The following is a 60,948-nucleotide window of genomic DNA, read 5'->3' as shown; positions in this document are numbered from 1 at the left end:
CAGTTGGCAGGGGGTGGTGTTTGTGGCTCTACCCTGTAGTGGGGCCAGAAGGGGATGTCAGTTGTTAATGAACCCACAAGGGGGTTCCATGTGGCCAGCTGCACAGAATGCCAGTTACTGAGACAGCGAGGATGTCAAGACAGGATTTATTTCAGTGGACGTTTCAGCTGGGATGGGGAGGAATGAACTACCTCAATTCCGCCTCCCCTGACAACAGGGTCGAGGGGATTTTTTGGAGGTGAAAAGAATAACACAGGAGGCCAGTCAGCACCATTGGTCAGCTTTTAGAATATTATATTTTTTATTTAATATTAGCCATTTTTTAAAGAATTTTGCAAAGTTCTGGACAACAGATCACACTGTCCTGAAAACTTAAAATATTAAAAAAAAAACTATAAAAAGTGTTTTTTTCTTATAGAGCTGGTTACGCGATGCTGCTGACCCCTCGTAGGGAGGGGCAGTAGTTTTCCTTGAATGCAGACACCTTTCTGGTGTATCCTCTCTTTGGACCCTTTCTGATATTTTCTTGAGGTGTGATCCTGCAAGATACATTTGAAATGGGAGCTCCCTATTGGCATGTTGTTGGCAGAAGTCCTTGGAAAAGTGTTAATGATGTTCCCCAGGTCACACTTCTGGTCACCAGCTGCCTAGAGGAGCCAACTGAGTGGAAGTTGGGCGTGGGACAAGGGACCCTGCAGAGTGGTGTGGACACACCCGATGGCTGACTGTGGGGACGTTATTGAGGGAGACGATGCAGAAAGGCAGCAGAGCACAGGGACTGGGAGCACAGGGCAGGTGCCTGGTGGCCTGGGGCTGGATCTCACTTAGAAGCCACATGAACGTGGAAATGTGACTTCACTCCTCTGCCCTCAGTTCCCCATCGTGTGTTTTTGAAATGCTAATGGGGCCTATAGAGCAGTAGTATGTTAACGAAGCTTATCAAGACCCCATACCAGTGAAGATGGGATAACAAGACTGGTACTTCCTAAGTGTTACAAAACTCTTCAATTATTAAAAGTCTGGAAGCATAAGCCAGACATGTAGTCATGGTGGCCTCCAGGGAGGAATCTGGGATGGCTCCAAGTCATGGAAGGTGGGAGGTCACTTTCCAGCTTTTACGTGGGCAGGGGCTTTGTAGCTCGTGGGAGTATCTGTCGTCATCTCCTGTGATCCCCACTTGTGGGGCGTGATGAGCAGGGTGTGACCCACACTCTACAGTTGAGGGCACTGAAACTTAGAGGGGTTAAGTGATTTGCCCAGAGCCCCAACACAGGAGGGACGGACTGGAGGCAGGAGTATAGTTGGTTCCCGGGGGACAGAGACCCCTGAACCCCTGAGCCCCCCCATACTCTGAACCACTGGTCCAAGAGCTGTCCTCACGCCTTTTCCCACGTCTTCCTGGCAAAGGTGGCTTTGGGGGAGCTGATGGCCTGCGGGAGGTGTCTGAGCCAAGAGAAGGGCAGGTCCCTGCCCCAGCTCCTGTCTGTCTTGTAATCCCTGACCCGGATACGATGCCGTTGGCCCCAAGGAAGGCCCGCTGCAGGATCAGGGTGTGCAGTCTGTGCTGCTCCTCTGCCAGCACCGTCACCGTCAGGTGCCTGCAGGGCAGGTGTGCTGGTGTGCCAGTGACCACCTGAGCGACTAGTGGTCGCACAGACTCCCAGCGGGCTCAGAACCAGGACTGCAAACCAACCTCACCCACAGGACAGATCCTCATAGAATTAGCTTCTCCCTAAGTGAAAAGCTCCGGATGAGCAGTGAAGGGTAATGAGCTGGGAGAGGCCTGCAGGCGGGTGCTTATGTGGGTCAGAGAATGAAGTCTCCAAGCTCACAGCGTCCCCTGCACTACTGATCTGAGCAGCTGTCCGAGCAGCCTGGAATCAGGCCTAGCTGAGAAGGGGCAGTGGCTGCGCCAGCTATAAGTGTCACCTTCCTACTCACACCCTTCCTCACCAAAACTCAGTCCCTGGCGTACAAAATACAGTCCTTACTCCGGACCCTACTTAAAGGCTTTGTTTCCATAGCACCTTCCATGGCGTAGCTGGCAGGGGATGATGTTTGTGGCTGTACCCTGCTGTGTGGCCGGAAGGGGATGTCAAGGCTGCTGATGCACTTCTGGGGAAGGGCAGGAGATTTCCTGGAATGCAGACACTTTTCTGTATTTGAATCCTTCCTGGTCCTCTCTTATTGCATCCCTGAGGCATGTTCCTGCAGAACACATTCAACACAGAGACACCTGTTGACATCTTGTTTGGCAGAAGACCATGGGAAAATGCTGATGGTCTTTCCCCAGGTCATCCTTCTGTTCTCCAATGGCCTAGGGGAGAGCCACCTGAGTCCAACGAGGGGCACTGCAGCGTGTGTGCACTTAACTGACCCCAGGCGCTGACTGTGCGGGGACATAACTCTATAGACAGGAGGCCATACAGAAAGGCAGCGGAGCACCGTGACCGAGAGAAAGGGCAGGTGTCTGATGGCCTGGGGACAGACCCTGTCACTGAGTCAGCTCATATAGGGAAGACAGCACACTCCTGTCTGATTTAATCTTCCCCAAACGTGTCAAGCTCCAGGTCCTCTCTGGGCCAAGGTGAGATCTGCACATCACAGCCTTCCCAGATGTCATTGTAGGAATGTGCAATGCAGACACAGGAGCAGGGACCGCCAGGGAGGCCAAGGGAGGGAGGAGAGGCTCACGGGGGGGGGGGGAGGGGGATGGTACGCAGGACCCGGGGGCTCCTGGGGCCCAGAAGGTGACCTTGGCCCCTGACATCCCCGGAGGCAGGTCCACGGGGTCCTGAGGCCTGTTTTCTGCTCTCTGATGAGGCTGTGTTGTGTCCATACGGAGCATCTATGCTTGTCCTACAGAAGTGGATTAACGTGAGTGTTCACCTGGGCAGACTTCAGGTGACGGGTCCCTGGATGGTGAAACAGGTGCAGAAGATAGGGGAGGTCTCTAGGACCCCAGGGTGAAAAGGCACCGTGCACCCGGGCATTGTGAGGAGCAGGAGGTCGGATGACACAGGGGTGGGAGAGGTGACCCCGCCCTCCACCCAGACCCCCGACACAATCTAGCGGGAGACCTGCACAGGGAGCACGCACAGCTTCCTGGAGCTCTTTTCTTTCTCTGCTAATCATCATTCCTGTCTCTAACGCCACCACCAAACCTTGCCTATGCCTTTCAACTAAAAGAAAATGTTGTGGTACTAAAAAATACGTTTTATGGCTTAAAGAGTTTTAGTGTGAGAATGATACAGAAAACATTGCTATTTAAAATGCAATAAAAGCCATTATATTTATTGAGAAATAGGAATAATAAAACATGCCCACACAAGTAACTTGTAATTCTTCCCCCTTAACATATTCCAAGAAAGCGCTGCATGGAATTTCCTTCTTTTCCTTCCTTTGTGTGTGTTTTTTCTCTGATTATTATACATACATGAAAAATCCATATAACCTCATCTTGAAACACGGTGCTCCACTGAGACTGTGGGGTCCAGGGCTTGGGCAAAATCCCCGACAGTCTGGGACCCCATAGTGTCCCCTACTTGGTGCCGGGACCCACTAAGTGCCCACAGGCAGGCACTACTGGGCTGGGTGGGCTGCTTGTTTGCAGGACAAGGACCCTGAGGTTCCTGTGTCCTCATACTTTCCTCAGGAGGCCTAAAACAGGGGAGTTCAGGTTGGGCCAGCCCTGATGTCCCCTCATGATTAACTGGGGATGTTCCTGCTGCCGTTAGGGGGTGGGGTGGGCAGGGCTGGGTCCTGAGAGGGAGATGCTGATCAACTCTAGTGCATGTCCACAAGGAGCACAGTGGTCCCCGGGGAAGTCACGCACATGGTGGCCCTGCCAGCACCCACAGCCTCTCCCCCAATTAAAGCAGCTCGCGGGAGGCTCAGCTGAGCAGGCTTAGGGCCTTCCATGCAAGAAGCCTCCACTCCCTGGTAGGATGTTCTCAGGGCAGCCTTCCCGTGCCTGCGTGGATTTTAGCACCATTTTAGAAGCACATGCGCAGTCACAGCCAAGACCAGCCACTGCAGTGCTCTCCCCAGTTACGCTGGTTTCCTGCTGGGTCAAGAAGAAAGTCCTGGGATCAGTGGGGAACGACTGCACTTGTTTTCCTTCCCTTCTTCACACTGTCTGCTCCACATGTTTCCTTTTCCTGATCTGCTCCGTCTTTTATAGCCTCCATTTCTTCCCCGGTAGCAGGACTAAAGAATCTCTTGACCCCTGGAGGGGGGAGAAGGACTGTGCACGCCCAGAGCCTCCAGTGCAGCAAGAGCTCGGTCAGGGGAGGGCCCAGAGCAGACCCACACTCACCGGGGGGCCCCTCCAGCAGGATGAGCCCAGCTCCCCTGACCGCAGCCCAGCCCCCTGCATGGAACATTCCTTGCTGCTCAGCTTGGGTCCCAGCTGCAGCCTGCGGGGCAGAAACCAGGGCGATGGGAGAAAGAGGGGAGGAGGCTGGAGAGAGACTGACAGACAGTGAAGGCCCAAAGACCCACTGCCTGGACGTGACCAGGCCCCTCAGGATGACAATCAGGGGCGGAGGGGAAGACGGACTGGGGAAGGGGTACCCAGAGGAGGTTGTGACCAAGGATCAGGACGTACACAGAAGACACGAAAGACGTGAAACATTCCAGGCAGATTGTTGTTTCTCTGTCCCAGTCCTCAAAATCTGCAGAGTAAAGTTCCCCACCTGCAACTGCAGGACGTGATGCGGTGGCCTCGGGCGAGGAGAGGGGGTGTGGGAGCGGGGTGAGAACTTGGGGCCCTGAGCTCATGGCAGCAGAAAGCCTGAGGGTGGAGCACATTCCGTCCCCATCCCCACGGTCCTCTCCCAGGGCCTCAGCCTTGCAGTGCTGTGACTGCGTGGAGGCAGGAATGGCTGTGTCATCCTGTCCCCGAAGGCAGCCACTGTCTCCATGTCTCCCTGTGCACGACACGGACTCCCTGCCTCTTCCCCCTCCCTCTCGCTACTCTTGTCCTTTTCGTCTCTCCTAATGACTACTCATTTCCTTTCTCCTTGTCAACCTCCACCAACCCTGTTGTCCAATATGGGAACATTGGAGGGATGATTCTGGGCAGGAGGCCACCCTCTCCACTCAAATCGATTGGTGAATTATCCACGCCATGCAACCAGGGAGCACCTGTCTTGGTACCAGGCTCATGCTGAGCTCTGAGAAGGACAACCATCTGCACATGTGTAGTGACTGTCGTGTCCCTGGGATGTTCTTAGGTACCTGGGAAATATATAATCCTCACAACCACCCCATTACGTTTCCTGGCTCAGTAGAGAGAGTGGCTATGAAAGGAGAGGTCAAGCAACTTGTCCAAATGCACCGCAAGTGAGGCGACAGGGGCTCTACAGCAGGTGGCTTTGGGGCACATAAATAAAGGGGCCTTCCAGGGTTTGCACAGAGCCAGGGGAGGGCTGGGAGGGCGGGGACTGGGCAGGCCAGAGGACAGGGAACATGCGGGGACCAGGGCAGTGCTGTCTGGCTGGAGCACTGGGTCTTTGAGAAGCAGTGACAGCTGTTGCTGACCAAGGGGCCTGTCCTGGGTTCTTTGCTGGAGATGAGGCCAGTGGGACTGTGAGAGCCGCTGGTGCAGCAAGCCCGGCAGCCCCTTCACACATGTCCCCTGGGATCCTGCCGGCCTTGGAGGGTCACCAGGGGCAGCTGGACATGGGGCTCTCAGAAGGAGCAAACAAAGGTTTTATTCCTACTCCCAAGATTTCGGATTTGGGTGAGGGGTGGGTCTCTTCCATAGAGATAAAGAAACTTCAGACAATAAAATCCCTAGAAAGACAATGACATAGGGCAGGTCGTGGCCCTATATTTGCATTTACCTGTACAACGAAAACTAAATGAGGGTTCCATGAGAAGGTGTGACTGGGGTGACGGTTACTAGGGTGACCCTCTCATAATAACTTAGTCCTACATGTGTTGTGGTGCATTTTATTTTGTAAATAAAAAGGATTTTAACGTCAAGTGTAACAGATATTGTCTAATGTAACAAAGTCCAGCATTAAATGTCAGATATCTCTAAAAATAATTCTAAATACCTACATTCACACATGAAATGCTGGAGCCACATGGGCTGACGTGGGGAGGACAACAGTGAGCCGGCCCCTGTTCTGTGGCCTCCTGTCTGATTCGAGCTTCCCAGCCCTGTGCCAGGCTGACACCTGCACGTCTCGGCCTCCCCGGTGTCGGCACAGGAATGTGCAGCACAGAGGCAGGTGCAGGGCCCTGGGGAGGCACAGAGATGGGAGCAGGGGTCTCCTGGGTGGGTGTGCAGGACCCAGCAAGAGGGAGACTTTATATTATTCAAGAGACAATTATATCAACTGCCTGCTGAGACCGGATCCTTCAGGGGGAGTCAGGGAAAGAGGGAAAGAGGGCATGGGCAAGAGCCACAATGAGGAGTTCCTGGGTAGGAAATAGAATAAAAAGAGATGCAACTGAGAAATACATTGCATGCCGATTAATGTCCTCCTACTCATCTGAAAAGCCTGCCTCCGCATGGACCAGAGCAGTGACGATGACCAGGTGGCCTTGGGAAAAGGAAGGACAGGGTTAGATTTGAGGGGAAAACTTGGGCCCTGCTGTTCCTGATACTTTAAGGTCCATCTACAGAACCTGGTTCTTCCTCATCTCTGTAGTCCTGTCTCAGAACCTCATTCCTCCATCTCTGCAATGGGGCATGGGTCTAGGATTTCCAGGTCAAATCTGATAACTATAACCAGGAAGGGATACCTGTGTCAGCCTGTCCCTCCCAGAGGCAGCCACTGTCCCCAAGGCCTCCTGTGTGTGGTGCTGCCTTCCCTCTCCTGTGTCCCTCCCTCATGATGGTTCTCTCACACGGGAACGTTGGTGGAAAGATCCAGGCTATCCTGCGCCCACCCTAACCAATGGATTGATGAATTACCAATCAAAGCAAACCCAGGGAGCACCTGTCGTGGGCGTAGGATGGCGTTGGTCCTGTGGGAGAGAAGCACAACCAACTTGGCATGTGAAGGAAATTCCCCTGACCTGAGGAGACCTCAGGAACTTGGGAAATATTTGATCCTCACAACAAACCCACAACTTCTCTCAGCTATAAAAGAGGGTGAACACAGGGTCAGACAAAGTAAGGTGTCTAAATCCCCTTAGTCTGCGAGTCAGGCAAGCAGTTGTTGCCACACAAATAAAGGGGACCCGCCAGGGTTTGCACCGAGCCAGGGGAGGGCTGTGAGGGACCCGGCAGGCCTGAGGACCAGGACCAGGCTGGAGCCTCCCCAGAGGGTGGGGACCAGGGCAGCGCCGCCTGGCCAGAGCATGGGTCTGAGAGGAGCAGGGGCCTCTGTCCCTGCTGCCCAGGGGACCTGTCCTGCACCTGGTGGATTCCAGGAGATGAGGCCGGTGGGACTGTGAGAGCCGCTGGTGCAGCAAGCCCGCAGCCCCTTCACACACGTCCCCTGGGATCCTGCCGGCCTTGGAGCGTCCCCAGGGGCAGCTGGACACAGGGCTCTCAGGTGGAATCCAATTAGGGTTCTGCCATTTAGTACTCAAGCTCTGTCGTGGTTTTGTTTTGTGGGACATTCAAATTCTATGAAAATACAATGTCTTTCTACAGAACGCACGCTCTAAAAGGAAACTCAAGCCATCACTTGGCTCATTTTATCTTCATATTGACTAAAAACAGCTACCTTGACTGTTTTTTTTCTCACAAAGGTCTTCAGAAGCAAACGAGAACCTAGTCCAGCTGGCAGGTTCCCCAGGGACATTGTGGAGATCGTCCTGCCCCACAGCCGGGCTTGCCTTTCCCACTTTGCCACGCACGACCTGCCTTCTGCCTCCTAGGAAGGAAGCCACGTGCTCTCTCTGCTGCTCAGAGCCTCAAGCGAACCTCTTGTTTCTCTCCCCATTTTGTCGGGTTTCCTGGGAGGAGCACACAGACCGCACGACTCGGCTCATGCTGGGAGACGGAGTTTGCACATGAACCTGGCGTTGCCTATTCTGGGCACCAAGATCTGAAGATTCATATTAGATCTCAGTGGAGAAAGTTGGAGTGATTTCCCCCCCAGCTCTGCCTGCAGGCTCCATCTTTGCAGTTTCCCAAAAACCTGGGTGTAGAATGTGGCTGTACCAGGGTCTAACTGCAAAGGAAGGAGACTGCCCCAATCGCCATGCTGAAGATGGTTCTGGAAGATTAATCCTGACGCCTCTCCTAGGAAAGTCTTGCGAAGAAGGGAAGTGTCGAGACTGGCATTTCATGACTGCTCAAACGCCACGAGGAAAATCAAAGTGAGACGTATCAATAAACGAAGTTGTCGCTGACACATTACCAGGGATTCTGAAACACAGTATTGTCTTTTTAGAACCCTGTGAACATTTTCCTAGGGGCAGATTAGATTTTGTTCCCACAGGTTAACTGCAGTATATGTGGTATGCAGGGAAGTGCAAACATGTAAAACTCCCAATTTGTGGAATTTTTACAAATGCCTGTCATTATACTACAGTCACAATTAGAACTTTTAACTGAGAATGTGGACACTGGTAACTGGGGAAACATATATCTAGGAAAACATGCCAAGACTCTCACACACACACACCACACACACACATGCACATACAGAATTGCACCACGTGGATTCACACATAGACATACTCCGCCCACCCTGTACACACAACCCCAGATCACCTAAAGGGAACACAGTTGATTACTGGCCTACTGAATACAGCCATAGTTCTTTATCTGGAAAATCAGTTTCTACCATGCAATCCCCAATCCTTCCTCATAGCAAGAAGCTGTAATCAGTGTGCCTGTCCACAAGAAAGCCAGAAGATAGTGCCAGCTTTCTTATCATCTAGATTATCGATCAACAAAGGAGTGATTCCAGAATACGTTCAACTTTCCCTGACTCCTGAGACTATCTGTACTTACAAAAAAAAAAAAAAAAAAAAATTAGCATGAGCATCAGACCCAGGCTCTGGCCTGCTTACACAGGGCCTTTGTTCACTTGGGGAACAGTAGCCGAGGACGGGAACCCAAATGCAAGAACAGAGCAAACCTATTCAGGCCAAAAGATGACAGCTCTTCTGGAGGCTGAATCTCCCAGGTCCATTTTGGTTGGCAAGTACAAAACCCTTTTCCAAAACCAGAAAAAATAGAAATCAGCTGAGGAAAAGAACATCACTACCATACAGTCTATAACTGATGCTACCATTTTTTTAAATGATGTTTGGAATCAGGGCTCATTTAGTAGCACACTCCCAGTGGAAATTTTCCCCACCAAGGAAAACAGAGAAGACATCTATGATGCCCACATATAATTCACTTGGAATTCTCACATATAATTTCACTTGGAAAAGAAAGAAAGCAAGAAAGCAATGTGTTCATTTCAGACAAAGACAAGTGGTCTGACCTTGGTCGTTGATGGAATCACGTCTGTTCTGGTGCCAGTCAGTGCGTCCTGCGGGTCCTCAGATGGAACTAGGAGACAGAGTGACAGTCAGTCCCCTGCAGGGGTCGGTCATGAGTTGGTCAGGGGCATGGCTCCATGTGGACAGGGGACAAGGGAAAAGCAAATGAGAGGAGCAGGAAAGACACGAGAAACAGAGCCTTCGGCTGTCTCCCTGAAGGCCCCCTACACCATGGGCAATAATCTCTCTAAAGGAAGCAAACACTAGCATGCATCCTGTGACTCAGTGGCACAGTCTCAGGACTCCTCCAGCCATTGGGAAGCCGAGGTAAATGCCGCTACCTTATTGACACCTTCCAAGGTTATTTCTTTCTCTGTGATCCACACCTGCTGCTACCATATAGCCCATCCCTTCTAGAAGACTTTTACTTTATACGAGAAACATTTATTGGGAGACTGAATTCAATTCTTGGCAAAAAATATTTCTTGACATTTCTCTGCCAATCCTTTGTTATAAAGGTAATGAAAAAGATTTGGAAAGACTGGCTTCTAGCATTTTTTAGATAACTGCAACTGGGCCTGTGATATTTTTCCTCCTATACTTCCCTTTCAATATAACATGTGTGTGTGTGTGTGTGTGTGTGTGTGTGTGTGTGTGTGTGTGTGTGTGTGCATGTCCCTGGATCAGCCGCTGCTCATGCTCACATGAGCCTCTGGCCATGGGACGGTGCAGGGTGGGGTCCAGCACGTGGTGAGTGCTGACTCTCTCGGACCCGGGTCTCCAGGAGATTTCCACCTAGTGTGGTGGGCTTCAGGCTCACAGGCAAGTTGTCCTTTGAGCTGTCATTTGGCACTGTCCCTTGTGTGTGCGTGCTAATGGACCAGAGCATTCTAAGGACGGTGGTGATCATGCAATACCTCCCTCATCTTCTCTGCTTTGGGCCAGGAGCTGAGGAATGACCTCAGCACTGACAGATGTCGACCTACACTGTCCCATGTGGTGCCTCCCCCTTCTCAGAATCGTGAGCTGACCAGAATCCTTAGAGCTTCCTATGTGTGTTTCACATGGATGATCATGCCGAAGTTTGCTGTAACATGTGTCTGCTGCTACCCTGTGGCCACTGAGGCCACCTCATCATGAGAGATCTCTGTTGGCTGTAACAATTCTAGATGCACACATGGAATTCCATGATGTGTGCACAGGGCACCCCATGACTCAGTGATGAATGCGGTTCGGTGTCCCAGAGCATCGACATTGGGACCTAAGTCTGAGTTTGCATTTGCCTCTTCTCGAGGTAAAAGCTTGGGCCTTTCAACTGTGCACCATCTTCATCTAAGATGTGAAAACATTACTCTAACCTTCAGTTGTGTCTGCGCTGAAGGACGCATGAAGTTGTTTTATGTGAAGCGTGCAGTGGTGTTGGCATTTTTTCTTTTAGAAAAGTAACATTTGCACCGTGCTGTGCAAACAAATCTTTTGAGGAAATACACACACTCGCAGACTCATTCATAACCACTACACACGGACGTACCCTAGATACCTCCTGACCCTCGTGCACGCATGCCCGTGCCCTCTAAATTCCACAGCTGTCCCCAGGGACTCCACTTCAGGGTCATAGTTCCTTACTGGGCCATCGGTTTCTTGCCCCAGTCCTTGTTTCCAGCAGGAAGCTGGAAGCCTGGGTGGCTCTCCAGACAAAAACAAGAATGTCCCACTTTCCTCATCACCTAAGTTTTTCCACAGCAAGGGAGGGATCCCAGAAAACATATTGTTTTCCTTTGTTCTTGGATCAACCTGAAATTAGACAAAAAAAACCGCAAGAGCATCAGGTCATGTTGTGTCCTGTTTTTAGGGGCCTTTTCTTCACCCAATGATAGTAGAAAACCAGGTGGAAACCAGTGGTCAAGGCAATGGCCTCAAAATAAAGCCTATGGGATGCTTGTGTAAACACAGGAGATTTCCATGAAACGTTTCTTACGTCTATTTTGCCTGGCAAATGCAAAATTCCTTTTCAAGAAGAAATAATTACTCCTGAGGAAAATGCTCACTCCCTACAGTTTGTGACTGATGCTGTCACTCTTGAATGTCCTCTTTAATCAGGTCTTCTGGTAATGGACTCTCACCAAGACGTGTAGAAGTCATTTATAATGCACCAGGTCAGATGTTTATAGCTCAGTTCCACTGGAACAGAAAGAAACCAAGAAAACAACATTTCTATCTCAGAGCAAGAAAGGTGACATTACCTTCACAATAGACAGGACCTCCCCATCTGACCGGTGTGGTGTCAGAAACCGAAGGGCCAGTGAGGGCTCCTCCACCAGGCCCTGCACTGTGGCCTGCCTTCTTCCCACCTCCCCTGCAACAACAGTTTGTGGCAACTGCTATGGTGGGTGTCACCCCTCTTCCTTGAGTTTAAAGGCGTTTCAGGGCCAGATAATCCTTGGATAACAGTGTCTACACAAGGGTTGGTTGCAAAGCACCTTCCAGAAAGAGGTGATAAATGGAAATTGTCCTCTGTCCCAGCCCCAGGGAGAACAGGCCTGGGGACCTCGTTGCATCTGGCCTGGCCTTCAGTCCATCCATGCTGACCTATGTCCTTCCAGTTTGGATCAGAGCACTGGAGACCTGACTCCTATTCTCTGCCTCTCACCACCTTTCACAATGGAAAGTGCTTGGTGCATCAGAGGAGATGACAACAGAACAAGAAAAAAGCCCCTCTAACAAGATGTCCATGCAGAGCTTACTTGATACATGAGGCCTGCATCCTACTCATCCTCACGTAGAAGGAGAATAAACTCCCTGTGCAGACTGCTGTGGCTGGACTCAGGTGATGAGGCCGCACAGCTTCCCCTGAACTCACAACCCTGCCTCCACCTTCCCCCTCCCCCACTTCATCCTCATCTGGCCTGAGTGCTCTTGTGACTTTCTTCTCCTCTTCTATGTCTTTTCCCTCTCAAGGTCCAGCCCATGGCCCTGAGCCCTGCTTCCTGCCATTCAATCCACTGGGTGGTGTCTCTGGAGTCCTGGAGCCCTTGATCTTGGCATCACTCATTTTAATACTGGGAAACTATGTTCTAGGGTTTAAGGACTTCTAGAATAGTCTATTGATGAAAAGCAAGTTTATGGAGGGGAGTGATATTTTTCAATTGAGCTGCCCCATCTTTTTGTTATGTAGGAAAAAATATTAGCAACTCCAGGGGAATCAAATTCTATGAAAATACAAAATATTTCTCATAGTATTTTGATCCAAAAGGATCCTCAAGCCATACTTTGCCTCATTTTATATTTATGTTTACTCAAACAAATACCTTGACTTGTTTCCTTGCAAAGGAGTTCAGAAGCAACCTATTTTCACAGGTTCCACAGGGACCTGAGTGGGGATTCTTCTGTCCCCCATGGGTGAGTTTACCTTTCCTCACCTTGCAATGTACAACCTACCATGTCCTCCTCCTAGGAAGGGAGCCAGGTGCCCGCCCAGACCCTCAGTTCCTGAAGAAGCCTCCTCATATCTCTATTCATTTTGAATAGTGCTTGTGGCCCCACCACACAGCAACTGTGGTTGATATGAGTCATGGGAGACAGGTTTTCCACGTGGAAATGGAATGTCCTATTTTCAGCAACATTATCTGAAATGGAACATTTTAGGAGTCAATTGAGAAGTTGGACTGAAATCACCCCAACTCTGACAGGAGGCTCCTCCTTTCCCAGATTCTGACTAGAACTAGGGGTGTCTTGTGGCTATATCAGAGGATCCTACAGAAGGAAAGGGGGAGCCCTGCCCAGCTCTCCTTGCTTTTGAGATGGGATGCGGATTGAATCCGAGCCTTCATGTAGTAAAAAGGCTCTGGGAATGTGGAGAGGCACAAGAATGAAGCATCAATGGGGGGAACATCCTTTGAAATACTAAAGTATTTGAGGGGACAAAAGCTCTGGGATACTTGCAGTGTCTGATCTCACAAGTGGCCCACACAAGAGGGTTCAGGAGCAAGAAGTTAGGGTCTCTCCCAGGAAGTAGAGGCATGGAGAAAATGCTTAGGACTTGAAATCAATGAGTTAATGTGAAATGCCTGGTTCCTCATTCACTGGTTGTGCACCCCTGCAGAATTCATCCACATTCTCAAGCTCCTCTTTACTCATAAGTCAAATAAATATTTATGGACTCTTTTCTTTCATATTATCAATCAAAATTCCATGAGGGGAATACAAAGGCCTGCTCATAATTGAGATTTATTATTAAAGGAAGTTGTTATTTGTCCTGAAATAGGGATCCTGAGACACAATTTGTCCATTTGGAACCCTGCAAACATTTTTCTGTATGGAAAAAGTTGTTTTTTCTTGTTTACTGAGGTATACTTTGCATACAGTAAACTAGATATAATGCATTTGACAAAATCCAGGACCTTTTCATGATAAAAATCCTCAATAAGCCAGGCATAAAAGGAACATAACATAAGAGCCATATATGACAAACCCACACCAAACATCATATTCAAAAGAGAAAAGTTGAAATCATTCCCAATGAGAAGTGAAAAAAGACAAGAGTGCCCATTGTCACCACTTCTATTCAATATAGTGCTGGAAGTCCTAGCCAGAGAAATGAGGCAAGAGAAAAAAATAAAGGGTAGCCAAATTGGAAAAGAGGAGGTCAAAATATCACTTTCTGCTGATGATATGATCTTGCATCTAGAAAACCCCAAAGACTCTACTAAAAGTTTCCTGGAATTGATAACTAATTTCAACAAAGTCTCAGGATATAAAAATCAATGTACACAAATCAGTAACATTTCTACATACCAATAATGGCCAAGCTGAGAGTCAAAGGCTCAATACAATTCATGACAGCTACAAATAAAATAAAATACTTAGGAATATACTTAACCAAGGAGGTGGAAGGTCTCTACAAGTAGAATTATGAAACACTGAGGAAAGAAATTGTGGGCAACACAAACAAAAGGGGAAACATTTCATGCTCATGGATTGGTAGAATCAACACTGTTAAAATGTCCATACTATCCAAAGTGATTTATAGATTCACCATAATCCCCATCAAAATACCAATAGTATATGTCATAGTTATAGAAAAATAATTCTATGCTTCTTTTGGAACCAGAAAAGTCCCCAAATAGCCAAAGCAATCCTAAGCAAAAAAAAAAAAAAAAAAAATCTGGAGGCATCACATTATCAGACTTCAAACTACACCACAAAGCTATAGTAACCTAAACAGCATAATATTGGCACAAAAATAGAGACATATAACAATAAAACAGAATAGTGCAGCCAATATAAAACCATCTGCCTACAACCAACTTATCTTTGAGAAAACAGACAACAATGCACACTGGGGAAAACAAGCCCATCCATGAATGATGCTGGGGAAACTGGATAGTCACATGCAGATGAAAGAGGACCCCTAGCTCTCACCACTCACAAAAATTAATTCAAGATAGATAAAAGACTTAAATGTAAGGCATGGAATCATAAAAATTCTAGAAGAAAATGTAGGAAAAACTCTTCTATGTATTGGCCGAGGAAAAGAATTTATGAACAAGACCCCAATGGCAATTACAACAACAACAAAAATATATAAATGGGACTTGATTAATTAAAAAGCTTCCGCACATCTAAGGAAATAATCAACAGGACAAATAGACAACCTACAGAGTGGGAGAAAATATTTCCAAGCTACACTTTTAAAGGACTAATAACTAGAATCTACAAAGAACTCAAACAACTTAGCAAGAAAAAAAATTTACAACCCCATTTAAAAGTGGGTAAAAGACATTAACAGAAGTATTTCAAAAGAAGATAGACAAATGGCCAAGAAACATGTGAAAAAATACTTAGCATCACTACTCATCAGGGAAATGCAAACTAAAACCACAATGATATATCACCTCACTCCTGTGAGAATGGCTTTTAATAAAGGCCCAAAACAGTAGATGCTGGTGCAGATGCAGAGAGAAAGGAATGCTTATACACTGTTGGTGGAACTGCAAATTAGTACAACCCCTGTGGAAAGAGTATGGAGATTTCCCAAAGAAATAAAAGTAGACCTACCATTTGATCCAGCAATCCCACTACTGGTTATCTACCCAAAGGAAATGAAGTCATTTTATCAAAAAGACACTTGTCCTCAAATTATTACAGCACAACTTACAATTGAAAAGATATGCCCCTCAATTCATGAGTACATTAACAAAATGTGATATATGTATACCATGGAGTACTACTTAGCCATAAAAAGGATGAATTAATGCCTTTTGGAGCAATTTGGAAGGAACTGGAGACCATTATGCTAAGTGAAGTATCTCAAGAATAGAAAACCAAACACCACATGTACTCTCTAATAAATTGGAACTAAGTGATGGGCACACAAGTACAAGGGTAGGTAGGAGAGGGGAGGACTGGGGGAGTGGAAGGCCCTCCAAAGTTAGCCCCATGCCCCAAGGGGACCAAGCTATTCAGACAGGAGAGCAGGATTCCAGCTTACCAGCACTGCTTCTAGGTGTGTCACTGTGGACGTGTCACTTCACCTCTTTGAGCCTCACTTCCTATACAAAGGGGCTGTTAATAAGGCTGGCAGCCCTGAAGGGTTGTTGGGAAGTGGGTGAAGCTTGCAGCATACAGTAAGTGCTTCATGAATGTACTCATCATTGCTACCCCTCAGAGTTGTTGTAGGATAGCACCTGTCTTCCACAGATGGGGAAACTGAGGCCCAGAGAGGGTCAGTGACTTCAAGGTCATAGTTTATATCCTGCTGATCTGGTTTCAGCTGAGGCCTTAGCCATTCCCTCTGCTCAACCCCCAAACCAGCAGGGCTGGGCTTCTGGGTAGATCAGGCACAGCGGTCTCCTCAGGGCTGAGGGGTGTGGTGTATGGGGGTAGATGTGCTTCAAAAAAAAACACCCACCTTTGCTGAGGGCCTACTGTGTGCCAAGAACTTAACTTGTTTTCTCATTAAATCCTGAAAACACTGTGAAAGTCTTGTCATCTCCATTGTATACATCAGGGGACTGAACCTGAGAGGGGTGAAGCCACTTGCTCAGAGTACAGCATGGTAGGAGGGAGGGTCTTCACCCAGTCTCAGATCTGTCTGGTGAATGAGGAAAGAGACAGCATGCAGTTCCAGGGGCCACAGCGAGTTGTGTGGCTTAGGAGTTCACTCTGCCTTCCCCGACCCTGCAATGATGAGGGGCCACAGTACCAGAATATTCTTGGCTTTGGGGTCTTTAAAATCTTCCAAAGAACCAGAAAGAGGAAGCCCTGCCACTCTAATCTCACTCTTCCCTAATCTGAACCATGAGAGAATTCCTCGATTCACATGGACCCTGACACTAGCCTGAGTGGTGATTTGGAGACCCCATAAGGGTATTGCACCAGACAGGGAAATTTCACTAGGTCACTCACCAACCCCTGAGACCTAAGTGGCTACAGAAGGGTGCCATTGTGAGAGTACTGCCACCACAGGGCTACATCCTGCCCTGGGATACACAGCCCTCATATCTCCATATCCTGGGATCTCCCACTGACACACTAAAGTGTTCATCTGGAAGATATAGCAACATAGCACTGGCTGGACCCAAAGATGCTGTGGGATCCACCACCAACACCAGCATGCACTGCTTGAGACCCAGAAGATCATCTTGCTACTGCTACTGCCATTGCCCACACTATGCCAGCTACCCAGGGATCTGAGAACCAACTCACCTTTCCAGCTCACTGCTACCACTACCAATATACAAACAAGGAGGGACCTGTTTAGTACTGCTTACACCAATGCCAGTATACACCACCCCAAGGCCCAGGAACAGGAATGCTCAAGCCATTACTGCCACTACTAGGGCCCGAAGACTAGCCTACCATTCATCCCTGTCCCCAGCAAAATTTTATAATAGCCTTCATTAATAATCACACCTTAAACAACTGAAGAAATTATAGGCACCACTTATGCTCTTTACAGCCAAAAAAAAGTCCTAAAGGCCGGGCGTGGTGGCTCACGCCTGTAATCCTAGCACTTTGGGAGGCCGAGGCGGGTGGATTGCTCAAGGTCAGGAGTTCGAAACCAGCCTGAGCGAGACCCCCGTCTCTACCAAAAATAGAAATAAATTAATTGACCAACTAAAAATATATATACAAAAAAAAAAAATTAGCCGGGCATGGTGGCGCATGCCTGTAGTCCCAGCTACTCGGGAGGCTGAGGCAGTAGGATCGCTGAGTCCCGGAGATTGAGGTTGCTGTGAGCCAGGCTGACACCATGGCACTCACTCTAGCCTGGGCAACAAAGTGAGACTCTGTCTCAAAAAAAAAAAAAAAAAAAAAAAAAGTCCTAAAAAGACTACACTACCGCATATACCAAGAATCAAAGCTAAAAAGCCCCACCCAACCAACACCACTGATACATCTTCAAGAAAAATCCTCTCCTAGGAATGCAAATTCAAAAACATGAAAGAAGGAGCTATGAAACCAGGCATGCAGATATCAACATAAAGACTCAGCAAGCAAGAAAAAGCAAGGAAATATAATCCCTCCACAGGACACAATAATTTCCCAGCAACAGAGTCCAATAAACAAGAAATTCACAAATCACAGCAAAGGAATTCTAAATTATGATTCTAAAGAAACTCTATGAGATATAAGAGTAGTCTGAATAACAATACTGATAAATCAGAAAAACAATTCATGATAAGAATAAGAAATTTGCCAGAGAGGTAAATATCATTAAAAAGAACCAAGCAAATCCTGGTAGAATTGAAGAATTCCTTGAATAAAATAAAAAATACACTGAAAAGCTTCAATAATAGACTAGACCAAGCAGAAGAGAGGATCTCAGGACTTAAAAACAGGTCTTTTGAAATAACCCAGTCATACAAAAATTAAAAAAAAACAATTAAAAAGAATGAACAAAGGTTTCATGATATATGGGATGCCACAAGATGACCAAGTGTATGAATTATTGGTATACCTGAAGGCAAAATGAAAGGGTTTGAAATCTACTTAGTGAAATAATAAATGAAAACACCCCAAGTATATCAAGACATTTAGACATCCAGATACAGAAGGCCCAGTGATCAACAAACAGGTAGAATGCAAAAAGATGTTCTCCACAGCACACTACAGTCAAACTGTGTAAAGTCACAAAGAGAAAATTCTAAAAACAGCAAGATAAAAGTGCCTAGATACCTAAAAAGGAGCCCCCATTGGACTAACATTGGACTTCTCAGCAGAAACCTACAGGCTAGGAGAGATTGGAAGGAAATATTCAAAGTGCTGAAAGAAAAAAAAAAACCTGTCACCTGAGGACACTATGTCCAGCAAAATTGCCCTTTAAAAATAAAGGAGAAATAAAGTCTTTCCCAGCCAACCAAATGTTGAGGGAATTGATCACCACCAGACTAGACTTATAAGAAATGCTCAAGGGAGCCCTAGCCTGGATGTGAAAGGATGACAGTTACCCACATGAAAACACATGAAAATATAAAACTCACTGATAAATCAAACACACGAAGGAGGAAACAACTCAAATGATACCACCATGGATGACCAACAAACCACAATGGCACTCAATAAGAGAAAAGGAAACAAAGAACATATGAAATAACCAGAAAACAATTAAAAATTTAATAGGGATGAAACCTCACATATAAATAACAAGCTTGAAAGTCAGTGGATTAAATTATTCACTTAGAAGGTATAAACTAGCTGGAAAACATGATCCAACTATATGTTGCCTACAAGAAAATGCACTTTACCTGTAAAGACACACGTTAACTAAAAAGAAAGGGATAGAAAAAGATATTCAATGCAAAAAAAGCCAAAAGCAAGCAGGAGTGGCTATACTTATATCAGATAAAACATACTTTAAGTCAAAAAATAGTAAAAAAAAAAAAAAAAAAAAAAAAAAAAAGACAAAGAAGGTCATTATGTAATGATAGAGGAATCAATCCAGCAAGAAGATATAGCAACTCTAAATATATATGCACCCAACACTGGAGCACGTATACTCATAAAATGAATATTACTACCACTAAAGAAAGAGACAGACTCTAATAAAAACCATGTGTGGGACTTCAACACTTTGTTCTCAGCATTAGGTCATCTAGACAGGAAATCAACAAAGAAACATTGGACTTAAACTGGACATTAGACAAATGGACCTAACAGACATTTACAGAATATTTTGTCCAACAGTTGCAGAATACATGTTTTTCTCTTTGGTGCATGAAACATCCTCCAGGATTGACCATATGTTGAGCCACAAAACCAGTCATCTCAACAAATTTTTAAAAGCCAAAATCATACCGAGTACTTTCTCAGACCACAATGCAATAAAATTGGAAATCAATACCAAGAGGAATTTTGGAAACTATAAAAATACATAGATATTAAACAACATGCTCCTGCATGTCCATTGGGTCAATGAAAAAATTAAGATGGAAAAAAATAAAAGTTCTTGAAACAAATATAAACGGAGACACAGCATACTAAAACCTGTGTAAAACAGCAAAAGGGGTGCTAAAGGGGCAGTTTATAACAATAAAAGCCCGCATCAAAAAATAAAACCAGAAAGATTTCAAATAAACAATCGAATGATACACCACAAAGAACTGAGGTCACTAAATATGAAATGTTTGACTTCAAATCAAAAATGTAATTTATTAAATCTCAAACAAGAAGCAGTACAATTAATCAAAGTGTGTATCTAAACTGTCAACACAGTTTTGCCGTCTTAGTGGTAGCTTGTTTATGCCAGCAGCAAAGAAGCCTGGAGAGCAAGTGGCAATGAAATAGCACAGCTTTTTGAGAACTGAGTATTTTCCCTTGCAAGAAGTGGTCCAAAGCCTGGAACAAGTGGTAGTCAGTTGGTACAAGGTCTGGTTTACACAGTGGACAATACAAGGTCTGGTTTACACAGTGGACAACAGAGTTTCCAAGTCCAGCCGCTGTAGTTTGAGCAGCGTTGTTTGTGCAACATGTGGTTGAGCACTGTCTTGCAAGAGGATTGGCCTGTCTCTCTTGGCTAGCTGCTTAATCGCAAGTGAAAGGGGCAGCCTTCCTGAAACAACAGGAAAATGTCTAATTCCGCAATTTCCTAGTACCAGTTAACAATCAATCCTAGGAACTCTCACTCTCTGCTCTCTGCTGGCAGGCACCCTGCTGGGACTGTGTTTTCACAAACATCTGAAAAGAACCAAAAGACAGAAAGGAAATGTGAATCTTTCTCTTTGCATTCACCAGAAACTGCTTATATAATTTGTTCCCAAGAAGCTCCTGGATGGACGGTAGGGGCTCAAAATCCAGGCCTTAGTTTCCTGCCCCAAACCATATCTCAGAGGTAAAATCACATCAGAGATAACCAAGTCTCCAGGAGCAGAGAAAACAGGAAAGACAGATAACCCGACATCCCTGCAGTTGCCTCCTGCTAATTACTCTGCGGCTGTTTCAGCTGACCACAACCACTATTGCTTTTTCTTTCTTGTTGTCCCCACAAAATCAGCAAACCACTTTGCCGTAGCCTGGGCACCTCCCTTCTCTTTATTTGGGATGCCACCCCATCTCCCTGCTCTCCCTCTCATTCCTCTGTCTCTCACTGTCTCATTCTCTCTTTCCTTCTAAAAGGATAAAATAAATTTAACTTTTATATATCCTAATCTCTGTGTGAGAAACTTTTCTCCACCGCTTCTGCGAGCACCTGTAACAGAGAGAATGGCCTGAAGAAAAAAATGGTAAAAGATCTTTTCTGTCTCTTTAAAACTTCTCCCACTCTTTTGTAACTGAGCCCTACAGTCCCTGCCTCTGGCAGATGGTCAGGAAGGGCGGGGGGAGTGTCTTTTGTCCTTTGTGTTACAGGAGGTAGCTCAGCTGAACTGTGGTTCCATCCCAGGCCCAGCACCTGGCTGGGTAGAGACCTGGGAGGGCCTCCCAGGTGGGTGGAGGTCACAGGCTTTGTCTTCGCAGAGATATAACCATTAGAATTGTTAACAAAACAATAGCCTAGAACTGACAGGCCCACCCTTTAAAAAGCTCTGTATTCTGCTTATGTATAGGAATTTGGATTTTGAGACAGTAGAGTCTGCCATTTTCCTCCTTTGCCAGCAAAGTAAACTTCTCTTTCCTTCTCCTCAACCACCTGTCCTTGTTCTTCTGATGTGGCCTGGTGGGCAAGTGCTGAGATTTCAGTAAAACACCTACTAAGCTTCCCACCCTAACAGCAAGCATCCTCATCATTTTGTCCAGTTGTTCGCCATAGACATCTGCTATAATCCACTGACCAGGTTTCATGAAGCTGTGACGGATAACACCAGCCCTGGACCACCAAACAGACATTATTAGCTTTTTTTGATGAATATTCAGTTTCGGACTGTGTTTTAGCACTTCATCTTTATCCAACCATCGTGTTGAACATTTGCAATTGTCAAAAAGAATCCATTTTTCATCACACATAACAATATGGCGTAGAAATGGTTCACCTTTATGTCATGACAGCAAAGAAAGGCAAGCTTCCAGACAATTTGTCTTCTGACACCAGTATAACTCATGAGGTATCCATCTATGCAGCTTTTTCACTTTGCCAATTTGTTTCTCATGGTCCAATATTTTCAGAATAGTATCGTCAGCCCTTGTTGGTAATTCACGTGTGGCTTGAGATGGATTTGCTTCCACTACAGCTTTCAGCTCATCATTATCCACCTGGGTCTCAGGTCGCCCACATGGATCATTTTCAAGATTAAAATCGCCAGAATGGAACTTCACAAACCATCAATGTACTGTGTGTTCATTAGCCACATCCTTCCCCAACTCCCCACTGATGTTTTGAGCTGTCTGTGGGCACTGCATTGGTTCTACTGATGAATTCATCCAAATGTATAAAGAAGAACTAATATCAACCCTCTTTAAACTATTCTGAAAAACTGAAGAGGAAGTAATTCTCCCTAACTCATTCTAAGGCATCAACATCACCCTAATACAAAAACCAGACAATGGCCTTTCTGTCTGGCGGCCGCCGTCAGGTAAGCCAAGATGGGTGCATGCAAGTATATCCAGGAGCTGTGGAGGAAGCAGCAGTCTGATGCAATGCACTTTCTTCTGAGGGTCGCTGCTGGCAGCTCTCTGCGCTCCACAGGGCTCCCCGCCCCATCCGACTGGATAAAGCGCCCAGACTGGGATACAAGGCCAAGCAAGGTTATGTCATATATAGGATTTGTGTGCACCGTGGTGGCCCCAAACGCCCTGTTCCTAAGGGTGCGACTTATGGCAAGCCTGTCCATCATGGTGTTAACCAGCTAAAATTTGCTCTAAGCCTTCAATCTGTTGCCGAGGAGCGAGCTGGACGCCACTGCGGGGCTCTGAGAGTCCTGAATTCTTACTGGGTTGGTGAAGATTCCACGTACAAATTTTTTGAGGTTATCCTCATTGATCCATTCCATAAAGCTATCAGAAGAAATCCTGATACCCAGTGGATCACGAAACCGGTCCACAAGCACAGGGAGATTCGTGGGCTGACGTCTGCAGGCCGCAAGAGCCCTGGCCTTGGAAAGGGCCATAAGTTCCACCACACTATGGGTGGTTCTCGCCGTGCAGCTTGGAGAAGGCGCAATACTCTCCAGCTCCGCCGTTACCGCTAATAAGTAATGTCTGTAAAATTCATACCTAATAAACAATTTAGGATGGTCATGTCTGCTTAAAGGTGTTATTTGTCTGTTAAGCTAGTCTGCAGATTGTTTCATGAATGCTTTGTCAAATATGAAGTTAAAAGTGCAATAATGTTTGAAGACTATAAGTGATGGTGTATTTGTTTCTAATAAGATAAGCTTTTTTTGTCTTTTGCTTTATCTTATTAGGGAGTTTTATGTCAGTGTTTAAAACATGCTGTGTGGTATAATAGGTGTAAAATAAATTCTTTACAAGAGGAGTGCTACAACTACCCTGTAGATTTGTTTGATGCATGTGGTGAAACCTACAGCTTTACTGGGGTGATGGCAATGCTCTGCTTGCTTTTTAATTGGGTTTTGTTTAGAAATTTATAGGGTGGGAGGAGGATATCCTAACCCTATGTATGTCGTGGTCATATGTAGAAAAATATGAGCTCATGTAGAGCCCATGTCTTCAGATTTAGTCCAGTGTTCCATTTGTTTCTGAAAGAAAAGTTTAAAATGCCACTGTTTTTTGGAACTAAATATACTTGTTGCAACAGGCTTATCTTATGAATTAAACTTCTGGGTTAACCTAAAAATTGCCTCAGTCTCCACCGTACCATTTAAGTTAACATGAGGGATAAAAGCTGCTCCTGATTCAATCCCATGGCTCCATGAAATCTAGCGTCCTGGATTCTATACATAGTAGACAGTAGTGGTATTTACACTGTATTTTGAAACTGATGGAAATTGAATGTTAGGCAAGTAAGAATCATTAACCTTATATCTGTAAGCTGGTAAGCCAGTGGCCATTAGGTAAATACCTTTCAAAGGTGAGGTGAGAAAATTAAAGTCACCTTTATTCAAGATTTTTAAATACTTATCTGTAACACTAACTTGTGAGCATTATAAATCCTCTAGCCACATTAGGGGTAAAAGTATAGTTAGCTGCTTAAAAATATGTCATTCTCAGTCCATTCTTAACAAATCATCTTGAGTCAGCCCAGTCCATAAGGAACAGGGAAGAGTCATACATAGTTGGTGTCGATGTAAATTCATGGTTTCCAATCTAACCTTACACTTCCTCGGTTTGTTTCTGATCAAAATACCCTGAAAATCCTTAGCCTTTCACAAAGTTGGGCCATCAGTTGTGCACTCAACTTTAAGCATCCTGCCACATTTATGTTTCACGTGTTCAGTGGACTAGGCTAATGTTGCCCAGGGTAAATTTGAGTGTGAAGGAAACACAGGAGTTGCTCCATTTTTTTCCAAATTCTGAGTTTGCTGACTTAAGAGTAAGTAGTTTGATTTCAAAATTCAATTGATAGTTTCCCTGAACCAATTTTTCTCTAGGGGTTTCAAAAGGTTCAGTTAATGGATGTCCAGAAAATATTAATAGGCTAATAAAATTTCTTGAGACCTAAGACCTAAATTACTTTCTAAAAATTATATATATACATTTGGATTTTGTGTAGACGTTGTTTAACAAAAGGAATAAATATCTATTAAGCTGTAAAAAATAAAACAGACAATGCAAGAGAACTAGGCCATGGTAGCTGAAAAAAAAAAAAAGAAAAAAGAAGAAAATCAAAAACCAGACAAAAGGGCCAGGCGCAGTGGCTCATGCCTGTAATCCTAGCACTCTGGGTGGCTAAGGAAGGAGATTTGCTTTAGCTCAGGAGTTAGAAACCATCTTAAGCAAGAGTGAGACTCTGTCTCTACTAAAAATAGAAAAATTAGCCAGGTGCAGTGGTGCACACCTGTAGTCCTAGCTACTCAGAAGGCTGAGGCAGGAGGCTCACTTCAGCCCAAGAGTTGGAAGTTGCAGCGAGCTATGATGACGCCACTGCACTCTAGCAAGACTCTGTCTTAAAAAAAAAAAAAAAAAAAAAACAGACAAGGTAAAACTAAATAATAAAAGAATACTACAGGCCAATATCTCTGATGACCATATATGCAAAAATTCTCATCAAAGTATTAGCAAACCGAATCCAACAGCACAGCAAAAATATAACACATTATGATAAAGTGGGATTTCTTCCAGGAATGCAAGGATGATTCAACATGTGCAAATCAAAAAACGTGATAGAGCATCTCAACAGAATTAAGTACAAACGTCAGATGATCTTCTCAACAGATGCAGAAAAAGCATTCAACAGCATTCATCACTGCTTTGTGATAAAAACTCTGAACAAACTGGGCATTGAAGAACTATATCTCAAAACAATGAATTCCATGTGTGACAAATTCACAGCTAACATCATAGTGAGTGGGAAAATGTGAACGCCTTTCCGTTGAGAAATGGAACAAGACAAGGACGCTGGCGACTTTCTCAACCCCCACTCAACATGGTCCTGGAAGTCTTAGCCAGAGGAATTCATTAAGGAAAAGAAATCCAAGGCTTCTAAACTGGAAAAGAAGGAATCAAACAGTCCCTCTTTGCTTAGCAACAATATCGTGTATATTTCAAAGTAACTAGAAGCGATCCTCCCGCCTCGGCCTCCCAGAGTGCTTGGATTATAGGCGTGAGCCACCGCACCCGGCCCATTGCCCATTTTTTGATCTGCTTAATGTGGGCTCTTTGGTGGTTTTTCCTTTTTGTTTGTTTTTGCTATTGAACTATACAAGTACCTTATATATTTTAGATGTTAAGAACTTATCAAATATTGAGTGTGCAAATGTTCTCCTATTCTGTAGATTGCCTTTTCAGTTTGCTGACCGCTTCTTTTGCTGTGCAAAAGCTTTTTAGTCCCTCCCACATTTTGCTTTTGCTCCCTGCAATTTTGTAGCCTGTATAATAAATAATTGCCAAGATCAATGCCTAGAAATATTTCTCCTATGTTTTCTTCTAGACGTTTTCTCATTTCAGGCCTTATGTTTAAGTATTTAATGCATTTTCATTCGATTTTTGTGTATAGTGTAAAATAGTGGTGTGGTTTCATTCTTTAGCATGTGGATATCATTTCTGTGTACCATTTGTTGAAGAGTTTCCTCTCCACATTGTGTATTTTTGGATCCCTTTAAAAATATTTGTGACCCATGCAAAATAAAATATATGTACCCCCTTAATATTTTGAAATAAAGTAATAAAATATTTGTTGTATATGTGTAAGTTATTTCTGGTGTCTCTGTTCTGTTTCACTGGTTGCTATGTGTATTTTCATGGCAATACATACCAATTTGATTACTGTAGCTTTGTAATATATTTTGAAATCAGGAAATGTGTTGCTCACTGTATTAATCTTTTTCAGGGCTGCTTTAGTTATTTGAATTCTTCTGTGATTCCATAGGATGTTAGGATTGCTTTTTCTATTTTTGTAAAAAAAATAAATAAATAAGTCATTGAGTTAGCATGGAATCTGTAGACTGCCTTGCTTAGTATGTTTGTATAGTATTTTAACAACATTAAGTCTTCCAATCCATGAACAGTTTTTCCATTTATTTGTGTCTTCCTTGACTTGTTTTAGTAATATTTTATTTTATACTTTTCAGTGTATAGTCTTTCACTTCATTCGCCAAGATTATTCCTACTATTTCATCATTTTTATACTATTGCAAATGAGATTTTCTTAATTTTTTTTCAGATAGTTGACTGTCAGTGTATAAAAATGAAACTAATCTTTGTATGTTGATTTTGTATTCTGCAACTTCATTTTGTTTTAACAGTTTTTCCCTGTGGAGTCTCTGGTGTCGTCCATATATGATGTCATATGCAAGCAGAGGTTATTGTACTTCCTCCTTTCTCATTAGGATAACTTTTATTTTTCTTGCCTAATTGCTCTGTCTAGAACCTCCAGTACCATGTTGAACAGGAGAAGTGGCAGTTGCCACTTGGCCGAAGAATGACCAGACACACCAAAGTGCCAAGTCCAGACTATTATCCCAGTCCTCTGATTCCTTTCTTGGAAAAATCACCAGCAAGGCTGATATAACGAAGTAACCTCAGGCAAAGAGCAGTTTCACAGGAGCAGCTCTTTAGTGCAGAATAACATGGTCTCTCTTCGAGCGGAGAGAGACCAACTCACTGACTACTGACTTCTCAGATTGTTTCCTTTTGTTAGCCCAGTCTGGGAATGGGCTCTTGGGAGTATAGGAGGTTATCAGATGATCAACAGGTGTCCTCTGTATTCCGTTTACCTATACAGCTCCCTCTACGAAAGCCCACCAGGGGTGCGGTGGAGGGGGGTAAACCACAATGCAGTTTCAAGCTAATGGTATATTAATTACCCTTAGGTTACTCTAGGTCACTTTCTAAATCCTATCATGCCTGGGCTGGGGAACTCTCAGATGGATAAAGCATTCCCTCCTTCCTCAGGTATAGCAGTTGCTCTGGGTAAGATTAAGGGTGGGGCAACACCAAGATGGAGTGTGCACTCTTATCCTTCTTCCCAGGCGGAGCAATTGATCAAAACAGCACCAAAACAGAGACCTTTTGTCCCCAAAACAGCCAGAGATCCTAACTATCTTCCTAACAAAATTAGCTTCATCCACAGATTAATTCTGATGCTCAATATTTCATTTCAACAGTTTCAGTCCTAATCCAAAATCCTATCAATACCCATAATATACAAGACCTAATCTAGAATGCTAACATGGAAATATTTGTCCAGATTAATTTTTAAAACCTTTAAGTCAAAATGACAGCCTTTATTTGTGGCAATCTGTTTACAACTTCAGTAACAATCCAATTTATGGCACAATTAAATCAAAACCTGATTGGGTTAAGGAAGATCAGCAGGGTGTGACTAGGGTGGGAGGAGGCACCCTCTGTATAAAAGCCCCTGGTAAGTGGAGCTCACTCCACAACCGAGAACTCGGTGGAAACGGTTGGAGGCTGGAGGAACTAGCGGAGGACACGTGAGTCTGATCTTCTGTGATTTATTTCTTTACTTATTAGACGACTACAAATGGCAGATATTAGAGAGCAAGGTCTGGAGAATGTAGTGATTATTAATTCAGCAAGTGTTATTTGAGGCCGACTCAATGCCAGGCACTTAGGGATACAGAGTCCTCTCCTAGGAACAGAGATTAGATTTTCAGTGCCCAAGCTGGAGAAATTACTGTCTTCAATTTCCTTTGCCATAGCTTGGCGGACTCTATGAGATGACGGATGGAGTTTCTCCCTTCGATTTATTCTATTAGAAGGGCGTTTTGCCACAGCCAGATTGGAACAACTGGGCTGGCGAGTGGGAATGTTGGAGAGTCTTTGGGTCTAGACCACAGCTGTCCAATAGAAATATAAAGCAACTCATATATTTAATTATACATTTTCTAGTAGCCACATTGAATTAGGAAAAAAAGTCAAATTTTAATACAGAAAATGTGATATCTTTCAGCATTTAATCAATCTCTAAAAGTTCTTAACGAGATAATTTACATTCTTTTTCTCATTACATCTTCAAAATCCAGAAGATGGAATGAACTTCTGGATAAGATGGAATGAACTTCTGTAAATAAATGAAAGTTCATCCCAATTCCTATAAACTGAGCTGGACAGCTGAGTCTCCACCATTTCACCACACCAACTTCCCAAAGAAGGAACCATGTCCTTCATTCCAACTAGCAATTCAAACATCAGAAGTTCAAGGCCAGGATTCTTTTATAGACATATTTATGTTGTGCTTTCGTTACCTGTTACTAGGCACTAACATCGCTATGTGTGTAAAGATGAAAGACCCAGGGAGTATTGTCATTCATCTCATGCAACTCCAATGTCATGTGCATTTTTCCACAGACGGTGGCCATGGCTGAACAATTTAAAGAAGCAAGCAAATGTCTCCTCTGCCTATCTTATCTTGAAAAACCCATGGTCCTCGATTGTGGCTTTATCTGCTGCCTCCGATGTATCAGCGCACTCCGGAAGGAGCCCAGTGGGGAAGGCGTCTCATGCCCCTCCTGTTCTGTGGTCACTCAGAAGAATGACATCCGGCCCAATTACCAGCTGGGGAAGATGGTTTCCAAAATCAAGGAGCTAGAGCCCCAGCTGAGAGCAGTTCTATACCAGAACCCAAGAATGCTGAAGTTCCAAGGTAGGGAATCTGTGCGACCCGCTCTCAGCCCATCAGTGGCCTCGGAAAAAGCAACTATTCAAAAGGTTCTCCATTATATATGGGCACTGGCTGAGTTCTCCCTGAGTAACAGTTCTCACCTCTGAGCATAGATTAGAGACAGCTGGAGATTTTGAAGAAAAAATAATATTTAGGCCATATTCTAGCCCTGTGCTGTCCAATATGGTAGCCGCCGGGGCTATTGAGCCCTTTGAAACATGGCTAGTCCCCCACATGGAAGTGGGATATGTGGACTTATGTGTTATTCAAGGTAATTTTGCATGTTATTACTTTTTAATATGTCTACAGAAATTTTTAAATTATACATGTAGCTTTTGTTATATTTCTTTGGGCATGACTGGCCCAAAACATAGCTTCTCAAACTTGAACATGCGTTAAATTACCTGGAGATCTTGTTAAAATGCAGATTCTGATTCTATAGCATGGGGCTGGCCTGACAATCTGGATTTCTGACATTTATAAGTAAAATTGTTTTTCCAGCATTTAAAGTATTTGTTAGATATCTATATTTGGACTGGGTCTGTGCTAAATTTTATAATTTTGAGAGTAAACAACAATCATGGTCTGTCTTCATGGATCTCATGCACTAAAGGCAAAAAATCTTTAATAAAGTAATCAAAAAACTTAATGTAAAAAGAATGCCTAGTATAAGAGGGACTTGTAACAAATATATTCATTCATTCCTTGTATAAAATTTGACTTAATTAGGGATTATCTTTCCACAGTGGATATGACCTTGGATGTTGACACAGCCAACAATCGACTCATCATTTCTGATGACCTGAGGTCTGTCCGTTGTGGACACCTCCAACAGAATCGCAGAGAGTGTCCTGAGAGATTCAAACACGTAATATGTGTCCTGGGCTCCCCTCGGTTCACCTCTGGTCGCCATTACTGGGAAGTGGATGTGGGGACAAGCAAAGAATGGGACCTGGGTGTTTGCAAAGAATCTGTCCATCGACAAGGGTCAATTCTACTGTCTTCAGAATCTGGCTTCTGGACTGTGGGTTTGAGAAATGAAGAGTTCTTCGCAGCCAGCACTGCACCTCTCACTACCCTCCTGGTGAGTCCCCGGTTACGCCGAGTAGGCATTTTCCTGGATATGGATATTGGAACCATTTCCTTTTATAACATTAGCGACGGATCCCACATCTTTACATTCACTAAGGTGTCTGCTGCAGACCCACTGCGTGCATTTTTTGCTCCTGCAAATTCAGTTAACGACGATCAAGGCCTCCTGAGTATCTGTCCCATGATTCATCCTGAGCAAGGCAGATAAACTTTTAGCCACAAAAAGGATGTGGAGAAAATCACTTTGTGCTCAAAGCTCAAAACATTTCTGCTTGATTCAACACATGGGACAAAGTTACAGCAGAAAACTATGGAACGTTTCATGAATCATGAATATATATTAAGTGGACATTTCAAATACTAAATATTGTCATAGTTGTCTTTTGGGTTTTACATTTATATTTCTGTTTCAATAAACGTGTTCTAAGCTCTCAGATCAATTTCCAAATGTTTTCCTTTTTATTTTCTGTAAGAGCTGTAAGTTAAGGAGATCATAAATTTACATTTGGATGTGATCCAACTGATCATGTGATTTTTCTAACTGATGAAGAAACAAGACTTAATATAAATAGTAAAAATATATGTGTGTAGGTATCCAGTTAAAAAATGAACAAATACCTGAATAATATACAGAAGTTAGAAGACAAATTTTCACAATCACAATGAAGTTTATCTAACATTTTCTTGAACCTCACCTTGTCTGTGTTATAAAAACTGAAGCATTAAGTCTCTAACTTAGGTTATAGTCCTGGAAGCAGCTGATGTGCTCACTAATTCTATCCTCTACCATCTACATTTAATAGAGAAGCAAGGCATGGATACTCACTATCATTACTTCTTTCAAAAAAAAATCAATAAAATCAAATAATCTTTAGCAAGATTAACCAATTTAATGAGGGAAGACATAAATCATCATTATCTAGAATGAATGAATTAACTACCAGATCTACAGATAGAAAAAGGATACTATAGAATATAGAAAAAGGATGTTACAGAATATTATATGGTTATACCCCAAAATTGAGCAACCACAATGCTAAAAACATACAGAGACGTGTAAAAACAAAACTAAAGACCAAAAAGCTTGTCATAAACATAAATGCAAAAAATTGTCAAAATATAGTATATAGCAAATTGATTTATCAATATATTAAAGTATTGCATTCAGACCAAATGGGCTGTACAGTGGGATTGCAAGGATATTTTGACATTAGAAAATAATGTAATTTGCTACATCAACAAAAAACTATACAATCATGTCAATAGGTGCAGAAAACATTTGACAAAGTTCAACATCCATTAATAATAAAAACTCACCACATTAACAGAAGCAAAAACAAAGGCCATATGATCCTCGCAATAGAGGCAGAAAAAGCACTTGACAAAATTCAACACCCTTTTATGATAAGAACACTCAACAAAATAGGCATAGACAGGGCTTACCTAAAAATGATATGTTTTTAGTCATATATGACACATTTATGACACATACATTATACATTTTTAGTCATATATGACAAACCCACAGCCAACATCATACTGAATGTGGAAAAATTGAAGGCATTCCCACTTAGAACTGGAATCAGGCAAGGCTGCCCACTATCCACTTCTATTCAACATAGTGCTGGAAGTCCTTGCTATAGCAATCAGATAAGAGAGTGGAATTAAGGGTGTCCAAATGGGATCAGAAGAGATCAAACTCTCACTCTTTGCTGATGATATGATACTATATCTAGAAAACCCTGAGGATTAAACCAAGAGAATCCTTGAATTGATAAATGAATTCAGTAAAGTCACAGGATACAAAATCAATACACACGAATCAGAGGCATTCATATATGCCAACAACAGTCAAAGTGAGAACCAAATCAAAGACTCAATTTGCTTCAAAATAGCAACAAAGAAAATAAAGTACCTAGGAATATATTTAACTAAGGAGGTAAAAGACCTCTACAGGGAGAACTGCAAAACACTGAAGAAGGAAATAGAAGAGGATGTAAACAGGTGGAAGACCATACCATGCTTGTGGGTCAGCAGAATCAACATTGTTAAAACATCTATACTACCCAAAGTGATCTAGAGAGTCAATGCAATCCCTATTAAAATACCATCATTATTTGTCACAGATATAGAAAAAATAATTCTACGCTTCATATAGAACCAGAGAAGACCCTGTACAGCAAAAGCAATCCTAGGCAATAAAAACAAAATGGGAGGTATCAATTTACCAGTCTTTAAACTATACTACAAGGCTATAGTAATTAAAACAGCATGTGATTGGCACAAGAACAGGTACATTAACCAGTGGAACAGAACAGAGAACCCAGAAATAAAACCATCCTCATATAGCCAACTAATCTTTGACAATGCAGACAAAAACATACACTGGGGAAAAGAATCCTTATTCAATAAATGTTGCTGGGAAAACTGGATAACCACATGTAGAAGACTGAAACAAGACCCACACCTTTCACCTCTCACAAAAATCAACTCACACTGGGTAACAGACTTGAACCTTAGGTGTGAAACTATTAGAATTCTAGAGGAAAAGGTTGGAAATTCTCTTCTAGACATTGGCCTAGGCAAAGAATTTATGAAGAAGACCCCCAAAGGCAATCACAACAGCAACAAAAATAAACAAATGGGACCTAATGAAATTAAAAAGCTTCTGCACAGCCAAAGAAACTGTCATGAGAGCAAACAGACAACCCACAGAATGGGAGAAAATTTTCGCCAGCTACACGTTCAATAAAGGGCTGATAACTAGAATCTATTTAGAACTGGGGAAAATCAGCAAGAAAAATCAAACAACCCTATCAAAAAATGGGCAAAGGACATGAACAGAAACTTCTCAAAAGAAGACAGAATAATGGCTAACAAACATGAAAAAATGCTCAACATCTCTAATCATCAGGGAAATGCAAATCAAAACCACAATGAGATATCATTTATTTCCAGTGAGAATGGCCTTTATTAACAAGTCCCAAAACAATAAATGTGGGCATGGATGTGGAGAGATAAGAACACTCCTACATTGCTGGTAGAACTGCAAACTAGTTCAACCTCTGGGGAAAGCAATATGGAGATACCTTAAAGCAATACAAGTGGATTTACCATTTGATCCAGCAATCTCATTACAGGGCATCTACCCAAAAGAACAAAAGACACTCTATAAAAAAGACACCTGCACTCGAATGTTTATAGGAGCACAATTCACAATTGCAAAGATGTGGAAATAACCCAAGTGCCCATCAATATATGAGTAGATTAATAAAATGTGGTATATGTATACCATGGAGTACTAGTCAGCTATAAGAAACAATGGTGATATAGCACCTCTTTCCACCTCTTTCCTGGATACAGCTGGAACCCATTCTACTAAGTGAAGTATCCCAAGAATGGAAAAATAAGCACCACATGTACTCACCAGCAAATTGGTTTCACTGATCAACACCTAAGTGGACAAATAGAAATAACATTTATAGGTGTCAGGCAGGTGGTGGGGGAGGGGAGAGGGGATGGCTATATACATACATAATGAGTGCAATGCACACTATCTGAGGGATGGACACTCTTGAAGCTCTAACTCAAGAGGGAGGGGGGAAGGACAATATATGTAATCTTAACATTTGTACCCCCATAATATGCTGAAATAAAAAAAAATGTGAAAAATAATAATAATAATGCAAACTAAAAACAAAGGAACTTCCTCAATCTGATAAAGGGTATCTTCAAAGATTCTAAGGAAATCATGCTTAATTGTGAAAGACCGAACGTTATCCCCCTGCGATCTGGGACAAGACAAGGATACCTGATCTTATTCTACCTCATGCCACCAATTTAGCCAGTGCAGTAGGTGAGAAAAAGAAAGGATATATATTAATACATATAGAAAAGAAAATAATAAAACCACCTCTATTTTTAGATGACATTATTGAAAATGCAATCAAATCAATTTTTACAAATGTTAACTCATTTAGTATTCAGAATCCCCCAAGGGCAGATTCTGTTACTATCTCCACTTTGAAGAAGAGGAAACTGAAGCTTAGAGAGAGTGTTGTGCAGGTCCTGCAGGAGGAAGATGTGCACTGAGAGGAGGAAGTAGCTGGATAGCAAAGGACAATCATGCAATAGGAAGAGTCCAAAAAAGTGAAGAGTAGAGAACACTTCCTGATGCTTTCTATGATGTTAGCATTACCCCGATCCCAAAGCCAGACACAGACAGTGCAATAAAAGGAAACTGCAGACACATGTGTCAGTGGGTGAGAAAAGGACCACAACAAGACCGTGTGCACATGTGTGTTAGACCATGTGCGTGTCGGGGCAGAGCATGGATGACAGACTGAGACAAAGCATAAGAGTGTGAGTGAGCAACACTGGAGGAGAGAGTGAGAGTGTACACGAAGTGTGTGTGATAAAGGGTGTGTGTGCATTTCAGAAATTATTCCAAAAAAAAATCAAGGAGGAGGGAATTCTCCCTAACTCATTCTATGAGACCTGTATCACCGTGATACCAAAAATAGACAAGGATACAACAAAAAAATAAACTATAGACTAATTTTCCTGATGAACACAGACACAAGAATCCTCAAGAAAATACTAGCAAACCAAATCCAGCAGCATACCAAAGAGATAATACACTATGATCAAGTGGTTTTGTATACCAGGACCACAGGGATGGTTCAACATACACAAGTCAACAAATGTGATACATAACATAAGCAGAATCAAAGATAAAAACTATATGATCACCTTGATAGATGCAGAAAAAGCATTTGATAAAAGAAGAAGAGACACAGAGTAAGTGTGGACCACAGAGAGAGGTGCCAGAGTATGCCAGGGATCTCATGGTGGAAAACTTCAAAGCAGAGAAGATAGAAGATAAAGAAAGATGTCAGCAAGGCTCAAACCCAGAGAGGCTGTAAGCCCAGTGAAAGGGTAAGAGGGGATCCCTCTCACCCTTCCACAGGCACTTGGTGGCCAGCTGGCTACCAGGTTTCTTGGGGACTTTTCCACCCCCACAAGCCTAGGCACAGTGGCAAACATGGTATAGTGCAGACAACTTGCATGACCCAGAGCTTGGACACGCCATGTGGGGCTCTCCTCTAAGGAGAGTGGCATGAGAGGCCAGAGATCTGGCTTTCTTCCATTCAGACACTTCCTTCCCCACCCCTCCTTCACCTACTGCAACCAGGAAAGTAGTTTGAGCTGAGAATTTGGAGAGTGGCCTCCCCCAACAGTGGGCACATGCTACAGGCTGAGGCTTTCATGGAAAGTGGGACCCATGCCTTTCCCTTTGGGGGCCTATAGTAGATCCAGGGTGCCTGATTTGGCAATTCCCTGCCCCATGGTGTTTCACAGACTGGCACACTAGTGGGCCATACAAGCAGGCCAGACCCCATACCCTCAGGACTCATGTGGGTTGCTGGGGACCGAGGGGGGAGGTCTGTGAGTTGGACTCAGGTGGTGAGGAAGCCCACATGGACAGACAGATCTGACAGTAGAATACTGTGGTGCTCTCAGACGTGGCAAGCAGGGAGAGCGCCCACCCCCGCGCCCATAGGAAAACCACTTTATTTGATTTGGGTGGGTTCTACCAGAGGAACAACACAGCCCCAGGTGCCATAGCAACCAGGCATGGTTCATTCAGGCACTGGGGCTGACTGGGAGCAGCAGCCCCTCCCCCCACCCATTCCAGTCAGGAGAGCAGCTTGTACCAAGAAGTAGGCAAGCAGCTGCCTCCCTCAGCAGGTGTGGGCAACAGGCTGAGGCTTCTATGGAAAGGGGGACCCACACCTTTCCCTCTAGGGCCCGCAGTAGATTGGGGTGCCCTGATTCAGAAATTCCCTGCCCAACAATGTTTTGCAGAAGTCACATGCCAGTGGGTTAGACAAGCAGGCTGGACTCCCTTGCTGGAGACACAGTGGGGGGTGGGTGTGAGTTGGACTCAGGTGGTAAGGAAGCCTGTGAGGACAGATCTGACAGTAGAATACTGTGGGGTTCTGGGAGGCGGGGAGCTGAAAGAATGCCCGTCCCCAACACACACAGGAAAACCACTGTGTTTGATTGGTTCTGCAGTGAGGAAGAGCCCACCGCTGGGAGCCATGGAAACCAGGCACATCTCATTCAGGCACTGGGGCAGACCGGGAGCAGCAGCCCCTCTCCCACCCATTCCAACCAGTTTATGCCAAGAATTTTTGAGCAGCTCCCTCTCCCCAGTGGGTGCATATTCCAGGCTGAGTCATTCACAGGGAATAAGGCCCATGCCTCTTCCTCTGTGGACTTGTAGTGGACCTGGGTTGCCCAGTTTTGGAGTATTCTGCCTGCCGGTGTTTCATAGAGATGCCCTCAAGCAGCCAGGCACACAGACCAAAGGGAGTATGAGAGCTGTATGGTCAGATTCTGACTTTCACATGGCCCCATCTCCACAAGCAGGCTTTCTGGCTGAGCAGGGTCACTGCAGCCCCTCCCTGGCAGCTTCCCCCAGAAGCTGGAAGCAGACCTATGAGCCCTGCTGAAAAAGTTACTTTACCAGCTTTTGTGGAGCCTGAGGGCAAGCCCACCCAACCCAGCCCTGCCCAGCCTGACTCCCCCATCCGCCTCTACTGAGGCAGAGAATAAGGACATGCCTGGAAGATCCAGGGCCCCACCCACCGCCTGGGGCATTCGGGTGCTCCTACCGAGGGAGTAGGGCCAGTCACAAAAACAACACACAGCTTGTTCCTTCTGGGAAACGCCATCTGCTGACAGGGAGGTCAGCTTGCACAGCCCTTTACAGCATTTACTGACTCAGTCGTGCAGGATGAGAGATCAATTCTCATGCAACAGCGCCACCTACTGTCTCAGAGATTAAGCTGGGTGTGCCAGTACAATTCACCCTGCTAGTTAGAACACAGGACTGGGGAAAGAGAAAGGATTTCAAAGGCCTCCATCTTTTCTCATGAACGAGAGACAAGGAATCTGCCAACACACACAGCTCACCACTGCTAGAGCATACGAGCAACTAGCAACTGAGAAAACCATTACACTAAGGATTACCCATAACTAAGGCATCTGTCAGGAACATAGATCACCATCAAAGCACAAACAAAGCCAAAGGTTCTTGCCCAACATAAGCTACAAACAGCCCCGTATGAGTAGATGGGAAGCCCCATCTAAACAAAAGAAAATCCAAAACTGTCTACGGCCATACCACCCTGAATGCACCCGATCTTGTCTGAATAGGATTTTTAAAATTTTTACTTCCATCACTTCTTCTAGGAGGTTTCTTCAATATTTAAAAGAATTAATGACTTTAATGTACATTCTGGAATCTATGATATATTGTTATCTTTAATATTTACCTAAAATAATGCTTTAAATTTTTAAAACTAAAACTGTGGCCTAAAGACCATGAAGTATAAATGCTAAGGCAAAAAAAAAAAAAAAATGATTGCATAGAAAACAGAGTTGGTTAAAAACATTAAAAAGCTGCATTTTTTAATGGCAAAAAATAAAAGACAACTTTAGTAATTCTGCATATTGGAGATTAATCACAGGTGATAGTGACTGTTCCTCCTGGAACAGGATCAGTGAGGGCTCCTGAGTCCTGAAACAAAAACAAACACATGTCAGGAGTGAGGAAGGACAGAGGGATCACCCCAAATGCTGGCTTGAACTCGGCATAAACCTGAGCAGAGTGAGGAGGAGGAGCAGGAGAGGAGCCGAGACCATCATGGGGATGTGCCAAGGGCACTCTGGCCCCACACACAGCTGGCACTGGCACGGCCTCTGTGATGGCCTTTTGCCTCCCCTCAGCTCCCTGGGGGCAGAGTTTCTTTCTGGGTGGTGCTTTATTCCAGTCTGAGCCCTTTCCCACCCACAGCCACCCGGTTCTATGTCCCCAGGTCCAGGAGTAGCTCCAGTGTCAGGAGGCTCTGTCCTGGGGACATGGTTGGAAATTGGTGACAAGGCCACTGTGCCATGAACATTTAGGCAATGACTGGAGTGTCTGTGGAAAGATACTGACAGGTACACACTGAAAGGGACATCCTAACTCCACGTTCACATCACAAACAAATATCTTCTTGGTTTTTGTCCATTTAGAGAGGTTCCTCCCTTGTACCACTCCTCCAGACCTCCTTGTCATCAATTTCCAACCATGTCCCTTCCAAGTCCCTGACCATCCAGAGAAACCATTGGCCACAGCTCAGAAATTTCTTCCAAGTTCTCCCGCATTGGGCAATGAAAGAACCATGAAAATGCTCTAGAAATTAAAGAAGGAGGCAGTGCAAAGGCCTGAGGAAGAAATGAACATGCTGTGTTAAAGGAATGCCAAGAAGGCCAGTATGGCTGCAGTGAAATGGGGAGGGGGAGAAACTAGATGGGGGAGCCACTCTGTACACTATTACAAGGCCATTTAAAATTAGAAACAAAGACTCTGTACAGGAAGGAAGTAAGAAGGAAAGATAGGACTACAGAACAACCAGGAATCAAAGAACAATGTGGTAAGTAATATCATCCATACCTATTGATGGTAACATTGAAAGTGAATAAACTAAACTCTATAATCAAAGACATAGAGTGGCTGGATGAATAAAAAAACAAGAGCCAACGATCTATTGACTACAAAAAATCCACTTCACTTATAAGGACACATAGAGATGAAAACTAATGGGATAAAGGAAGATATTTGATGCAAATGGAACCCACAAAAGAGCAGGGGTAGCTATACTCCTATCAGACAAAATATATTTTGAGACAAAAAATATAAAAGAGAGAAAGAACATCTTTATGTAATGATAAAGAAATCAATTCGGCAAGATGATATAACAATTCTAAATATTTGTGCACTCAACACTGGAAAACCTGGATATCTAAAGTAAATATTACCAGAGCTACAGAAAGAGAGACCCCGATACAATAATTGTTGTAGACTTCAACACTCCACTCTCAGCACTGGACATACAATTTGGACAGAAAATAAACAAAGAAACACTGGACTTAATCTGCAATACAGACCAAATGGACTTAATGGATATTTACAGAACGTTTCATCCAATAGCTGCAGAACACACATTTTTCTCCTCAATTCATGGATCATTCTTAAGGATAGACCATATGTTAGGCCACAAAACAAGTCTTAAAAGACTCATAAAAACTCATAAAAATCATACCAAGTATTTTTTCTAGCCATAATGGAATAAAACTAGAATTCAATAACAAGAGGAACACTGGAAACTGTATGAACACATGGAAACTAAATGTGTTCCTGAATGACCAGTGGGCCAATGAAGAGATCAAAAAGGAATTTAAAACGTTTCTCAAAACTAATGAACATGAAAGCACAACATATCAAAATCTATGGGATACAGCAAAAGCAGTAATAAGAGGAAAGTTCATAGCAATAAGTGCCTATATCAAAAAAGTAGAAAAGCTTCAAATAAACAACTGAATGATGCATCTCAAAAAACAAGAACAAGAGCAAACCAAAACCAAAATTAGTAGGAGAAAAGAAATAAAATCAGAGCATAAATAAATAAAATTGAAATAAAACCAAATACAAAAGATAAACAAAATGAAAAGTTGGTTGGACAAAAACCATATGAGATTTTAATTAATACTCAAAACTTATTTTATAAAATTTAACCTCCATTTGTGACAAAAACTCAAAAAACTGAGTATAGAAGGAGCTCACCTCAACATTATACAAAGGCATATATGACAGAACCACAGCAGGTATCGCACTGATGGGGGAAAATTGAAAGCCTTTCCTCTAAGATCTAGAAGAAGACAAAAAAGTGGTGCCCATTTTCACCACTGTTATTCAACATAGTGCTGGAAATTCTAGCTAACACAGTCTGACAAGAGAAAGAAATAAAGTGCATCCAAATTGGAATGGAAGAAGTCAAATTATCTTTTTTTTTTTTACAGAGGATATCATCTTTTATCTAGAGAAACATAAAGACTCCTCAAAAAACTATTAGTAGTGATAAACAAAATTCAGAAAAGTTCCAGAATATAAAATCAACATACAAAAATTAGTAGCATTACTTTATGCCAGCAGGAAACAATCTGAAAAAGAATCCAAGAAAGCAATTCCATGTATAATAACTACAAATAAAATAAAATACCTAAGAATAAACTTAAACAAAGAAGTGAAATATATCTATGATGAAAACTATAAGACATTGATGAAAGAAATTAATGATGACATATAAAAAAATGGAAAGATATTCCAGGGTCATGGATTGGAATAATTAATGCTGTTAAAATGTCCGTGCAACCCAAAGCAATCTACAGATTCAATGCAATCTGCATCAAAATACCAATGACATTCTTCACAGAAATATAAAAAATCATCCTGAGATTTACATGGAGCCACAAAACACCCAGAATAGCCACAGCCATCCTGAGCAAAAAGAACAAAACTGGGGGAAATCACATTACCTGACTTCAAATTATACTACAGAGAGCTATAATAACCAAAACAGCACTGTCATAGCATAAGAACAGACACACAGATTACTCGAACAGAATGGAGAACCCAGAAATAAATCCACACATCTATAGTAAACCTATCTTTGGTAAAGATGCCAAGAACATACAGTGGGGAAATGATGGTGATCTCTTCAACAGATTGTGCTGGGAAAACTGAATATCTGCATGCAGGAAAGACCATTATCTCTCATCATATACAGAAATCAAATCAAAATGAATTAAAGACTTAGATCTAAGTTCTGAAACTATGAAACTGCTAAAAGAAAACATTGAGGAAATGCTTCAGGACACTGGTTCTTGACACTGATTTGGATGCCCAACCATAGGCATCCAAAGCAAAACTGGACAAAGGGGATCACAGCAAATGAAAAAGCTTCTTTGCAGCAAAGTAAATAATCAACAAAGGAAAGTGACAACCCACAGAATGGGAGAAAATGTTTGCAATCTCCCCATGTGACAAGAGATTAATAGCTAGAACATATAGGGATCTCCAAAAATGCAATAAGAAAAAAAAATCAAATAATCCAATTTAAAAATGGGCAAAGGATCTGAGTAGACATTTCTCAAAAGAAGACACACAAATGGGCAACAGGTGTATGAAACAACATTCAACATCATTAAGGATTAGAGAAATGCAAATCAAAACTACAATGAGATGACACCAGTTAAAATTCATTCATCAAAAAGACAGGCAATAACGAATGCTGGTGAGGATGTGGAGAAAGGGGAACCCTCATACATTGTTGGTGGGAATGTAAATTAGCGCAACCCCTATGGACAACGGTATGGAGATTCTTCAAAAAACTAAAAATACAACTACCATTTGACCCAGCAATCGCACTGCTGGGTATATATCCAAGAAGAGCAGAATTCAGGATATAGAAAAGGTGTCTGCACTCCTCTGTTTATTGCAGAACTATTCACAATAGCCAAGATTTAGAATCACTGTCCAGCTATGAGGAGAGCTCACTCTCTCTGTCCCTCTGAGGCTGCTTCAAGTCCATGGTGTAGAAGCTTAGAACAGAGGGTGCTGGTGCCGTTGAGGATGGAGGTCAGGGCATCATGACCAGTGGCATTGGGCCTTCCAGTCCTGGGGCCAGAGGAAGGCGCAAGCGCTGGGTAGTGGCGGACACCATGACCCGTGAGGCATAGATAGAAATGAAACCATAGTCATTCCAATATATAAGTGCCATCTGGAACATTGATGAACCTAATCTACTTATACATTAGCATGTGGAGTTTCCTGTGTATGTTCTGGTGATCTGAGAATGATATAGTATAGAATTTTAGTCTTAAATATAAATGTAGAGAGTATCTGCTGGACTATGCTTTTTGGAGAAGGGAAATGGTGCTGCCATGTCATCTTCCCCTGGGGAAGGGCTCTTGTTATCCTTTAGATGTAGAGGACTGGAGAGGACACAGCCTGGTGGGTGGTTCTGCTGCACAGTCACGGGTGGGCAAAGCCGAGGGATTTTAAACATGGTGGCTGTTTCATCCTCCAGTTCCCTCTGTCTGTCCGTTCATGCACCTTGGCCTCCTAGGACACAGTGTGGCAAGAGGTGGATGGGTGCTGTAAATTGTGGATCATGTTCCCTTCTTGCTGAAAATGTTGCCATGTGTCAGGAAGAAAAAATGTCACAGAGGCATTAGCCAATCCTCGATGGGCCTAAGGCACGAGACCACGTGGGCTGTCCTGAGCCCTGTCCCTGCAGTGTTTCTTCTGTTCACCACAGCAGTCTCAACCTCCCGCTGTCCTGTCTCATTTACCTATTTAATATGCATATGGCTTATTTCCTATCTCAGGAGACTGGAACTTAGCTCCAAGAAATAAAAAATCGTGTGTCTGTTTTACTAAATATTCCCTAGCATTGGCTGACACATAGTAGGTGCTCAATAAATTATCATAAATGATACAAACCCATCAATTATATGGTAACACTGGCCCATATCAATCCAAAAAATAGTAGTTACTTCTAGTCTTCTGAGTGCATAAGTTTAGGAACATAGAACTCTTATTGACAAATAAGTATAAGTGACATATAAAGAAAACCAAATGAGAATCTCATCTACATTTTTGAAAGCAATACTTTGTGCCTAAAAACAATGCAATAGTGTATATAAGATATTCAAGAAAAGAAACAGTGAGCTGTGAATCTCACATTCAGCAAAACTAACATTCAGGTGAAAAAGACCATGTCATGCCACAGTGTCATGCAAGACCTTAAGTGATATTATTTCCATGATCTCTTCCAGAGGAATGAACAAACTTCAGACAAAAAACTGCCTAGAAAGACATAAACATAAGATACATCACAAGTAGTAAATTTCCGGTTATTTGCACAACTAAGTCTAAATGAGTGCAATATGAGAGGGTGGGATCTTTCCGGTGGTCACTGGGGTGATTGCCTTATAATAAATTATTAAGATCCTTCTATGTTTGGGTGCTTTCCACATATCAATTTTATTTTGTATGAAAAGGTTTCAAAACAACTGTAATAGATAAATATTGTTTAATGATACAAAGCTCAGCATTAACTATAAAATATCACTAATGGATATCACTAAAGGAAATAGAATAAAATAGTAATGCAAATAGGAAATAAATTACATGTCATCTGGTGGTCTACTCTTCATCTGAGAACCCTGCCTCCGCATGCACCAGAGCTATGATAGTTACCAGGTGGCCTTTGGGAAAAAAAGGACAGAGTTAGATCTGAGGTAAGAACTTGGACCCTGCTGCTCCTAATGTTTTATCTCCCAGTGACAGAACTCAATTCTTCCTCATCTCTGCAGACTTGTCTCAGAACCTCATTACTTCACCTCTGCAGTAGGTAATGGGCTGTGGCTTTCCAGGGCCCCTTATCCAGCTTACATTCTATCACTGTAGCTACGAAGGGATGCCTGTGTCATCCTGTCCCTGCCAGAGTCAGCCACTGTCCCCATGGCCTCCTGTGGATGGCACTGCCTTCCCTCTTCCATTTCCCTCCCTTATCCTATTTTCTCTCACATGGGAACATTGGTGGAAAGATCCAGGGCATACTGCCACCCACCCTAATTAATCAATTGATCAATTACTGATCAATCCAAAGCCGGGGGCCACCTGTCATAAGCCTAGGATTGCACTGGGTCCCATGGGAGAGAAGTAAGGCCAACATAATATGTCAAGCAAGGTTTGTTGACCTGAGATGATCTTAGGAACTTTGGAAGCACTTGATCTTCACAACAACCCCACAACTTCCCTAAGCAATACGAGGGGAGGAACACACTTTTTAGAAAATAGGGTAACTAAATTCCCTTAGTCTGCAAGTGAGCCAAGCAGGTGTTGCCACATTGATAAAGGGGACCCTCCAGGGTTCGCACTGAGCCAGGGGAGGGCTGGCAGGGAGGGGACCCAGCAGGCCTGACGACAGGGTGGGGTGGGAGCAGTGCTGTCTGGCTGGAGCAGGGGGACAGGGAGGAGCAGTGGCCTCTGTCCCTGCTGGCCTGAGGCTCTGTCCCGGTCCTGGTCTATTCCAGGAATTAGGTCACTGGAACTGTGAGAGGCAATGAGGGCAGCAAGCCCAGCAGCCCCTCACACAGCCTCTGGGGTCCCGCTGGAGAGTCTCAAGAGGTAGTGGGACACGGGCGTCTCCAATGGAAGCAAATCAAGATTTTATTCCTAGACCAGGAGTTGGCATTTGGGTGAGGAGTGGAGGCCAGAAATCTGCTCAAGATCGTGTTCTTCCCGCATGTCTCCGGGAAGCCAGGGTGTAGGTAGTAATCCCAGAGCAAGTGTTCTTTACCTCTCCTATCCCAGGGGTGTCTTTTCACCCACGGGTAGACAGGATAGAACATCAAGGTGCTACTGCAAGTCCTGAAGGTCCACAGGGAGGGGGTGGGCTTCTTACACCCCACCTGGCACACTAGGGGGTTCCCATAGTGCCGTGGGGGAGGTGTTTCACATTTTTCCAGTGTGGGTCAATAGTCAACATTCAAACCATAATCTCTTATGCACATCTCCCAAGAGTTGATGACCAATGAAAGATAAAGGCTTTCATGTTTGGCAGAAGCAGAAACTAGAAAAAATAGGTCTTTTAGGCAAGATTATCATTAACCAACAAAGCAAAAAAGAGGCTACAAATAGTATGCTCAATGCCAATAGACATAATAGCTCCTATTCTCATGTCATCACGATATGAAAAGAACACATATTTCTCTTTTTCTTGGGATTTCATGCCCCCAGCCTCAGCATCCAAAGCAGCAGAAGGAACCCAGCGCCCCCAGGAATCTTTCTCCTCGGGACATCGTGGCTCAAAGGAGATTCCCTACCTGGAGGGTCTTCCTCCTCATCACTGGAGGGGTACTGGATGCTGTATATCCACTCTGCAGAGACACGAACATGAGCAAGGATGTTATCCAAGGGAGCGCCATGCCCATCCCCTCCTACTCCAGGTGAGGTCACCTGGATGACACAGGATCACCCTGCTCTTTCCTCTGGCAACTCAGACCCTCCCTGGGCCCTGTGGAGTCAGAGGTCTTCAACAAGACAATGCTCACAGTTGCAAACCATCAGGCGAAAGGATCCCCTTTCGTCTTCTCAATTCCCCATTTCCACCGGATCATCACAGCTCTTAAGTCCACTCTCCTTAACCTGAAATTCTAACTCCCACACACTCTGTGAACTAGATGAGTTCAATAAACAGACGCTGTGCCAGGCTGCCCAAGAGCGCATGCTGTAAAGATGGAACTGCTCTCCAGAGTATACACACACCGTTATTGGACACTGGAAATGGGGCTGGTATAATGAAGTGGTGAATCTTTAAGTCTATTTATTTTAATGAGTTAAACCACAAACAGGCACATCTGTCTACTGACGACTGCACTGGGTAGTGCCGCTCTAGGATCCAAAGATGAGGAAAGCGCGACTCCCCTGCCTGGTGTGTCCTCGCAGAATAGTTGGCTGCTCTGATCCAGTCATTCACTGATGGGCACTTCCTGGGCACAGCGTCAGGGCCAGCCACTCTGCGAGGCCTGGGACGCTGCGACAGTGAGCACAGTGCGCAGGATCGGAGGGGTTTCCTGCAGAGGGTGCACTTTTAAACAGAGACCAGGAGCCTGGCCCTGCACACACTCCCTGGGCAGGATCAGAGCAGCCAGCACAGAGGGGCAGAGGGACACCTTGCTGTCCTCAGGAGCCCAACACCCTCGTCTCTCCTGACCCCCAGGTGTAGATTGGATTCATTTTAAAGGTTAATTGAGAAACGTGTAGCATGCAATGAACTGCAGACATGTAAAAGTTGACATTTTTTAATTTTTATAAATGCTTATCATTGTGCTACAATGATAATTGGATTTTTTTATTAAAAATGTGGACACTGGTCACTAGGATAACATATATCTGGGGAAACACTAAAACATGCAAAAAATACACACTCACACACTCTCAAAATCGAACCACTGGAGTCACACACAGACAGCCCACCCCACGCACACCACCCCGCACCACGTAGAGGGAACACAGCTGCTTCCGGGACTATTGACAGCGGCCGTGGTTCTTTGCAAAATCAATTTCTGTCATCACACTCCAATCCTCCTCTACAGCAGAGAGCTGGAATCAGGGCCTCCCCACAGGAAAGCCGACAGGGTAGTGCCCCTTTTCACCATCTAGTCATTCTTTAGCAAATGCGGGGTTCTAGAACACATACCTTTTCTCTTGACTCCTGAGACCACCTGTAATTACAGAAAAGGAATTAGCATGAGCACGAGACCATTCTGTGTCCTGTTTGCATGGGGCTTTTGTGCACTTGGTGACAGTAGAAAACCAGACGGGAGACAGTGGGGAAGGCAATGGACCCCAAAAGCAAGAACAGAGCAAACTTGCTCATGCCTAAAGTCACAGGCTTTCCTGTGGAGGATGTATCCCTCAAGCCCACTTTGATTGGCAATTCCAAAAACTTTTCCCAAAGAGATAAAAATGCTGCTGAGGAAAAATCTCACTAGAATATAGTCTGTAACCGATGCCATCATATTTTAATGACATCTTGAATCTTTGAATCAGGTATCAGCTGGCAATACGCTCTCAGTCAAAATTTCACCCACCAAGGAAAACACATAAGACATCTAGAATATCCATGTTCAGGTTGTCATATATTTTTTAATTGGAAAAGAAAGAAACCAAGAAAGGAACATTTTCACTTCAGACAAAGACAGGTAGGTGGCCTGACCTTGGACATAGATGTAATTACGTCTGCTCTGGTGCCAGCGAGCTCGTCCTGAGGGTCCTCGGGTGGAACTAAGAGACAGAGTGAATGTCAGTGCCTTGCAGGAGTCAGTCGTGGGTTATTAAGGGGACATTGCTTGGCGCGGGCACAGGATGAGAGAAAAGGCAAATGCATGGAACAGGACAGACTTGAGAAACAGAGCATGTGGTTGTCCAGCTGAAGGCCACCTAACCACCGTGCCAGAATCTATCTGTTTGTTAGTGTCAGAGTCTCAGGGCTCCTCCTGCCCATTGGGAAGCCAAGGTAAATGCCACCACCTTATTGACACCTTCCAAGATCCTGTCTTCCCCCAGGATCAACCCATGCTGCTACTGTCTAGATCATCTCTAGAAGATTTTCCACTGGCTACAAGCAATCTTTATTGGGTAACTGGATGCAATTCTAGGCAAAATATTCCATGATATTTATTTGCTAATCTTTTGTTACAAGGATAATTAAATGAAAATGATTTGAAAATACCAAACTCTCCTATAGTTTAGAGATAACTGCTACTAATCCTGTGATATTTTCCTTTCTGGATTCCTGTTCAATACATTGTGTGTGTCCATGGATCCACTGCACTGGGACAGTGCAGCGTGGGGGCCACACGTGGGGAGTGCTGGCCCTCTCTGGCCAGCTCTAGAAGACATTTACACCTAGGAAATCTCATGCAGGCACCAGGCTCACAACCACGTTGTCCTCTGCGTTCTTGTTTGGAAACGTCCTTGGAGTTTACACACTGCTGGATGTGAGCATTTCTAAGGCTCGTGATGATTATGTTATTCAATCCCAAATAGTATCTCTCTGCTGCTTCTCTGCTTTTGCCCACATGTTGAGAAATGGCCTCAGCACGGCCAGATGCTAACTTACACTGTCCTTTGTGGTGCCTCCCACTTCTCAGAAGCTGTCAGCTGGTCAGAATCCTGAGAGCTGTCCATGTGTGCTTCACATTGACAGCTGCACCCGAGTTTGCTGTAAAATGCACCTGTTGCTACCCTGGGTGATGTGACCACTAAGGCCACCTTATATGGATGGGCAGTGTTTGAGGTGTTTGTAGACTATAACACTTCCAGGTGTGCACTTGGAATCCCCTGCCATGTAGGCAAGGTACTGAACCCTACAGGCAAGTGATGACTTCTGTTCAGTGTCCCAGAGCACCAACATTGTGACCTGGAACTACGTTCCACTGGCCTCTGCTTAGATTAAGCTCTTGAGCCATTCACGTCTGCTCCATCTCCATAGAAGGGGGGACAATATGAAATCAACCTTCAAATGTGTCTTTGATGAGGGATGACTGAGTGGATTCATGTAAAGTGGGAGGGCATGTTGGGATTTTTTTTAAGAAAAGTGACATTTGTACTATGCTGTGCATGGAGGCACAACTCTTGGGAAATATGCACACTCAGAACCACACTGGTAATCAGTACACATAGGCTCACCCCTCGGTCCCTCCCAGTCTTCATGCACACGTGCCCATGCCATCTAATGACGCAGGTGTTGTAGGGACTCCAGTCGAGGGTCACAGTTTTTTCCTGGACCATCAGTTTCCTGCCCCACACCCCTAGTCCTTGTCCCCAGTAGGGGGCTGAAACAAGATGGCTCTACAGACAATAGCAAGTTAGTCCCACTTTTCTCATCACTTAGATTTTTCCACAGCCAGAGATTGACCCCATAATACGTACTATTGGTATTTGCCCTGGAGTCCACCTGCAAGTAGAGAAAGGAAAACACTATGAGGCTCAGGCCTTGCTGTCTTTTTCTGCAGAAGTCTTTTGCTCACTCGCTCAAAAAGCAGATGGGATCAGTGATTGAGGCAATGGTCCCAGAATAAAGCACAGAAGACACTTGTGCAAAAGCAGAAGGTTTCCATGAAGGATTTCTCAAGTCCATTTTGGTAAATGCAAAATTCCTTTTCGAGAAGGAAAATTACTACTGAGGAAAATGCCTGCTACCACACAGCTTGTAACTGATGTTGTCATTTATAAATGCCATCTTCAATCAGGTTCAGCTGCTAATAAATTCTCACTAGACATCCCCCCCACCAAGAAATTTTATGCGTCATTTATAATGTACATGGTCAGACTTTCATATCTTAATTCAAGTGAAAAAGAAAGAAACCAAGAAAAAGCATTTCTGTCCCTGACAAGGAAAGACCACCTTACCTTCACAAAAGACAGGGCCTCTTCTGAGTTCACACTGAACATCTCTTCTACCACACCCTCCGGGGACACTGAGGCAACACAGAGGAACTGTCAGCACATAGGTGTTGCTGCAGAATCACTCGGCGGGGGGGGGGGGGGTCCTGGGGTGACGTGCACACAGGGCTGCAGTGTGTGCAGGTGTGTAGTTAACAGCACAGACCAAGCTGCTGCTGGGCTGCCCTCCTTGACAGTGCAGGGAGGCAAAGGAAAGCAGTCGGAAGGAGATGAAACAGAGCCTTCACTTTCCATCTGGGTCCTATGCATAAAAGGTCAAGTGTACGGTGTGAGTCCATGAACTTCACACCTCCAGGAGACCAGCCAGAGCCACTCCACAATCTGCAGTTGCTTATTAAGAAGAAACTCTTTATGGTTTAACATGGATGTCATGTTGGACATATAAAAATGGGAAGAGAGTGCCAGGGTCAGATGACATAAGCAGAGGGGTCTTCCAGCCTTTTGGTCTCTCACACTGGCCTTTAGTAAAATTTGGTAATGATTAGTAAGGGGAGTGGGTGAAAGCAAATGGAACATGACCATCTTTCCATCCTTCCATGGCCAGGAACTCTGAAATTTGCATATTTTAGCCAAAGGAGGGTCCATTAGTCTGCTCAAGGGGTTTAGGACTTTTAGTTCAGTCCTCAGTATCAATATAGGCTCAGTCATCGTATTACTAATAATAACACATGGACCACATCAATTAGGGACATGATTAAGAAAAGAAAGCCATGGGGTGAGGGTTCAGCTCATGAAAACTTTCTGTACACTCTGTTCAATTTATACATTAATCTAAAACCCTTCTACATAATATCTATTAATTTTTAAACATCTGGCAACACTTTTTTCAGGAAGAAATTCATTTCAGCTCATGTTTAAAAATGAGCCAAATTTCTGAATATTAGGTTGAGATGCAACACTGGTTTCTATTAAGTGTGCGAAAGCTTATGTTATAAATACATCTTTACTTCTGTAGTTGTATCACTAGTGATTGTCTTCATAATTATAAATTTGCACACAGTAAATAAAATATATAGTGTAACACGTTTAGAATTTAAATATGGGACGCTGAATAGATTTAATTACTATTCTTGAATGTACTTAATAATTTCATTTAAACAGTACCTTCATTTGGTTTGTTCCCAGGGTGTACTTTCTTTGGTGGCCACTTTTGGATTCTTTTGACCCACTCTCTGGAGCCAGCAGGTTTTCTTGTCCCTAGAAGAGAGAGTCTTTTTATACCCTGGAGGTGAGATCCAGAGAAATGTATTACAATAAAGACAGCTGTGGACATCTTGTTGGCAGAAGACTATAGAGAAATTAGAATAATTTATTCATAGGTTGAACTTTCAATCCCATTTTTCCACATCTGCTTGGCAAAGTCACCTGAACCAGAGTTGGGCTTTAGGATGATCTTGTAGTGTGGGTTGCACTGAAAACCCAACAGACTAATTGTGTAGGCAAATCCCTTTCTGTGGATCCAGCAATGTAGAAAAGCAGCAGGGCAGAGTGACCAAGAGCACAAGGGCTGGTGCCTGCTGGCCTGGGTTCGAATTCTCTTTACAATCTGCGTGCACCTGGGAAAGTTATAGAGACCCCTCTGTTCCTCAGTTCCCCGCTCTGAGATGTGGACATGTTAAGGCATCTAAAAATGATTAGATGCATGTAAAGCCTTAAGAAGACCGGTGCTCCATGAGCGCCCTACAATACTCGATCATCAAATGTGTGAAAGAATAAGCCAGACACTTGGTGGCGGTTGGACACAGAGAGGGAGCTTGGAGGGCTTCAGGGCAGGGCAGGCTGGAAGTTTCCTTCACCCTTTCCATGGCTGTGATGCTTTCCAGCTCATGGAGACCATCTGTGGTTTTCTGCGACACCCAACATCAGCCCTGAGAGATAAGAAGAGCAGGGGCTACAACCCATAACTTACAGTTTAGGAAAGCGAAATTTAGAGACATTTTAAGTGACTTTCCAGAGCCACAGCACTGATGAGTGGCGGATCTGGGACAAGAGTGTAGCTGGTTTTTGGGACACAGATCTCTGAACACCTGAGGCCTCTACACCACGCCCTGGAGTCAGAAGCGAGAGCTGTTCCCACGCGCTTTCTCACGTCCTGCCTCAAGGTTCCTGCAGAGAGGCTGATGCCCTGGAAGAGCTGGCTGAGTCGAGAGAAGGGCTCAGATCATAACTCAGCCTCTTCCCTCTAGGATTCTATCCCTGACCTAAAATGCGACAGTTTCCTGCAAACAAAGCCTGTCTGAAAGGCACGCCCCAATGTGTGGCCTCCTCCCCCAGCATCTTCATCTGTCAGCTGCCTTGGCGTGAGCCTTGCCATCGCCAGTTGGCCACTGCCGTGACCAGTGGTCACCTTGGCTCCCAAGATGGCTCAGAATCCTGGATGTTCCAAACCAACTGCCACATGGCGGCTATGCCAGGAACTAACTTCCCTTCAGCTGATCGAGCCTGGATGAGCAGTCCAACGGAATTAACTGGGAGTGTGGCCATCTGGGCGGGTGCCTCAGTGGTTTGACGAATGAAGTCTGTGACCCCCACTGTCTTGCTGACCTCTTACAGGAGCAACTGCCTGAGCAGCTTGGTTGGGAAGGAGCAGTAGCTGCACCAGCACAGAGCGTCACCTTCCCGCTCACACCTTTCCCCACCGAACGAATTCTTTACAAACTCCCCATCCCTCTCTCCATCTTATAGGGGTAGGGGCAGCATCCCATCTCCTCTTAGAGGGACCTGGCCATGGATACGAACTGGAGAACCCCACCCCAGGACCCTCCCTGAGGACCACACAGGCCCCCTTTCCATTTTTACCAAATGTCCTTTCCACGAACTCCTTGGCACTGTCCCTTCTCATCACTCTTCCTGGCAGCACTCAAATAGCCAGTGACCCTGTTCTTATCAACCCCTTAGATATCCCGCCATGAAATCTTAGTTTCTTTTCTTTTGAAAATCTCTGGTTTCAGAGTGTAATAAAGTTTGGTTTTGGATTCTGACACCTATATTCAGAAGAGTGTGGCCTTTAATTCCCCTTCCCTGTAGTGTCTCTTGCTGTATTGGGTGTCAGGATTCTCCAAATCTGATGAAGGTCGTGTGGATGTTTCCTTTCTGTGCCTATTCTCTGGAAGACTGTGTACAAAATTGGCATTAGGAAATAGTGCAGTTTCCTAAATTTAGGAAACTATTTAAAACAACTAACTTGATAGAAGAATCAACGCTATAAATTGAGAAATAAAAGTCTACCATACATCTATCAATCTGTACACAAAGTAGAGTAAGGAAAGGGAAAACAAATAACTGGCCTGTTTGAAGAAAGGACAATCAGAAGGTCAACGTGAGCATACCTGCCCAACAGGAATTCATGTTCCCCATGTTGAAGAACTCTGGACCAATGAACAAAGGGGAGATCAGTAGGACTGCTGTGAAGTATGAACTTCTCAGCTGAGACTAACGGTTGAAATGTTAGGGAGATATACATTACCCCATTACCATGGCGACAGGTCATCACAGAACTTCCAGAGTGACCAAAGGCCACCCAATGGAGTCCAACTGCTGCTATCTAACAAGTGTATTTTTACATGTGCAAGGGTATCATTTAAGAGTATATGGGGTTTTTTTTGTCAAAAACTAAATCTCAGACTCACACATTATTATCCTCTGTTTATGAAAACACATGAGCAAAAGTGACCAGCCCCTCAAATAAAGTTGATAGTGAAAATTTCAGGGTGAAGAAGGACAAAGATAAAATATTATTTTTATTTAAAAATAAAAATAAGTTCCATTCTTCATTGAAAATACCATCCCCATCCATTTATAGCATTTCTGACTCAACAGACATTTCTCAATCTAGTAATTTAAACATTGTGCCAGTAAGTAAAAAACACATTTTAACAATTCATTGTGCCTCCCTAAGACACATTAGTTGTCAAATGATATAAATCCTTACCTTATCACCTGTGTATATTTCCCTTGCTCTATGCAACTAAGACTATGTACTCACAGTTAACAAGCTCTATGAGCTCATTGAGCAATTTTTTTGTCATTGTATACTGCAAAGACTGGCTAACCACTGAGTAATTTTTTTTAAAAAAAGGATTGCCATACATTCACCAATTGGTTGGTGGAAAACATATAATTAATAATTTTCTAAATGGCGAGTTTTGGAAAACCTCAAGCTCCAGGATTGAGCCTGTGTTCTGGCTCATAAGTCAACCACCGGTCACACCCGTTCTTATGATTTGGTCATGAATATTGGGTACAGGAAGGGAATGGGAAAGCCCCCAAACCAAGGAACTAGTGAAATTATTAAGATAAAAAGATATTAAGATAAAAGAGTTGCCAGTTTCAAACAAAGTCATTGCCCTTCAAGATATGAAACTCTACAGTACAAACCTCCATCACTGCCAGTTCTTCCTAAATTTCTAGAACTAATAAATAAGTCACTGATGAGGTATGAAAACTGCATTAATATAGATGTTGCTAGATTTTCTCTAGGGATTATCCAGTTGAGGGGATGGTCGAGAGGGTGTGGGAAAGAACAGGGGGTGTTACATTGTTATAAACGGAAGATTTTTTTTTTTAATTTTTTTTTTGTATATATATTTTTAGTTGGTCAATTAATTTATTTCTATTTTTGGTAGAGACGGGGTCTCGCTCAGGCTGGTTTCGAACTTCTGACCTTGAGCAATCCACCCGCCTCGGCCTCCCAAAGTGCTAGGATTACAGGCGTGAGCCACCACGCCCGGCCTAAACGGAAGATTTTTAATGGTCCCCAGCTGGATAGAAAAATGTGTATATATGTGTGAGTGTTTTACATATACATATATATAGACATGCACACATGTAACACGGGTGTTTGTATATACAGATAGATATTACGTATAAGAGAGAGATCTTGGAATGCCAAATTGAGGGAGAAAATGAAAAAGAATTAGGGAACATATTAATAAATGAGAAACCATCTAATCAGAGTAACAGCATGTGAAAGGCAAAACCCAAGAGCAGTTCAGACTCCCATTGGCAGACAGCTGGTAGATTGAACAAGGGACTTTCCATCCTGCTGCCTCCTGAGTGTGCACGATGGATGAACGATAAATGAGTAAATGCAGGCAAAGCCCTTAGAAAGCTCTGTGGCAGTGCCAGCGCTATATGATTGCTCTTTAGTGCATCTGGAAGGAGGTGCAGACACTTTCACAGTTGTTACTTGTAGAGGCAGAACTTGGCAGGTTGCAGAAGAGGGAAGGGAGAAAACCCAGATTTAATGCACATCTCTTTGTACCTTTCGAATTCCCTACAAGTGTGTTATTCTTGTGAGATTATCTTTTGAGATTATCTTTTTGTTTCCTTCTTTATTTTTTCCAGCATATTATGGGGGTACAAATGTTAAGGTTATGTATATTTCCCTTGCCCTCCTCCACCCTGGAGTCAGAGCTTCAAGCGTGTCCATCCCCAGTTGGTGCGCATCACACTCATTATGTATGTATATGTCCATCCCCCCCACCTGCCCGACACCCAATAGATGTTGTTCCTATATGTCCACTTACGTGTTGATCAGTTAATACCAATTTGCTGGTGATTAGATTATCTTTAAAAGATGAATCCCCCTCAAAAATATAGTGGTATCAAACAACCATTTCATTTTGCTCATGGTTCTCAGGGATAGGGATTCAGACAACGGGCAGGGAGGAGGCTCTTTCCTGCTTGCCGATGTGTCTGGGAGCTGCAGAGAAGCCTTGCTGGCTGCGGTTGCATCTACAGAAAGGGGTTGCACTCACCTGGAGGTGACTTCACTCACAGGTCTGCACTGGAATTTGGGTTTGGCTGGGGGACCTAGAGGTGGCCTCCCCATGTGGCCTGGGCTTCCTGGCAGCAGAGAAGGCCCAGGGCACTCAGAGCTCTGATTTGGTGGCCAAGAGCGTCACAGGTGAGTGACCTGAGTGAGCCAGGCGGAGGTCCTTGGCCTTTTCAAACATTGCCTTGGAAGACACCCAGTATCACTTTCTGCCTGGGTTTAAATCCTGGCTCAGACATTTCCTAGGGAGCATTCTAACTTTCCTGTGACTCACTTTCCTCATCTGTAAAATGGGGATATAATAGCAGCTACTTCCTGGGCTTTTATGAAGACTAAGGTAGCCAGTGGGTGTGAATGACTGAAAACAAGATCTGGCACATAGCAGGCACTCAGGGCAGGCTACCTGTCATCACCAATACTCATTTACAGATGGGGACACTGAGGCTCAAAGGGGTGACTTCACTGATTAATTTCACGTAGCTCAGTCAGCGGTAGAGCCAGGCCAGTGGGGAGCCCTGGTCTGTCAGGTCTGAATCACAAGCCCCACGCTCCCGGAAGTTCCAGAACTGTCTGTCTACTACACAGGGCTCTGCCTCTGTGGGCAGTTCCTTTCCTGGGGTCAAATGAGGACTTACTCTTTCAGTCCCAGCGACACGAATGGATCACAGCCTGATTCCTGAGAAATCGCATCCAGGCCTCCAAAGCCATGTAAAGACTCTGCTCCAGCATTTATCACATCATGTGTCTTTTCTCATCATCTTCTCAACTGATAAAACAGCCCCCATATGTCACTAGTCTGCCGTGTCTGGGCCGTCCACGTGCACACATTGCCCCATTTAATCTGGACAGTGACCCCACAAGGGACATTGATTAGAACTATGCTATAAATCAAGAAACAGAAGCTCAGAGTACTGAAATCTTGTATCATCTCGCATCTCTTCTCTTGGGGGTCAGGAGTTTGGGGTCCGCTCACCTGCCCGGGCCTGGCTCGGGGCGACGGGCGAGGGTGCCGTCAGAGGCGGGCGTGACTGCGTCTCCACTCCCACCTCCAAGGCGGCTCACACACGCGGCCGACGAGCTGGCGCTGGCTGCCGACAGGAGTCCTCGGTGCCTCATCAGACGGGGTCTCTGCAGGCTGAGTGGCCTCGTGACGTGGGGGCCGGCTTCTCCCAGACCGAGAGACTCAGGAGACCAAGGGACAAGCTGCAGTGTCTTTCATGATGTACGTAGCCTTGAAACTCACGCGCTGTCACCTCCACCATATTCTATTGTCCACTCGGGTCAGCTCTTATTCACTTGGGAGGGGATTACACAGGACTTGGCTACATGTAGGCATGGATCACTGGGGTCATCTGCAAGACAGGCTGCCACTTCTGAGGACACCTGCTGCGTTCGGGGACAATGCTAGGCTCTGGCCACTAGCATCTCTCATGGAGTCGCTGGAGCCCATCCTCACTGGTCTCCTTCTCTGAAAAACACTTCGCACCCAGAACCATCAGAGATGCCCAGCACAGCGCTGCCTGTAGAACCTTCTGTAAGGGGGGGGATGCTCGTTGTATGTGCTGCCCACTAGTGAAGCCACAGGGAGCTATTGAGCACTTGAAACATGGCACATCCCACTGAGGAACTGAATTTTTAATTTCGTTTTATTTAAATTAATTTAAACTAACCACATGGCTAGCAGCTACCATATTGGACAGTGTAGCTCTACAGGGAAAAGCTGACCACCTCTCTCCATAGTTTCCAGCCCCTCATGGGTCCCCTGTGGCTTCTGAATCTAGTCCAGACTCCTGACAATGACCTACAAGATTCTGCATGGCCTGTGCCCTGTCCACCGCCTGGCTGTCGATGTGTCACACTGTTTACCTAGAGTTTGCCTAGGCCAGAGCATCTCAGGGCCTTTGTACCAGCTCTTTGCTCAGCCTGGAACACAGTTTCCCACTTCCCACTCCCCTCACAACTCCCAAATCCTGGGTCCCTGTCGGACTTCTGTGAAGGGGTCTCCGCCATTCTGTTCAGAAGCTTTGGGTCATGGCGTTGGGCTGTGACAGTGACAGAAGGTCCACATCGGCTGCCCCACCCACCAGAGATGTTCCCCAGGGATTCCCAAGGATAATGCACAAAGGTGGGCTCAGAGAGCTCAGGGACTGTGACCAACATGAAGAGGAAGGACCCTGCCATTCCCTCTGAGAATCCAGCCTTTTTAGTGTTGAAGGAAATGATCTGAGGAGGCAGCATGTTTAGTGGAAATGACATGGGACTTTGAATCAGACAGGCCTGAGGGAGACCCCATTCCTGCACCTCTCATCCGCTCCTGATCTCAGTTTTCATATCAATGAAATGGGGATATAGCACCTGTCTGGGGTGGGGTGGGGGGGTAACTGTAAGAGTTAGACATTGGAACCCAGAAGGAGCTCTGCACCTGTCGCTTATAGGATGGAGGGAAGGTTTATGTGGGCCAGATACTGTCATGATAACTCCACAGGTGGAGCCTCCTCCCTCCAGCTGTCCATAGCTGGTGAGCAACTGGCAGGCCGGGCATGGAGCCTAGTTGCACAGAGAGGAGGGTGGCCCAGCGGGTCCCCTGGGGACAGAGTTGCAGGGTCGGGGGTGTGGGGAGGCAGTGCAGGCCCAACCCATCCCAAGGGCCTCTGGATGCCCCCAAAGCCCACATGCTGGCCCTGGGGTCTGAGCACATGGAGGGAAGGCTTCTGCCCACAGGCAGCGGGAATGGGGAGGGTGAGATTAGGGTGACAGGATTTCCCCTTTCTGGCTCTTTGGGAAATTCTAAAGACCCAGAAACCCAGAATATGCCACTATTGTGGCCCCTGTCCATTGCAGGGTTGGGGGAGGCAGACAGAACCCCCCAAACCCAAACTTGCTGTGGCCCCTGACTGTCCACTGTCTCTTCTTTCAGCAGACAGATCTGAGGCTGGGTGAAGACCCTCCCTCCCACCATGCTGTGCTCTGAGCAAGTGGCTTCACCCCTCTGAGCCTCAGTCCCCTGGTGTGGAAAACGGAGGTGACAACAAGATTGGGTTCACAGAGTCTTCAGGATTCAGTGAGAAACCCAGTAGGCCCTCAGCACAGGGGCCTGTTTCTGCTGAAACTCATCTACCTCTACCCATCCCACCCTGAGCCCAGGGAGACCCCTGCCTGGCCTACCCGGAACCCAGCCCTGCTGGCTGTTGGGGGTTGTGCAGGGAGAATGCCTAAGGCCTCAGCTGAAACCAGCAAGATATAGGCCTGTGACCTTGCACAAGCCACTGCCCTCTCTGGGCCTCAGTTTCCCCATCTGTGGAAGACAGGTGCTATTCTGCAACAACTCTGAGAGGTAACGATGCCTGGTGCATTCATGAAGCACTTGCTGTATGCTCCACGCTTCACCCACTGCCCAACAACCCCAGGGGCCACCGACATTATCAATGGCCCCATTATGCAGGAGGCCAGGCTCAGAGAGGTGCAGCGATGTGTCCGCAGTCACACAGCCAGAAGCAGTGCTGGTAAGCTTGACTCCGGCTCTCCTCTCTGAGCAGCTTGGTCCCCTGGGAGCACTGGGCTAACTTTGGAGGGGCTTCCGATGAGCTGGGCTTGACCCCAGTTGACCTCTCTTGCCTTCCTCCAAAGTCTTCACTGAGAGATTTGATGTCTCAGTAAGGCATGTCTTCCTCTGAAAACACGAACAAAGTCTTGGTCATCTAAAAGCTGAACTGAAAAACTGTGTGTGACATTATCAAATCTCCTGGGCCAAAGACAAGCAGGTGCTGGCTGAAGATTTGACAACAGAATTTCGTCCCTTGAGCTAGACTTGGCCAGTGCCACCAGCAGAGTGACTGCACCCGAGAGAGCAGGAGTTTTTTGTCTCACTTTCCCATGTGTCTGGAGCGCTGTGGAAGCGTTAGTGCTACCGTGCCATGTCACACAGTAACAGTCAGCCTCGTCCTCTGCTGCATCCCAGGGACGTGCAGAATCCCTGCGTTGGCCGAGGCATCTTTGGAGCCAGAGAAGCGGCTGGGGACCCCGGAGCCCTGGTGCTTGCTCGAGTCTGAGTAGTAGCTCAGCAGGTACCGGGGCGGGCTCCCTGGCTTCTGCGGTGCCAGGATATCCAGTAACGACCGACACTGTGTGCACTGCTCAGGGAGCAGGTGAGTCTGGCCGAGGCTCCCGGGCATGCAGGGAGGGCGGGCGGCTGGGTCAGCACAGGCTGGGACAGGGAACCTGCAAACACAGACGCTCACAAATGGTGGGGCAGGGGCCACAGTTAGCTGACCGGGAGTCTGGGCCAGGTGAACTGACACAGGCTGGGGACCGTTTGGGGTCTCAGAGGACGTGGCCTCCCTGTGCAGTGAGAGAGAGGCGCGAGAAGGAGGGGGGTCCAGGCCGTGGTGGGCACTGCCCTGCCGTCACCAGGCTGGGCTCTGTCATGCAGGGCTGCTTTTATCTTCTTCACTGAAAGAGGAGGGGGCTTTCCCATTAATTTGGTTCCTCTCCTGGGCACCTTTACACAACCTTTACACAAGCTACAGTTTGAGGGTTTTCATCATTTAAGCAAATGAGGTTGGTGAGTGAGACCTAGAGTTGGCTCCATGGCAGGGTCAAGGAGGAAGCAGCTGCTGGCACCTTCCACAGACCTCTGAGCAGGAGACTCTGCCCAGCCCGGGAGGTCACAGCTGCCGAGTCCCCATCAGCAAACACAGGCAGCAAAGCCTCAGCCCTGAGCCTCCCCTGTGCAGACCCTGGCAAGACACACAGCGCCTCCTGCTGCCCACCAGTCAAATTTCAGAGTCGCGCTGGGGCTCACGTGGGCCATCGGTTGGAGAGCCTGGGGACCGTCAGCCTGGGGACAGCATCCATGGGGCCACCGGTGCTCTGCTGCGAGGTAGGCTGTATTCATACACAGCATATGCCACTGAGGGAATTCAAAGACCACTAGAAGAAGGTGACGTGGGAAGTGTGACAACCTTATCACGTGAGGAGCCTGCAGTGAGGGGAGGACGCAGAGGGCTCTGGGGGCAAAGGCCTGAGCAGCTCCTTCTGCAGGGGCCAGGGAAGGAGGCAATTGTGACCTGGGTGTGACAGGAGAGCAGGCCGAGGCCATGGAGCACACGTGTTCCCAAGAGAAGAGGAATGTTCGAGGCGGCTGCGTTGCAATCCTAGAGACACCAAAGCCCAGACTGCGGAGGCCACGCCAGTGGTCAGATGGCACAGAGCTGGCTCTCGGGGGACAGGTGGTGCCAGAGGGTAGGAACCTTCTCTGTGATAGTGACAGATTGGAATGTGTTCGCGGCACTTTTACTGAGGCACAGGTGACTTACAATCAACGACACATATGTAAAGTGTTCAAGTTGGTACGTTCTGACAGATGTGTACCTCCTGAAACCAATGCCACCATCAGACAATAACCATCATCATCCCCACGTTCCCTTGTTAGAAAACGGAATGATGACAAGATAATAAAATCAGTCTCAGGAGTAATACCATGTCAGGTGTAAGCTCAATGGCAATGGCTCTTCGTGACACTTTTTCTCTACCTTCCCCTGAAATGACCCACAGGATGCTGGAGAAGGAATCCCAGTATGGAAGGACAGTGGGGTTGTTGGTATGAACCATCAGGTGCCCAAGAGGACAGGGCAGTCCCTGCCCACCCTGCTGGTGCCTTGGTGAAGGCCACTTCAGAGTGAAGGTGCCCAAGGTGAAGACTCTCATGGCCCTGGGAGCTTGTGGCACTGTGGGTGGGCAGTTGCTGTCGCCACACGATGGCCAATGGTCAGGCATGGCCTGGGGCCTGCTGGGACCAGGCCAGGTGGCAGAATCAAGGAATGTGCTACAAGGAATGTGCAGTCAGGAGACTGTGACCTTCTCCCAGGGGCCTCCCATCAGGGGGCTGGACTAAGGAGGAGAGACACAGACAGAAGGGGGCCCCAACCGTGGCCCTGCGCCTTGAGTAATCAGGAGCAGGATTACTCAGACCACCAGGGGTCCTCACAGGATCCTCTGGGACCCTCGGCCTGGCAGAGGGAGCCGGGTCCGGAAGAGATGACCCCAGGCCGTGGTGGAGAC

General features: G+C 45.0%; 1 protein-coding gene and 1 pseudogene across 1 annotated transcript; both read left to right on the top strand.

The window, feature by feature from the left end:
* The first annotated feature begins 22,392 nt into the window (after positions 1-22,392).
* Positions 22,393-23,189, top strand: LOC105870980 (large ribosomal subunit protein eL15-like; annotated as a pseudogene).
* Positions 23,190-28,782: 5,593 nt separating this feature from the next.
* On the top strand, positions 28,783-30,386 carry LOC105870979 (ret finger protein-like 4A). Its single transcript, XM_012764053.2, has 2 exons — positions 28,783-29,068; positions 29,833-30,386. Exons 1-2 carry the CDS (start codon positions 28,783-28,785, stop codon positions 30,384-30,386), a joined length of 840 nt encoding a protein of 279 aa, XP_012619507.2.
* The last annotated feature ends 30,562 nt before the right edge of the window (positions 30,387-60,948 follow it).

Source organism: Microcebus murinus, chromosome 22 (genome assembly GCF_040939455.1).
Source record: "Microcebus murinus isolate Inina chromosome 22, M.murinus_Inina_mat1.0, whole genome shotgun sequence".
Lineage (NCBI taxonomy): Eukaryota > Metazoa > Chordata > Mammalia > Primates > Cheirogaleidae > Microcebus > Microcebus murinus.
This window is presented reverse-complemented; position numbering and strand designations above follow the sequence as displayed.

What these genes read in the sequence shown, in the direction of transcription:
- LOC105870979 (XM_012764053.2), top strand. Translation starts at nt 28,783, where the DNA reads ATGGCTGAACAATTTAAAGAAGCAAGCAAATGTCTCCTCTGCCTATCT. An exon ending in AAGAATGCTGAAGTTCCAAG is followed by an intron (nt 29,069 to 29,832) that starts GTAGGGAATCTG and finishes ATCTTTCCACAG; the next exon opens with TGGATATGACCTTGGATGTT.